Source organism: Strongylocentrotus purpuratus, unplaced genomic scaffold, assembly GCF_000002235.5.
Source record: "Strongylocentrotus purpuratus isolate Spur 01 unplaced genomic scaffold, Spur_5.0 spur5_scaffold_5, whole genome shotgun sequence".
Lineage (NCBI taxonomy): Eukaryota > Metazoa > Echinodermata > Echinoidea > Camarodonta > Strongylocentrotidae > Strongylocentrotus > Strongylocentrotus purpuratus.
The window spans coordinates 10,994,806-11,055,753 of record NW_022145611.1 but is presented as its reverse complement, the minus strand read 5'-3'; the positions used below and the strand labels follow the sequence as shown (position 1 = coordinate 11,055,753).

Below are 60,948 nucleotides of genomic sequence, written 5' to 3'. Positions count from 1 at the left end.
ACCCCCCAACCCCCCCCCCCCCTGTGTACGCGCCTGGTGATGATGATCAGATGATGACGATGATGATGAAGATGATGATGATGATGATGATGATTATAGTAATACTTACCTCGACGATGATGCTATTAATAACAATAATGAAATGACGATTATGCTGATTACAATGGAGGTTGGATTAATGGTATGAAAACTAATTGTTAAAACGAATAAATTTATTGAAATGATTATTAAATAAATATCAATACGATGCACATTGCGAGATACTATAACAAGATATATTGTGTTTACCGTAAGACCTATTTCATACTCAAAGCCCTGCACTAGTCGACGTACAATGTAAAATGTTAGGCCTTGTCACAGTTTTGTTGCTACAACGCTACATGTAGTTCGCATTACAACTATACAAACGAACCCACCATTTTCCTTTAATTATATTCATGGGAAAACCCCGGTTGAGATTTTGGAAGCTGATAGTATAGTTCACTATGCCATCTTTCACGCGTTGTCATGACAGCGTATTTAGATGATATTTGATGAATGAATAGAGTGAATAGCAATATTTGCATGGATTTGAAAGCATGAGCGCACATTATCGAGTGAGTGAGTGAGTCAGCTCGCAATCTGACGCACAGGATCGCTCGTTAATATTGCTCACAAGCCACAAGCTCTCGTCGCCTCTATACCAACAGGAGTCAGACAGCACTGACGCGGCCAAATCAATCATCCTTTTCTGTCTTTCATCGAACCTTACCTCACATTCCATAGAAAAATGGTAAGTCAAGTTTAATATTATTAATTTTAATGTGTACTGTTTGTCATTTAGGACTACACATTCGCGGTTTTGCATGTTGTGTGAGTGGGATTAATTCAGTAATTTTAAGGCTATTATACTTCCTAAAAGATAATCTAGACTCTGTTGGAAAGGTATCTGTCCATTTTATTTTCTCTAGACCTCATATACTGACGATATATTAAATAGTGAGTAACTATTTTCATGTGTGATTATAGTTTGCTTGTTAGTGGCTCCGACTATTCACAACAGGGCAAGAAAGGACTCGTTGAAGAAGAAAAAAAATAGGGACTTTATTACTTGGCGCAAGCACCGTCGATGGGAGTTACATTGGCATGGGTGATTTGTGTACAGAAAAAAATAAAGGAATTGCTCAGACTGAAATACAAGCAAAAAGATAAAGCGCATATGAATATGAGCAAGCGAACATGTATAATGGGGGCCATTATTGAAATTCCTTTGTCATGTATTTTTTCCTCCCTTTTTGACGCAAATACTTTGCGAAAATGCCATAACCGATATGCGACCTTAATGGCCCATTGGCGTTCTGTGCGTACTGTATCATGTCCCTGTGTGTACTACCGTTTGGAGGCCATTTTACTTTCAGTTTGTTCCATGCGAATTCATCTTTTCTGCAATTTATTTGTCCTATGTGGGAGTATTTACGGGAACCAGGGAACTGAGGCGTTGTGTACTGCTCAAACATCCCACAGATTGTACACAGTCAGCCCTCTCATACTCTCTCTCTCTCTCTCTCTCTCTTTTCACTCACTCCATCTAGGTGCATTTCCCTTTTTGCTCTCTCTTTGTTGTCTGCCTCCATCTTTCTCTCTCCATCTCTCTCTCTCTCTCTCTCTTTTCACTCACTCTATCTAGATTCAGAGAGTATGTGCATTTCCCTTTTTGCTCTCTCTTTGTTGTCTGCCTCCATCTTTCTCTCTCCATCTCTCTCTCTCTCTCTCTTTTCACTCACTCTATCTAGATTCAGAGAGTATGTGTATTTCCCTTTTTGCTCTCTCTTTGTTGTCTTTCTCCATCTTTCTCTCTCCATCTCTCTCTCTCTCTCCCTCTCTCTCTCTCTCTTCATCCCTCCTGCTGTATACATGCGCTTCCATAGTTCACGAATTATCATTAAACTGGCAGCCGGATAAAAAAACGCATTTCATTTTGGTTCCAGCTACCAAGTATATAGTATAAAGGCTTTAGCTCAAATATTCCAAATGCACTTAATGTTACTTAATCTTGAAAGTGACACGTCATTAACATAATAAGAATACAATTAAAAACAACATATTTCTTGTAGTAGTGCATTTCTAGACATTGTACGATAAAACTGTATCTTTAACTAAAAATAGGAAACACAAAATAGAACAAGAATATTCAGTAATCGATCGTCTATACGCTCATTTTGTTTATTGTTTGGGTTTTTCTCCCACAGGCAGATCAACTCACTGAAGAGCAAATCGCAGGTAAGGTGTTTTGATCTGTTGATAAGACTTGCTCTTGATTTTTTCACACAAATTAATCGATGAAGCTGTTATCCATGATTGCCATGGTAATGCGTTGGTAGGATGTACGTTGTCATTGTTCCCTAAAACCGGTCAGTCTGTATTTGCGAGAGAAAGAGAAAAAGAAGAAAAGAGGGGAGAGAGAGAGTAAGCATTTCTTTCTCAAATCTGTGTATCATTTGTTATCAAACTATTGGTTTTAATCGTAATATTTCATCATATGTTTTTTTTATTTAATTTAATATAAATTCAACCCATGTACCATATTTTCATCACGGTCGTATCCTCACTTCTGCTAAAGATAGGAAGAAAAAAGACGTTAGAAAAGTGAAGAAATATTTTTGTTGACCAATCTGATATAACGAGCATTGCCTTAAACAGTGATAAACATTATTATATCGTTTTAGAGATATGTAATTTCTCCATTGTCACAACAAGTGGCGACACATTTAGAGTATACACCCCTTTCGGCAGGATTGGTCCAATAGCGATACCCTGCTATTTCGGATTGTAGTGAAAATCGACATTTGTCCTTAGTATTTGGTACAATGACATTATCAGTGGCACTTAAAGCTGCGGCATATATACCAAATGCATGTCCCCCACAAATACTCTGAGTTAAACACAAGACTTCTTGAAATGGTGAATACGATATCTCAGATTAGAGAATTTCTAAGAAGATTATCACATTAGATAATGATGTATTTTTGTTTTCTTCTGATACGGAAATCGACATACAGTTGACTTACATGGATATAGTCAGTAAGGAATATTTCTAGATGACTATTCTATTTCTTTGTTTACTTTGATTATATCTGTAAAGTGCTTAGGCACATCGGTGGATCGATGTATTGAGCACTATATAAATAAAAACGGAATATTATTATTATTATTATAGTTTATGTTATATAAATGTAATATAGTATAGTACCAAAATTTCTTCCTAAAGATAGGGAACCAGACTCGACTAGCACCTGTGCTTACTTTTGGTACCCCCCTTTAATAACAAAATGGTACACATACTCTTTTCTTTCATTTGTATACTGAACATACTTCGTAAAACAATGTTTATCTTATCCATGTGTAACTTTATATCGTGTGTTATATTGTATGTAATCATGACTGGTAACATGTGTAATGTTATTTATCTTGTGTTATATTGTTATATTGTATGTAATCATGACTGATACATTATGTTTTACTTAACTATGTTCTTATTGTTGTTGTTAATAAAACTCAAACTCAAACTCTTTTTATCTTCTTCTGGCAATTATGATTTTCGTTGTTTCTTTGTTGCCATCTCTGTAGAATTCAAGGAGGCTTTCTCCCTTTTTGACAAGGATGGTGATGGCACCATCACAACCAAGGAGTTGGGTACTGTGATGAGATCACTTGGTCAGAACCCTACTGAGGCTGAGCTTCAAGACATGATCAATGAAGTGGATGCTGATGGTAAGTTCACAATGGAAAAATAGAGATATATTTTGTATTCTTTTAAGAAGACAGTTAAAACTATGTTATTGTCTAAGTATTGATCCTGTCGTGTGTAATTTTACTGTGTTCATGTTCGTGTGTAAATTGACTGTATATTCAACAATGATGTGTAATCGTCCATGACCTAGCATCGTTGATCCATTCACGAATGAATTATGAACCTGCATTCAATCAGCAGATGTTTGGGATTTATTGTATTATTACCAACGCTCCTTCTCTCCCCTTTCCTGTTCTTCTCTGCAAGTCACACTCTTTTGTATTGTTATTGTTGGATCTAACTTGAGGGCTGCGGGCACGTCAAGCTACTTTGCTTATTTCTGTAGCCCTCCTGCATCTAATGTATGTTATTTATGCATTCAATATATTTGTTTAATTTCGTTTATTATCTGTATAAAATTATATACACTTAAAATATTGTATCAAACCATATTATGTTCATGAAAATGTATGATGAAAAAAAGAAAAAAGATGCAGAAACCAATCAAATCAAATCAAATCAATTCAAATTTATGATTCCGATTTACAATACTATATATATGTAAATTGCCAATAGAAATACGAAGCACTCCATGTCAATTCAAATCCAATTAAAAAACTTATTTGTTCAACTGAGGGATCTTATTTTGTAGAATTTAGTAAAAAGGAGCTCTTAACCAGCGCAGCTGAATATATTTTGTATAAAAGCTGCGCTATATAAATTTATTATTATTATTATTATTATATATCCTTTATTATTTGTTGTGCTCGTCTCCCCCGTCATATCAGTCATCACGAATATCGGGGGGGGGGAGGGGGGGGGGGAGGGGGGGGGGGAGGGGGGGGGGGGAGGGGGGGGAGGGATTTTCCCGAAATCTTGACGGTTTGGCTAAGACGTCTAAAAGACACCTAATATTAGGGAATGACGCGGCCAGAGTTCAAACTTCCAAAAATCTTCTATTAAGGATCCCGACTGCCATTGGGTACTGTACGTTAGTTTCTCCTAGCTTGAAAAATTTCATAATCAAGGCGCATGGCAGATCAACCGCCCTAAAGTATTCTCTTCCCGATTTGACCTTGGAGCAGGATAAAAATGGGATTTTGTTTTTCTTCTTTCACCCTTAGTTACCAGGTGTATTATTAAAACAAAACAATCAAACTTACATACATTTTTGTTCAACATCACCACTTTAATACTTTACACGTACACTTCTCTCAATTCAGGTAAATTATACATTTTTCGTTCTTCGTTTTTTAACAGAGCTGCGTTGATGTCCAAACGTGTCTTAATTTTTTTCTTTTCATCTTTCCCCTTTTCGTTTCTCAAAATTATCAGTTTATAAAAGCTCCACTGAAGACAATTGTAACAATCTCATCAATATTTTTTTCCAAATAGGTTTTTAATAAAATACCAATATTAAAATAAATATCTACATTATAGACATGTGTTATTATTTCCATTATTTTTTTAAAGAAGGGAATGAACATTTCACATTAAAAAAGCATGAAAATGAATCATTTCTACAGTTACATGGTTCACATAAATCGGAATGAGTAAATCCCCATAAAATCAACATTGTTTTTTTTACAGGAATCTGATAATAAGTTGTCTTAAAATTGCATTGTTTCAATCTATTTTCCTTTAAATTTATCAAATCCTAATCGTTGTATGTTTGACATGATCGTATTAACAAAATTTTCATTCAATGCATTGACAAGCCTAAACTCAGAAGTCAAACCAACCCCATCTCGGAGTTTTATTTTTTCAGTACCTTAAATGCCGCTTTTAGACATTCTGTATTACTTAAAAACCTTCGTATAATTCTTTGGAATACAAATAGGATATATTTTATGAAAAGATAGAATAAGTGAGTGATTTTATTTTGTTTTCGATCGGCTAGGGAACGGAACCATCGATTTTCCCGAATTCTTGACGATGATGGCTAAGAAGATGAAGGACACAGACAGCGAAGAAGAGATCAGAGAAGCTTTCAGAGTCTTCGACAAGGATGGCAACGGTTTCATCAGGTAAATTATTTATCTTTTGGAGGGGAGATGGGATCAGGGATGCTTCCAGAGCCTTCAATGAAAATAAAAACGAACAAAAACAACCAACAAACAAAAATGATATCCTGTGACGTAGAGAGTGTGAACACAGTGTGTAGATAAAGATGGTAGGAGTGTGCTAAATTCACTATGTCGCCAATCTGTGGTATACACAGTGTGATTCCGTGATGTGGTCACAGTGTGTAACACCACTTTGGAGCAGTGCATTCAGTAATTTTCACTGAATGAGTCAAATCTGAGAAATTGTATAAAACTTCTAGAATTATAATTAACATAATATGATTGCACACGAAGCGTCATGGGCTGGGTCTCACGAAAACGTCATTAGTACAAGTTCAGCGACCTCCCATTGAAATGCGTGTATCAAGTTTAACACGCGTTTCAATGGGATGTCGCTGAACTTGTACTTATGACGGTTTCGTGAGACGCAGCCATGGTGTTGACGTACTACTGCGTCAGCGTCTTGTGCAGTCTCGACCCACCGAGTAATGGTGACATCGTACAAAAAGGGGGATTATCAAACGGAAACAAGCCTTATCAGACTTGATTAGCGTAGGTTAGAACGTAATCAGAATGATGCCTCGTATGCAGAGCCTAACACGGTTTCACTTGATTTTCGGATGATTTACTTCAACGATCGCGACTCATGATATCATTTATTTCTCAGAACTTAATTACATACTTTTGGAAAATTATTAAAGCAGGACACAATAACAATTTTGTACAAGTTTATTAAAGCAACACTTCTTGATTCAAGGTCGTTTGGAGAAGGAGAGTGTCATTGCACGATGGAATGCTAAAATGGCTTCACTCAGAATTGTAAGTGCTCCTTTTCCCCATCTTACCGTCACAGTGCTGCTGAGTTGCGCCACGTGATGACGAATCTTGGAGAAAAGCTGACAGACGATGAGGTAGATGAAATGATCAGGGAAGCAGATATTGACGGTGATGGTCAGGTCAACTATGAAGGTGAATAATATCATACAATGTAAATAAATAAGACATAAATGTATATCTTGTAGTCTCAAAACTTCCCATGTTTGGTGAGCACAAGTAATTGCAAAATGTAAATGACATGTCGTCTGCAACAATTATACCTGTGTTACGACACAATCTACACACAGAAGGGAGTCGACGTGGGGCAACAAAACAGGAAGGTTTGTTGTTTAATGGTTTTTGATAATAGGATCATTCTATTCGTTATGATTCATAATGATGTTGCTGATGTTCATTGTATTTCAAGAAATGCCAGAAACAATTTCCCTATATACACGACTAAATTAACATCGCAATATGACTATTGTCACGTGCTTGTTTTACTTCTTAATCATCCAGAATTCGTGTCTATGATGACCAGCAAGTAAAGTACCCGATAATGGAGGCGAAGAAGAGGACAATCTCCCCTTGACTACAACACCCATATTGACCGTGCAGACAACATTACGCATCCGTTGGAAAATTACAACTCGGACAACTTTACCAACAGGGTTACTCCCGTAGGACAAATACCCATTTGAACAAAACTTAGTGTTATCCAAACGATGGCTCCCGAAGGATAACTTCCAATCAGAACACTCCGAAAAATTCCTCATGTAGCATGTGTAGAACAACCCAGTTGAATAACTATCACCCCGACAAGTGATCATAGGACAGCTCCTCATCTTGGAGTTGTCCAACTACCCGTATATTTTACTGTTGCCCATAACGTTGGAATATATTTGTTACCTCTTGACATGTACCCGTAATGATCGTGATAATGTTTTTTTTCCTTGACAGATAAAGTTTATAACTTCCCAGAACTTCATTGATAAATCTAACGAGTTTATAGAGATTGATCTTTAAACTTCTGAAAAAGATATAAACGTTACTTGTCAATAATTAACAATATTATCACAATCATTACATGAAAAATGGTGAGAAAAAAATATCCCAAATTCGAGGGCAAAAGTGTATGATAGTAACCATGCGTACGCGCCTGATAGTAATTATCCCATATAAATAGTTCCCGTATTTAAGAGACAGCAATTGGTTAGAGCGTAGACAAATTACTTCCCTTAAAAAAAAAAAAAAAATAAAAACAAATATTTCTTATCAACAAAACCATTGCTACAGCATAACTTCAAACTGATTTGTTCATATTTGACCATAATCACTGTGAATTATTCAAGCCTATTTTCCTCTCCAGATTAGGATGTGGAGTCCTTACAGAAACCGGTTAAGTTCCATTGACATTTCAAAAAGTGACTACAAAGGCGGTATTAAAAGTAACTCATTGTTTACGATTCCGCTGGTAATAGATAATGCAATATTCCTATAAAATATTCTAGCCCAGGGAAACTAATGCAATGACAATGAGTAAATTCAGTGACCAAATAGATTTGTGTTATTGATGCATTTAAAATGATGTCTTTCACAACAATTCTTTCAAAACCGTTTTTTTCGAAAATTAACAATAAAAGCAAATAAAAGGTGTATACCAGGATAGGAGTAGACCTTGAATTGATACTGTAGTAGGTTATGATTATGATGCTGATTGTACTGGCGTTGATGATGTGGATCACGTTGATGTGGTGATGTTGATGATACTGGTAGTAGTGATGATGATGATGATGATGATGATGATGGTGATGATGATGATACTGGTAGTGATGGTGATGATGATGATGGTGATGATGATGATACTAGTAGTGATGATGATGATGATGATGATGATGATGATACTGGTAGTGATGATGATGATGATGATGATGATGTTGATGATACTGGTAGTGATGATGATGATGATGATGATGATGATACTGGTAGTGATGGTGATGATGATGATGGTGATGATGATGATACTAGTAGTGATGATGATGATGATGATAATGATACTGGTAGTGATGATGATGATGGTGATGATGATGATGATGATGATGATTATAGTGATGATGATGATGATGATACTGGTAGTGATGATGATGATGAAAGTGATGATGATGATGATAGTGATGATGATGATGATTATAGTGATGATGAAGATGATGATTATAGTGATGATGATGATGACGACGATGATAATGATGAAGATGATGATAGTGATGATGATGATGATGATTATAGTGATGATGACGATGATGATGATACTGGTAGTGATGATGATGATAGTTATGACGATGATGATGATGATGATGATGATGATTACGATGAAGATGATGATGATGATGATGATGGTGATAATGATGATGATAATGGTGATGATGTTGATAACATTGATGATGACGACCACAATAGTGATGATGATCATGATGACAGTGGTAGAGAAGACGGGATTGGCGGCAATGACGAATATGATTGTCTGACAAATAAAAAAAAATCTTGACTACCTTCAAGCGGGCCATAGAGTCAGCCGCCATAGTAACCAATTATTGTAAACCACATACTCATCGTTGAAATACCTCGTCAGAGGTGACTACAATATCGAGTTGTTCTCGGAGAAAAGCTGCCCATGCTTTTGAAACATTTGTGAATTTAGAGGTCTATGAGGAAAATGGCAAATAGCAAGAAATACAATTTTTCTTTCTTGTATGGTTGTTGTTGGGGGGGGGGGGGGGGGAGAAGTATTTGAACCTTGTCGGTCATATATACTGGAGAGCCCGCCATCATTGTTTGCGTGTGACGTTGGACATTCGAATAACAATGAAAGAGATCAGCGTGAGCGGACATCGCGTGGGATCTCCCTGTCTAAGATGTGTTCACACAGGATACACCGCTCTCTGATCTGGGGCATGTGTACTAGACGAAAAGTGCTTCAGAGCAAAACAAATCTTTTTTCTTGACACAAAATGGTCAGTCAGTTTGGTAAATAAGATCTTTTAATGAGTTTAAAACTCTTCCAATTGTTCTTCATTTTTTCCCCCATTTTTCCCCCCATTTTTTCCCCATTTTTTTCCATTTTGATGTCCGAGGTTCGATGCCGCCAACATCATTGAAAAGATTGAGTATAAGTTTTTTCACAAAGAAATATCGTTAACATTTCATTTTTTACTTGAAGAAACCAGAGAAAAAAAGAATGGATGACAAAATATGAATATAAATGCCTAATTGTGTCAAGAAATTTGCTTACATTTGCTTAGATAAAGGCCAAATTGTGAAATACACGGAGATAAAATACTGGATACGTGCTCATGAATATTCTACTGTGTTTCTGCAGTATTACCATATATTCGTAATAGGGACTTTTAGATTTGCGTGGACTGATACGTGTGACGTCCATTCAAGGCAGTGCATTAAAAGGACGTCGACCGTAGCAATCCACATTGTCTTCGTGCAAATCTAAAAGTCCCTATTTTTAAGTCAACATACACGTCGGCCTATATTTTCTCATCGATTTGATGCTACTTTTCATTCCACAACAAATACAGAGGGCGCGCTATACTGTAGTGAATTGACCTTAAAAGAACTTTACATTTGTAAATATTATTGTCTTGACTTTATTGTATGGCTTGAAGTCTGGCCTTTTATTCAATTGTCACCCATTTCTATAGTGACACGTGCAACATTATTAGAGTGCCACACATATTTTCTCTGGCAAGCACATTCTAAACCCTATTGTATTGGGATGTGCAGTTATTTTTGCAAGTACATTTAACACCCTATACACCAAAGCTAATTCAGCTTCATCATAATTCATGTCCTACTTCTTCGCTCGACTCTCTACTCAGTTCTAAGGCCTTATTACTTTATTGAGATTATGAGTTTCTTCTCCCTTTGTATACATGTATAGTCTTACATATTCTTTCGACGGGTACTACGGATAATTTGTCCTAACAATTAGTGGCTCACTAATTCTGGTGTCAGTTTCAACAGGTGTTGCTACGAGACAAGGTAGGAAAGAAAACACTTTCTATTTTTTTTTAGGAGACCAATTCCGTAAATGCTTATAGCAAAGAAAGAATTAAAAAAGGAACCTGACAGAGTTGGGGTGGAGCACTTATCAGAGGTGAAAAAGGTGCATTTATAAAAAAAAAAGGGGAAGGGGCACTCATCAGAACAAAAAAAGGCACTTATGAGAAAGGAAAAGTGCACTTGTCAAAGTAAAAGATTTATTTATATATTTATTTATTTATTCATAGATATTTATACAGGCACACAAGATGAAAAGTTAATCTGTTTTGCATCTTGGACCTGGTATTATAAACATCATATAAAAAGTAGTAAAAATAACAAAGTATAACAAAGTGAAATACACACTACATCATAGTAATACAAAATATGGTAGCATAATAATTCAAGGCCTGAACAAAAATGATTCTAAATATAAATGAATGCTACACATAACAATGTCAACATAAAATAGTCATATATACAAATGAAGGTTAGCTTATGCTAGGAGTCCACTGGGCCAGCGCCAGTTGGTGCCAGTTCGGGCCAAAGATTATGTGATTGGCGCGTAGTGGCTCGCTGTGGCGCCGAATTAATGTCCGCTCGGCATGTGTCGCCAAGTGGAATAAACTGGGTGCCATAATGGCGTGCGCCATATGCCACCCGGCTTGCTCCAAAATGTTGCGCCAGTTTGCGCCAGTTCGCGCCATTACACGGCCATTTGATTAAAAAATTCACCCTGTTGGCGCCATTCGCGCCAATAGGCGGCTACTTTGCGTCACTTGGTGATTAGTTTGTGCCAAAGGTCGCCAAATTGGTTTGAACTTGCCGCCGCTTGGCGCTACTTGCCGACTATATAAATACCGGCCATCGGCTACCAAACAACAACAACAACATACATGGTTTAGACCCTCCTCAGCTGCTGTATGAACAACATCTCTACTAAATATTTACAATTTTGATATGGCTGAGGCTTTTGATAATGTTGGAGTGATGATGCTGCTCCGTCAGAAGATGATGAGAGATGCTGAGGTGGCCACTGCCTATCAAATTATATGCTGGCCAATCCTGAAGAAGAAGAGCCTCCTAAGAAGAAAAGGAAGCACAACTGGTGGTTTAGACCCATGCTTCACCCACAGTTGAGGGCCGAACGTGGACAGTACACTCTTAGAAAAAAGGGTGCAAAAAAGGGTGCAAAATAAGAGTCTGCACCCTTTACATAAAAATGAACCCTATTGAAGGAAAAGGGGTTAAAAAAAGGGTACAATATAAGATTTTGCACCCTTCCCACAAAAATGAACCCTATCGACCAAAAAAGGGTGCAAAATAAAATTTTGCATATTGCATGCATATTCATGATTACTTTCCACGTGTTCTCTTAATAATACATTTATCATGATTTGTTAAGCAAATTATGACAATGCACATCAATTTTGTGTTTTGTATTTTCCTTTGGCAATCATTAACCAATAGATTATATTGTCTGATCATGTTACAATTACATTCACGTTTTAGCAATAGATATATTGATTATATGATTACTAACCAAGAAACATCATGCATGTTTAATATGTATTTGTGTACGAGCAAATTTTACCAGTATTCCTCGATGATGGGTGCAGGATTGCACCTTTTAAAGGGTGCAGGACTGAACCCCTAAAGGTGCTGCTATTGCATCGGTTTGCACTCCTCATGGAGTAGGATTGAACCATTAAGGGTACTAACATGTCTCCTAAAAGGTGCAATCTGGCACCCTCTTAAAGGGTGCCGGATTGAACCCATAAAGGTGCTGCTAGTGTTGCCTCGGTTTGCACCGCTAAAGGTGCAGGAATGAACCATAAAGGGTACTATTTCCCCTAAAAGGTTCAATCTGGCACCCTTTTAAATGGTGCAGGATTGCACCTTTAAAAGGGGTGCAGGATTTAATCCCTAAAGGTGCTGATATTGTTGCATCGGTTTGCACCTTGGCGCGCGCCATTACATTCCAGTGGATTCCAATAGGCGGATTGTTTGCGCCAAAGGGCGATATGTTCGCGCCATTTGGTGCCACTTGGCGGACACTTGGCGCTGATTGCTCGATGCAAGTGGCGCGACGAAAATGTCAAACATTTTGAAATTTTCTTGCCGCCACATTCAAATTTGGTGCCGTTACGGGCCACCACGAGCCAGTTGGGAGGCAGTTTGAGCCACTACATGCCACTAGGCACCTTATTGGCGACACTAGGCGCCACAGTAAATTGCATTGGCGCAAACTGGCACCAACTGGCGCTGGCCCAGTGGACTCCTAGCATTAGAGGTTGAGGTAATTTCAATGGATTCGATTTTTTTTTTTGTACAATAATTTGAAAATTTCTAGAGACTGAGCATTTTGAAAGTTATTGGGTAATAGATTCCATACTTTAGCACCGGCAGATTTCAAAACTGACAATTAAGTTGAATGTTTGGTTTAGGCGGCACAACATTAAGGGAATTTGCATTACGCGTATTCAGTCCATGTCTATCGAAATACATTTCAATATCATTGCATAAACGGGATGGGGCTATACCGTGAACACATTGGTACATCAGTGTAGATAGAAAGTAATCACGTCGATCCTCAATTATTTTCCATGATAGATTTTTCATCAGGTCAAGACCAGGAGTATCAATATAATCATAATTAACGTTTTTTTTTTATTTATTTATTTCACTTCTTTATTCAGGGTAGTCTGTTCAGTATACAAAAAATAATTTTCTCCCACGCTTCATTGACATCTGTAATTTGAAATATGTCGTTGAAAGGCTTTTGTGCCATTGAAACTACAAATCCTTCATAATCAAATTTGGAGAAATCCCGCCAGCTTATTAAGTTTTCCAAGGGTTTGTGGCAACTCTCACCATAAATTGTAAAAGTTAAGAAATGATCGCTAAAGAAGGTTTTATATACACCAGTGACAATATGTTTGTCTGGGTTGGTAGAATAAATATGATCGATTATCGATTTTGATGACATAGTGACTCGGGTAGGAACATTAACTAATTGTGTGCATAAGAAACCAGTCATCAAAGATGACAAATGTTTTGCATCTGAATTTAACCTATCCTGACATAAATCACAATTAAAGTCTCCCAGTAAAATCATTTCTACATCGTCGCTAATCGCCCTTTCCATCATACAAGAGATTTGGTCGAAATACTCTACTGGAACATTTGGTGGTCTATATAATACACAAATCAGAAGAGTTTCGTAACGAGATACTTTGACCTTTACACATATGGCTTCCAGTTCATTTACATAGTCCAGCCGTGTATAGTTAATGTCTCTTCGTATATAAAGGGCTACACCTCCACCGTGTCTCGTTCTGTCTTTACGAATAATGTTATAGTCCTCTATTAATAGTTCGGAGTCTGGTATGGTCTCATCACAGTGAGTTTCTGTTATAGCTATAATATCGAATGGATTATATTTTAGAGTATATTTTAGATCATCTATCTTGGCTGGTAACGAATTGATATTTACATGGCAAATTTTTAGACCATTTCCACTAAATGGCTTGATATATCCGTTTTCCAGACTATACAGTGTGTCCCGAAAAAAACTATACACTTTTGAAATGGCTGCCAAATAACAAATATATGATTCTAGGGGGAAAAGTTATAAAGCCCATATACTCAACTTTCATATGACACCAAAAGTTGCGAAAATAATTCATGCTCGGGTGAGCACTGCTCACTTTTGTAAAGGGTATGAAAATTTGGTTGCGCAGGAATTAGCCTTCCAATTTGTGAGAGGTAAATCCTTTGGAGCTTACCGAATTGAGGATGATATGACCAATTTATGATCAATTGTGATAAGTTTGGGTTTGCTGAGTGAAATGTTTGGTTTATGGGATTAACATTTTATGCATGAGTTAACAGGAATTGCATTTTTTATTGTAGCACTGTAACTTCCCTGGTAGACTCAGTGGTGTGTTCATGGGAGTCAGGATGGGGTGATGATACATGTTGTAATTTCCATGTTACAAACTGTTATTCTCTTACATCTGTGACTTTGAATAAAAACCTTCACCCCACATTTCAATTATTGTAAGATTAGTTGAACATCTCATTGATTTACTCAATACCCAGGTAGGGATAATGTAAATTGAATATTCAAATACGGTTTGTTGACAAAAGGAATGTCCAAGATGTCGGCTACTTATTCTTCAGGTAAATGGTAACTGAAATGTGGGGTGAAGGTTTTTATTCAAAGTCACAAATGTAAAAAATAACAGTTTGTAACATGGAAATTACAACATGTACCATCACCCCATCCGGACTCTCATGAACACACCACTGAGTCTACCAGGGAAAGTTACAATGCTACAATAGAAAAATAAATTCCTGTTCCGTGCATAAAAGTTTGGTTTAATAAACCATGAAATTCACTCAGCAAATCATGAATGTATCATATCACCCTCAATTCGGTAAGCTCCAAAGGATTTACCTCTCACAAATTGGAAGGCTAATTCCTGCGCAACCTAATTTCCATACCCTTTACAAAAGTGACCAGTACTCACCCAAGCATGAATTATTTTCAAACTTTTTGGTGTCATATGAAAGTTGAGTTTATGAGCTTTCCATACATATAAAACTTTTCCCCCTAGAATCATATATTTGTTATTCGGCAGCCATTTCAAAAGTGTATAGTTTTTTTCGGGACACACTGTAGTATGCATCATTTTCATCTGCAGTATTCGTGGTTAATAGAATTGATCCGTGTAGGGGTATCCTCTCCGAGTCTCCAAGTCGTCCATCCAGTCGCGTGGAAACACTGCTCCTCTCGGTTTCCACCGGTGATTGGTTGTTTGACGATTCTGAAAAGAATGCTGTGGACTGCGATAAGTATCTGGCCGAAGATATCGTATTATATTCTGCGCAAACATAGTGACCCTGTTTCTATTCAAATGAACGCCATCAAAAGAGAGATGAACATCGGGGCGGATCTCGTCGTTGTCATTGTCAATAATCGCCCATCCACGCTCATTGGCCAGAAGTTTTTGGCGGGGTCCGACAGACACCCGTGCACAACTCGAACCGTGAACTTGGGGAGAGCCATCCGGGCGGTGCCTGCCGCGGCGTTTCGGCGTCGCGACGAGCCCCCGGGCCCAGCGGCCCTTAGGCTCTGGGACCTGTGGCGTGAGGCGGCTTCGGGCGCGCGAGTCCACGACGCCGAGGTCCTCCTGATCGGGGCACCTTACCCAGAGCGGGTGTCAGGCCCGTTCGGGCGTCGGGTCTCGGTTACGTGACGAGCTGCCCTTTTTGTAGACTCAAAAGGGGGAACTTCAATTTATTAGGACAGTTACCCCAAACTGAGACACCGTAATCAAGACAATGTTGAATAGTAGATTTTTATATAGTATTCAACAGTGTCATGCCTAAGAATTTCCCCAATTTTCCAAGGCAATAAATCTTGTATGCAACTGACTTATAATTGTTTCATTTCATTTCATTTCATTTCATTTATTTATTCAAGCACGGAGGCCTACCTCAGCCCGTGGACTGTTCTTCCGTACACTAAGACTTTACTGGGGCGCGAAATTGGGAGATCCCCAATACATTTCATTTCAGGTTTACATGAGTGGACTTGCTCAATGAGTTCATGGTCAATGTAAATATTAAGACATACTGATGACTTAGTCGTAATAAGTAAATAAGATCTGGCTATTTGTGTCAGTCGATATCAGTAGACTTCAACAATGATCACGGTCTGTAATTAAATAAGATAAAAGAAGATACCCTTAATTAACATCAAACTATAACATAATCCTCTATCTCCCCCAAGTCTTTGGTGCAAAAAGAAACGAAAGGCTAACGGTGCGACAAAGACTTAAAATACGACCCAATGATCAACGACAAGTAACATGTAAGAACAAGAAACGTGAACGCGGACCAGGCTAAAACGAAACCTAACGCATGACGAAATGTCATCAAAAACTAGCAAAACAAGAAATGCAATAGCCAAATATCAGTTAAAGAATTAAAGACATAAGGCAAACTGTTCGAGTGTCAATGTCACATGTCATAGTCTGAGTGCCAAACAGGTTTGGCTGGGCAACGGGTAGATCGCCTAGGAGGAGCACTGGCCCGTCCGACGGGTGTGAGCGACGGCAACGGCGTGTCGACAGAAGGGACAGGAACAACCAGAGATGGGCGAAGAGAACGACGGGGCGGGTCATTGGACGTCCCAGAAGCGGCAGGGGTCGTAGGAGCTGCCCGGGCAGCGGGCATGACAGGTCCCGACTGGCTGTGGCAGGGGTGTCAGGGCATGCCAGTGGTGGCACCAGGGATAGGGCTGTTTCTTTCAGGGCCTGAAGCGGGATCCCCAGGCTGTTCAGTAGGATGCGGCAGGGCCCCTACGTCTGGCCGCAGGACGGGCTGTCGAGTACTCGGACGAGTTGTGCCAAAGTCACCGTCCATCACCAAAGGAGGGGGGCGTGGGTACACTGGAACATACTGTCTCAGGAACTTCCTGTTCCATAGTGTAATTCTCCCGGAGCCGTCGACGCGGATCACGTATTGGTCGAACTGGCGAACCTCGACCACGATTCCAGTCTTGTCCCATTTAAGGGGGTGTGGTCCCGTCTGGTTCTGTACGCGAACATGGTCACCAACTGAAAGGCGCGAAGCGCGGAAGCTTTGACATTTCCTTAAATTATTAGAGAAAGAAGACGATTCGTCGTACCGTTCTCGACTCGTCTAAATGAAGTTTTCCCCTTCCGCGCGAAGCGCTCAATTTTTGGCGTTTCATCACAATATAGAGAAAGGAAAACGATTCCTCGTACCGTTTTCGAATCTTATTAAGCCCTATTCATCTGAATTCAGTTTCCCCCTCTCGCGCGAAAGCTTTGACGTTTCCTTAAATTATTAGAGAAAGAACACGATTCGTTGTACCATTTTCGACTCTAAATAAGCTTTATTTTTCTGAATTAGTTTCCCCCTCTCGCGCGAAGCGCGGAATTTTTGGCGTTTCATCACAATATAAATAAAGGAAGACGATTCGTCGTACCGTTGTTGACTCTTAAACCTTGTTTGAATTTAGTTTCCCCGAAAATTTTAAAACTCTGATTTCTTTAGCTGATATATAGGAAAGCGAAACTTCGAGAAAATACAAGTATTGTAGTTGTAGTCACTCTCGAAGTCGTCACAGCGGATAAGAAGTCACAGTTCGTAGGGAAAAAAACTTGTCGGCCGACCGACAATATACATCTCACCGACTTCAAACTTCTGCATTAATATAGTACACGAGGATCGAGCAAGAATACCGACACAGCTGACCCGACACAGTAACATATTTACCCGTGTCTTTTCTGCTCCCTCGACGAGACGATTCCACCCAACGACCCCTTCTCTCTTTTATTCCCACTCCTCCTCTCTCAGACTCTTACCTCCAAGGGTGTCGATTTGTGTCCGTGGTTGGGGGGGGGGGGGTGATAGGTGCCATAATATTTTCGGCAATGGATCAAAGCAACCAAGAGGTAGAAGCGTGTGGCAGATTGCGCCCCCTCCCAAAGCGCGTAGCCAGGATTTCATTTTAGGGGGGCGGTAGTGAGCACGCAAGGCGTGGGAATCACTTACAAAGCGCGCTCTTTAGGGGCTTGGGTGCAGGGAGGGGGGAGTTTCCCCCCTCCCCCGCGAAACGCGGAAGCTTTGACGTTTCATTAAATTATTAGAGAAAGAAGACGATTCGTTGGACCGTTCTCGACTCTTAATCCTTGTTTGAATCAAGTTCCCCTTCCTCCGCCCGTAGCGCGGAAGCTCTGACGTATCATTTAATCGTTAAAGAAAGAAGACGAATCGATGTACCACTCTCGACTCTTAATCCTTGTTTGAATCAAGTTTCCCCCTTCTGCGTGAAGCGCGGAAGCTTTGACGTTTCATTAAATTATTAGAGAAAAAAGACGATTCGTTGTATCGTGTCCCTGTCTGAGCGCAATTCCCCCCACCCATCCAGCGCTAAGCGCGGATGCTTTGACGTTTCATTAAACTATTAGAAAAAGAAGACGATTCGTTGGACCGTTCTCGACTCTTAATCCTTGTTTGAGTCAAGTTCCCCTCCCTCCGCGCGTAGCGCGGAAGCTCTGACGTTTCTTTAGATTATTAAAGAAAGAAGACGATTTCATGTACCATTCTCGACTCTTAATCCTTAATGTTTGAATCATGTTTTTCTTCCTCCGCGCGTAGCGCGGAAGCTCTGACGTTTCATTAGATTATTAAAAATAGAAGATTATTCGATGTACCATTCTCGACTTGTCTGAATTCAGTTTCCCCCTTCCGCGCGAAGCGCGGAAGCTTTGACGTTTTAATTAATTATTACTCTTAATCCTTGTCTGTATTCATTTTCGCCCATCCCGCGCGTAGCGCGAAATCTTTGCCGTTTCACTTAATTATTAGAGAAAGAAAACGATTCGTTGTACTGTTCTCTATATTAATCGTTGTCTGAATTCAGTTTCCCCACATGATGTACGTATTATTAGAGAAGCAAATTTTTGCATGCACAGCCCTAGTGGTGGGTAGCATGTTATCTGCCGGCAGTGCATGTCGCAATAGCTTCTAGAAAGGAATTGTATACTACTGTTAGTGTTAACTGCCACTAATTAGGCCCATTAGTGACTGTACAAAATATATGCTCTTCCTGACTATTTGGGAATGTGTCAGTTTGAAACAGAAATGGAGAAATGCGAATTTTGTTGAAAATCATGTGATATCACAAACATTTATAAATCACTTGTATGAAATTGAAAATTAGTCATGGTTGGATGTTATTTGGGGGGGGGGGGCTAGCGCCCCCAAGCTACCCCCCCCCCCCACCAGTACGCCAGTGACATAGGTCTACATCAGCATTTCAATCAAGCAAAAATAAGTTGTGACCTAATAATCTTTCTCCAAAAATGAAAAATGTTTTAGGAAATATCAGGAAATAAAATGAGTGAAAAACAAACAAATAAAGATACAATGACGTGAATTTTAAAAAGGGTGAACGGAAACAACATAACAACTAGTGAACTATCTTATAAGTCATATTAATTAATATTATTAATTGATATTTCTCCTTGTCTCCGATCTCATCACGATGATCTCATCACATCATGATGGTCATCTGGCGAGTAATAACCATTAACTACTCTCATCGGGTTCTCATTTTTTTAATTTTTTATGGTGAATTATTGGGGGGGGGATGATTGTACAGGCCACCCCCCCCCCACCTGAAATATTGGGGGGGGGGATATATCCCCCCATCCCCCCGGGATCGACACCCATGTATTCAACGTTGTCTTGATTACGGTGTCTCAGTTTGGGGTAACTGTCCTAATAAATTGAAGTTACCCCTATTGAGACTACAAAAAGGGCAGCTCGTCACGTAACCGGTAATTATGATTATATTGATACTCCTGGTCTTGACCTGATGAAAAATCTATCGTGGAAAATAATTGAGGATCGACGTGATTACTTTCTATCTACACTGATGTACCAATGTGTTCACGGTATAGCCCCGTCCCGTTTATGCAATGATATTGAAATGTATTTCGATAGACATGGACTGAATACGCGTAATGCAAATTCCCTTAATGTTGTGCCGTCTAAACCAAACATTCAACTTTATTGTCAGTCTCTAAAAATCTGCCGGTGCTAAAGTATGGAATCTATTACCCAATAATTTTCAAAATGCTCAGTCTCTAGAAATTTTCAAATTATTGTACTAAAAAAAAAATTCGAATCCATTGAAATTACCTCAACCTCTAAGCTAACCTTCATTTGTATACTCTTATATGACTATTTTATGTCCGCTCACGCTGATCTCTTTCATTGTTATTCGAATGTCCAACGTCACACGCAAACAATGATGGCGGGCTCTCCTGTATATATGACTGACAAGGTTCAAATACTTCTCCCCCCCCCCAACAACAACCATACAAGAAAGAAAAAATTGTATTTCGTGCTATTTGCCATTTTCCTCATAGACCTCTAAATTCACAAATGTTTCAAAAGCATGGGCAGCTTTTCTCCGAGAACAACTCGATATTGTAGTCACCTCTGACGAGGTATTTCAACGATGAGTATGTGGATTACAATAAGTGGTTACTATGGCGGCTGACTCTATGGCCCTCTTAATGGTCGTCAGTAACTTTTTTTTTTTTTTTACTTGTCAGACAATCATATTCGTCATTGCCGCCAATTCCATCTTCACTACCACTGTCATCATGATCATCATCATCAATGTTTTCAACATCATCACCATTATCATCATCATTATCACCATCATCATCATCATCTTCATCGTAATCATCATCATCATCATCATCATCATCATAACCATCATCATCATCATCACTACCAGTATCATCATCATCGTCATCATGATCATCACTATAATCATCATCACTATAATCATCATCATCCTCACTATCATCATCATCATCACTTTCATCATCATCATCACTACCAGTATCATCTTCATCATCATCATCACTATAATAATCATCATCATCATCATCATCATCATCACTACCAGTATCATCATCATCATCATCATCACTACCAGTATCATCATCATCATCATCATCATCACTACCAGTATCATCATCATCATCATCATCATCACCATCACTATAATCATCATCATCATCGTCATCGTCATCGTCATCATCACTATAATCATCATCATCATCACTATAATCATCATCATATTCACTATCATCATCATCACTTTCATCATCATCATCATCACTACCAGTATCATCATCATCATCATCATCACTATAATCATCATCATCATCATCATCATCATCATCATCACCATTACTACCAGTATCATCAAAATCACCCCATCAATGTGTTCCACATCATCAACACCAGTACAATCATCATCATAATCATAACCTACTACAGTATCAATTCAAGGTCTACCCCTATCCTGTTATACACCTTTTATTTGCTTTTATTGTTAATTTTCGAAAAAAACGCTTCTGAAAGAATTGTTGTGAAAGACATCATATTAAATGCATCAATAACACAAATCCATTTGGTCACTGAATTTACTCATTGTCATTGCATTAGTTTCCATGGGCTAGAATATTTGTATAGGAATATTGCATTATCTACTACCAGCGGAATCGTAAACCATGAGTTACATTTTATTTAATACCGCCTCTATAGTCACTTTCTGAAATGTCAATGGAACTTTTGTGCGATTTCTGTATAGACTCCACATCCTAATCTGGAGAAATAAATGGCTTGAATAATTCACAGTGATTATGATCAAATATGAACAAATCAGTTTGAAGTTATGCTGTAGCAATGATTTTGATGATAAAAAATATTTATTTAAATTTCTTTTTTAAAGGGAAGTAATCTTTCTAAGCGACAATTCTTATCATACAATTTTGCCCTCGAAGTTGGGGTATTTTTTTCTCACCTCTTTTCATGTAATGATTGAGATAATATTGTTAATTCTTGACAAGTAACGTTTATATCTTTTCATCTATCAAGGAAAAAAACATTATCACAATCATTACATGAAAAGAGGTAACAAATATATTCCAACTTTATGGGCAACAGTAAAATATACGGGTAGTTGTCCTTGATAGGCAAATAATTGTCTGGGTAGGACAACTCCAAAATGAGGAGCTGTCCTAGGATCACTTGTCGGGGTGATAGTTATTCAACTGGGTTGTTGTTCTACACATGCTACAGGAGGAATTGTCCGGAGTGTTCTGATTGGAAGTTATCCTTCGGAAACCATCGTCTGGGTAACACTAAGTTTTGTTCAAATGGGTATTTGTCCTACGGGAGTAACCCATCCGGGTGGTAAAGTTGTCCGAGTTGTAATTTTCCAACGGATGCGTAATATTTTCTGCACGGTCATTCTAGATGTTGTAGTGAAGGGGGAATTTTCCTCTTCTTCGCCTCCATCATCGGGTACTTCATCTCCTGTTCATCATACTCATAGTCTTGAATTCTGGATGATTAAGAAGTAAAACAAGCACGTGACAATGGTCATATTGCGATGTTAAATTAGTCGTGTTTATAGGGAAATTGTTTCTGGCATTTCTTGAAATACAATGAACATCAGCAACATCATTATGAATCATAACGAATAGAATGATCCTATTATCAAAAACCATTAAACAACAAACCTTCTTGTTTTGTTGCCCCACGTCGACTCCCTTCTGTGTGTAGATTGTGTCGTAACACAGTTATACTTGTTGCAGACGACATGTTATTTACATTTTGCAATTACTTGTGCTCATCAAACATGGGAAGTGTTGAGACTACAAGATATCCATTTATGTCGAAGTTATTTATGATAACACTCACCTTCATAGTTGACTTGACCATCACCATCAATATCTGCTTCCCTGATCATTTCATGGACCTCATCGTCTGTTATCTTTTCTCCAAGATGCGTCATCACGCGACGCAACTCAGCAAAACTGTGGCGGTAAAATGGGGGAAAAGAAAAGAGCACTGACAAATCTGAGTGAAGCCATTTCAACATTCCATCGTGCAATGCCACTCTCCTTCTCCAAAAGACCTTGAATCAACAAGTGTTGCTTTAATAAACTTGTAAAAAATTGTTATTGTGTTCTGCTTTAATAATGTGCCTTAAGTGTGTACGTTCTGAGAAAGAAATGATATCATGAGTCGCGATCGTTAAAGTAAATCATCCGAAGATCAAGTGAAACTGACAGTGTTAGGCTCTGCATACGAGGCATCATTCTGATTACGTTCTAACCTACGCTAATCAAGTCTGAGAAGGCATGTTTTCGTTTTTAATCTCCCTTTTTGTACGATATCACCATTTCTCGGTGTGTCAAGACTGCACAAGACGCTAACGCAGTAGTACGTCTACACCATGGCTGCGTCTCACGAAACCGTCATTAGGGACTTTTAGATTTGTGTGGACTGATACGTGGTACTTCCATTCAAGGCAGTGCTTTAAAAGGACGTCGATCGTAGCATAGACCTATTGTCTTCGTGCGAATCTAAAAGTCCCTATTAGTACAAGTTCAGCGACATCCCATTGAAACGCCTGTTAAACTTAATACACAAATTTCAACGGGAGGTCGCTGAACTTGTGCTTATGACGGTTTCATGAGACCCAGCCCATGACGCTTCGTGTGCAATCATATTATGTTCATTATATTCGAGAGATTTTATACACTTTCTCAGATTTGACTCAATGAGTGAAAATTACACTGTCTTATGCACTGCTCCAAAATGGTGTAATTGACTGTGACCACATCACGGAATCACACTGTGTATGAGTGGCCACAGAGTGAATTTAACTCACTCATTCCATCTTTATCTACACACTTCGTCCACACTCTCTACGTCACAGGATATCATTTTTGTTTGTTGGTTTTTTTTCTTCGTTTTTTTTTTCGTTTTTATTTTCATTGAAGGCTCTGGAAGCATCCCTGATCCCATCTCCCCTCCAAAAGATAAATATGTTACCTGATGAAACCGTTGCCATCCATGTCGAAGACTCTGAAAGCTTCTCTCATTTCTACTTCGCTTTGTGTTTCCTTCATCTTCCTAACCTTCGTCAAGAATTCGGGAAAATCGATGATTCCGTTCCCTAGCCGATCGAAAACAAAATAAAATCACTCACTTATTCCATATTTTCATACAACATATCTCATTTTTATTCTAGAGATTTGTGCGAAGTTTTTTTTTAACTAGTACCGAATCTCGAAAAGTGGCATTTAAGATGCCTAAAAATTAAACTCCGGGAGGGGATGGTTTGACAACGGAGTTTAGGCTTGTCAATGCATTGAATGGAAATTTTGTTAATAAGATCATGTCAAACACACAACGATTAGGAGTTAATGAATTTAAAGGAAAAATAAATTGAAACAATTTAATTTTAAGACAATCGACTCAATCTCAAAATCTTCTGTGTGCCCATGCCTTGAGCCATAATGCATGGCCGTACAGAGGATTTTTTTATGTTGGGGACCGGGGGAATTGCATTTTCTTTTTTTCTTTTTTATTTGTGGGAACTGCCCCCTACCCTAGCCATCGCTGCGTACAGTCATGGTTCAGTGGCAAAGCAATGGCCTCGTAACTGTGAGGCCCCATGATCAAAACCGTGTCGATGTGCCATATTAGTGCCCTTTTGTGGGGCATTAATCCTCATTACTGTCATTTATGACTTAAGGGCGTAGGTCCCCTAGTTGATAAGCATAGTAGCATACACATGCTTTAGCAGTCACGCAAAACAAACACTGGCAAATTATTATTCAATAAAATCTAGATCTATTAGGAATAAATCATTGTCAAAATAATTCCATAAATTGGGGTAAAAAAAAAATATTCCAACTATATGACCGACGGTGTATAATGAAACGTGAAACTGTATAGAAGAATTTTGTCATGTTTTTTTTTAACGTGAAATGAACATTCCCTTCTTTGATAAATTGATGGAAATGATAACACATGTCTATAATGTAGATATTGATTTTAATATTGGTATTTAGTTAAAACCTATTTGCAAGAAAAAAAATTGATGATATTGTTACAATTGTCTTTTGGAGCTTATTTGAAATGATAATTTTGAGAAACGAAAAGAGGAAAGATGAAGGGAAAAAATTGTGGTATATTTTTCTTGAAAAAAGCTAAGAGACGTTTGGACATCAACGCAGCTCTATTAAAATAACGAAAACGTAAAATGTATAATTTACCTGAATTGATAGAAGTGTACGTGTAATGTATTATAGTGGTGATGTTGAACAAAAATGTATGTGAGTTTGATTATTTTGTTTTAATAATACACCTGCTAATGGTGAAAGAAAAAAATATCCCATTTTTATCCTGCTCCGAGGTCAAATCGGGAAGAGAATACTTTAGGGCGGTTGATTTGCCATGCGCCTTGATTATGGAATTTATCAAGCTAGGAGAGACTAACGTACAGTACCCAATGGCAGTCAGGATTTGTCTACATATTAATTACCTGTTAGGAAGTTGAATTATTAGTTGTTTAGTTGTTATAGTTTGAACTCGAATATGGCCGCTACATTCGAGCCAGTAATATTACGTGTCTTTTAGACGGACGTTTTTCCAAACCGTAAAACATTTTGGTAGAAGAACCCCCCCCCCCCTGATATTCGTGATGAATGATATGACGGGGGAGACGAGCACATCAAATAATAAAGGATATAATATAGTAATGTAAAAGGACTATATTTGATTTGATTTTATTTTATTTTATTGTATTGGTTTCTGCATCATTTTTCTTTTTTCATCATACATTTTCATGAACATAATACGGTTTGATACAATATTTTAAGTGTATATAATTTTATACAGATAATAAACGAAATTAAACAAATATATTGAATGCATAATTAACATACATTAGATGCAGGAGGGCTACAGAAATAAGCAAAGTAGCTTGACGTGCCCGCAGCCCTCAACTTAGATACAACAATACAAATACAAAAGAGTGTGACTTGCAGAGAAGAAAAGTAAAGGGGAGAGAAGGAGCATTGGTAATAATACAATAAATCTCATACATCTGTTGATTGAATGCAGGTTCATTCATGGATGGATCAACGATGCTAGGTCATGGAGGATTACACATCATTGTTGAATATACAGTCAATGTACACACGAACATGAATACAGTAAAATTACACACGACAGGATCAATACTTAGACAATAACATATTTTTAACTGCCTTCTTAAAAGAATACAAAAATATATCTCTATTTTTCCATTGTGAACTTACCATCAGCATCCACTTCCTTGATCATGTCTTGAAGCTCAGCCTCAGTAGGGTTCTGACCAAGTGATCTCATCACAGTACCTAACTCCTTGGTTGTGATGGTGCCATTACCGTCCTTGTCAAAAAGGGAGAAAGCCTCTTTGAATTCTACAGAGATGGTAAAAATGAAACAACGAAGATCATAAGTGCCAGAAGAAGATAAGAGTTTGAGTTTGAGTTTGAGTTTTTATTAACAACACAACAAGAACATAGTCAATCATGATTACATAAAATATAACAATATAACACAAGATAAATAACATTACACATGAATAAGATAACCATCGTTTTACGAAGTATGTTATATACAAATGAAAGAAAAGATTATGTGTACACTTCTATTGTTAAAGGGGGTACCACAAGTTGGCACAAGTACTAGTCGAGCCTGGTTCCCTGTCTTTGGGAAGAACTTTTGATACTATGCTATATTACATATATACGATATAAACTATATAATGAAAGTAAACAAGGAAATAGAATAGTCATCGAGAAATGTTCCATACTGACTATATACATGTATTAGTCAACTGTATGTAGATTTCCATATCAAAACAAAACAAAAATACATCATTATCGAATGTGATGATCTTTTTAGAAATTCTCTAATCTGAGATATCGTATTCGCCGTTTCAAGAAGTCTTCATTTTTGTTTAACTCAGAGGATTTGTGGGGACATGCATTTGGTAATTTTCATCTCTCTCACGAAATATATATGCCGAAGCTTTAAGTGCCACCGATAATGTCATTGTATACCAAATAGTAAGGACAAACGTCGATTTCACTACAACCCGAAATAGCAGGATATCGCTATTGGACCAATCCTGCCCAAAGGGGATGTATACTCTAAATGTGTCGCCATTTGTTGTGACAATGGAGAAATTACATATCAGCAAAAAAAATCTCTTTTTAATAAAGAACGATATCTAAAACGATATGGTAATGTTTATCACTGTTTATTAAAGGCAATGCTCATATATCAAATTAGTCAACAAAAATATTTTTTCACTTTTCTAACGTCTGTTTTCTTCCTATCTTTAGCAGGAGTGAGGATACGACCATGATGAAAATATGGTACATGGGTTGAATTTATATTGAATTAAAGAAAAAAATATATGATGAAATATTACGATTAAAACCAATAGTTTGATAACAAATGATACACAGATTTGAGAAAGAAATGCTTACTCTCTCTCTCCCCTCTTTTCTTCTTTTTCTCTTCTCTTTCTCTTTCTCTCGCAAATACAGACTGGCCGGTTTTAGGGAACAATGACAACGTACATGCTACCAACGCGTTCCCATGGCAATCATGGATAACATCTTCATCGATTAAATTGTGTGAAAAAATCAAGAGCAAGTCTTATCAACAGATTAAAACACCTTACCTGCAATTTGTTCTTCAGTGAGTTGATCTGCCTGTGGGAAAAAAAAAAACAATGAACAAAATGAGCGTATAGACGATCGATTACTAAATATTCTTTTCCTATTTTGTTTCTCCTATTTTAGCATGGACTATACTTGGTAGCTGGAACCAAAATGAAATGCATTTTTTTTCCGGCTTCCAGTTTAATGATAATTCGTGAACTATGGAAGCGCATGGGTATGAGGAGGGGTGAAGAGAGAGAGAGAGAGAGAGAGGGAGAGAGAGAGGGAGAGAGATGGAGGGAGAGAGATAGAGAAAGAGAAAAAGAGAGAGAGAGAGAGAGAAGAGAGAGAGAGGGGGAGGAGACAGACAGGCAGTGAGACAGAGAAATATGGAGACAGACAACAAAGAGAGAGCAAAAAGGGAAATACACATACTCTCTGAATCTAGATAGAGTGAGTGAAAAGAGAGAGAGAGAGAGGGGGGATGAGAGAGGGCAGACTGTGTACAATCTGTGGGATGTTTGTGCAGTACACAACGCCTCAGATCCCCTAAATACTTCCACATAAGACAAATAAATTGCAGAAAAGATGGATTCGCATGGAACAAACTGAAAGTAAAATGGCCTCCAAACGGCAGTACAGTACACACAGAACGCCAATGGGCCATTAAGGTCGCAAATCGGTTATTGCATTCTCGCAAAGTATTTGCGTTAAGGCCCGGTCACACAGCCCTCCACGGGCGTATCGCGGCCGAATCACGGCCAAAAATTTCTGCCCGTGAAGCAGACGCTGTTGGACGCTTTGAGGTCGCGATAAAGACGCGATACAGCCGTACTTTACCCGTCGTTACACGCGGTAAGAAATTCACACGCGGTTGGCCGCGCGAAAAAGTTTTGGGCTGCCCAAAAATTTAGACCGCGGGTAATCGCGGGCGGTACACGTGGTACACGGGGTACACACGCGGTAAAGACGCGGTACAGACGCGGAACGAACGTGCTAGGACGTGCTACGGCCGCGGTTAAGACGTGGTTACACGCGGAATTGGACGCGAAATTTTAGCGGGTAATCGCGGGTGGAGCACGGTCATAGCACGTTTGTTCCGCTTCTGTACCGCGTTGTTATCACGTGCATTAGCGTGTGTACCGCGTGTAAGCGTGGTAGGCCGCGGTACCGCCGCGCTTCACCCGCGATAAGGACGCGGAACAGTCGCCGGCGTCTGTTCCGCGGGCATACCACGGGTAAACCGCGGGTAAGCCAATTTTGCACATTTTCCACCACGGGCAACCGCGGGCAAAAAAAAAAATCGCGAAATTTTACCCGCGATACAGACGCGAAAGGCTGTGTGACCGGGCCTTTAACAGGAGAGGGAAAAAAGGAAAAATACATGACAAAGGAATTCTAATAATGGCCCCATTATACATGTTCGCTTGCTCATATTCATAATTATGCGCTTTATCTTTTTGCTTCTATTTCAGTCTAATACACAAACCACACATGCCAATGTAACTCCCATCCAATGTGCTTGCGCCAGGTAATAAAATCCATATTTTTTTTTCTTCAACGAGTCCTTTCTTGCCCTGTTGTGAATAGTCGGAGCCACTAACAAGCAATCTATAATCACACATCAAAACAGGTACTCACTATTTAATATATCGTCAGTATATGAGGTCTAGAGAAAATAAAATGGACAGATACCTTTCCAACATAGAATGGATTATCTTTGAGGAAGTATATAGCCTCAAAATTACTGAATTAATCCCACTCACACAACATGCAAAACCGCGAATGTTTAGTCCTTAATGACAAACAGCACACATTAAAATTATTAATATTTAAATTGACTTACCATTTTTCTATGGAATGTGAGGTAAGTTTCGATGAAAGACAGAAAAGGATGATTGATTTGGCCGCGTCAGTGCTGTCTGACTCCTGTTGGTATAGAGGCGACGAGAGCTTGTGGCTTGTGAGCAATATTAACGAGCGATCCTGTGCGTCAGATTGCGAGCTGACTCACTCAATAATGTGCGTTCATGCTTTCAATCCATGCAAATATTGCTATTCACTCTATTTATTCAGCTTCCAAAATCTCAACCGGGGTTTTCCCATGAATATAATTAAAGGAAAATGTTGGGTTGTTTGTATAGTTGTAATGCGAACTACCGTTGTAGCAACAAAACTGTGACAAGGCGTAACATTTTACATTGTACGTCGACTAGTACAGGGCTTTGAGTATGAAATAGGTCTTACGGTAAACAAAATATCTTGTTATAGTATCTCGCAATGTGCATCGTTTTGATATTTATTTAATAATCATTTCAATAAATGTATTCGTTTTAACCATTAGGTTTCATACCATTATTCCAACCTCCATTGTAATCAGCATAATCGTCATTTCATTAGTGTTATTAATAGCATCATCATCGAGGTAAGTATTACTATAATCATCATCATCATCCTCTTCATCATCATCATCATCATCTGATCATCATCAGCACCAGCATCATCGTCTTTGCCATCACCTTCTTTGTATCATCTATCATCGTCACAAGCATCATCTTTAGAACCATAATCATCATTGTCTTTTCATCACCGTAATAATTAACACTATCTCCACTTTTATCACACTGTCATTGTCATCGTCATCATCATCACCATCACCATCATCATCATCATCATCATCATCATCATCACCATCATCATCGTCGTCGTCATCACTACAAGTATAATCTTGAATCATTTTACAATTATTTTGATACATAATTTATTTAACGCCAACGTGGAATGTGCGAATTAACTATACAATAACATTGGGCAATCACCATTTCATCTTAAATAGAATATTGATTTCAATGAGCTTTCATTTTTTTTTATTTCAGGAACGTCGCAGTATTATTGACATGCGAACATTATTATGAATAGGCCTGGATCACTGAAGAAAAGGAATAAACCAGGAATGCCGCTTTGAATTGCATAGGTAGAGCTTGAAAATCAAGCTGCAATTTTATTCAATCTGTGAATACAAATGAGACACAAAAGGATCATAATTACATGTACAATCTTTGCACATATAAATGAACACTGATATATCCAAACATCAACTAAGTTGATGAAAGCTAAAGGCCTACATCAAATTAACTGTATCGACTTCAAGCTCGACATATACTATCATTGAATCAACAGATAAACAAATCTAGAAGTTTCTGACAGTGCGGTTTCTATGCTCTGTTCTGAAACTGAAATCAAGTCAAAATACTACTTTAACTTGTTAAAATGTGTAGTGTAACCAGGGGCGTCGCCCCCCCCCCACCTGTCAGGATATTGTCGGTAAAATTGCGCTGCCGTCGGGAAAAAGAGAAAAGGGGGAGGGAAAAAAGGAGAGGGAAAAAAGAGAAGGGAAAGGGAAAGAAAAGAAAAAAGAAGAGGAAAATAAAAGAAAGAAAGGAAAAGAAACGAAAGAAAGGAAAAGAAAGGAAAGAAAAGAGAAGAAAGAAAGAGAGAGAAAAGAAAAGGAGGGAGGAGAGGAAAGAAAGGAAAAGAAAGAAAAGGAAAAGAGAAGAAAAAAGAGTGAAAGGGAAACAAAAGAAACGGGGGATGAAAGAGAGGAGAGAGAGGGGAGGTAACTTGAATAGTAGATTTATGTATAGTATTCAACAGTGTCACGCCTAAGAATTTCCCAATTTTCCAAGGCAATAAATCTTGTATGCAACTGACTTACATAATTGTTTAATTTCATTTCATTTCATTTCATTTTATTTATTTATTTAAGCACGGAGGCCTACCTCAGCTCGTGGACTGTTCTTCCGTACACTAAGACTTTACTGGGGCGCGAAATTGGGAGATCCCCAATACATTTCATTTTAGGTTTACATGAGTGGACTTGCTCAATGAGTTCATGGTCAATGTAAATATTAAGACATACTGATGACTTAGTCGTAATAAGCATTGTTTTGGTTTTACTTATATTTATCTTAAGACGTTTCCTATTATACCAACTATTTAAAACATTCACTGTATTTTGTAAATTAATAGTAACATTATGAATATTTTCACCAGTAACATAGATAACTACATCGTCAGCATAGAAAGAGCATACTGCATTATTATTACCTTCAGTTATATCATTGATCAATAACAAGAAGAGGACAGGAGCAAGAAAACTACCCTGTGGTACATCAACTAATAATTCATTAATAGCTGAGTTATTACCCTTGGAACTAACTAATTGTTTTCTTCCCGCCTAATAGAATTGAAAGAAGCACTTATGAGATGGGGAGGGGCACTTGTTAGATATATAAAGGGGCACTTAATAGCTGAAGTAACAAAAATAAAATAAATAAAAAGCACTTTTAGGGTACTTGACAACATGTGGGGGATTATGTACCCTCTTGCCCCATGGATCGCCACCTTTGGGTCGGTCGCCTTGATCCCTCAAAAGCGTGTATTGGGGAACTCTCACTATCGTTGCTTTCCTCATTAGCACATGATCTTGCTAAATATCCCCCTCCCCCCCCCCCATTTAGAATAAAATGCATAACGCGGAGTTTTGATTTGTTCAGTCATACAAAAGAAGCTGTTTAGTTGCAAATTATAATAATGTATTTCTCAGACTTTCATTAATTTTGCGCCCGGAATTTGATAAATTATGAAAAAGAACAAATTAATAATAAGATAAATTTCAATATTCAAAATTTGAAAGATTCTCTCAGGGTCAAAAGCAGTGCCATTATGTGTTTTATTTTTCCATTAGGGTGCGCAAACGCATACAAAATTACGTTTTTGAGGTTTGAAAATGCTTAATAAAATCTACCAGTCGGTCGCTTGCATGTATCAAACTTTGTCTACAAAATAATACTACCTATTTTAAGGGACAAGGAGGGCAATTCACCCCCCTCCAAAAAGACAAAATCTTCTGGAAAAAAACAAGGCCGAAAAATATGACTTTCCAATCATAATTATAAAATCCTCTTTATACCCCATTAGTAATGGATTCCTCAGGATTTCTCTCGATGGGTGGCAGTGCAACCTCGTTTTAAAGCCAAACTACAAAATAAAGTTTGGGAGATTGTGGTCACATAATTACCAAGCTCAACAGAGCTAATTTGTTTTTGTAAAATGATGTATTAAAAGCAAATTTGAATGAAACTATATTCAAATATACAAAGAAACTGCAAATGTATGTATGATAAAGAATGAACCTGTATAGAAAAATTAGTTCAAATGTAAGTATTAAAAGCTCCAATATGTTCTGTCTCTTTTTGCTCACTTACAATAGTTATTATTTCAAAGTGTTGTCGCTATCAAACTGCACTAAACAGAAATATTATAATAAATTAAATCATAATTATTATGTTTTAAAATGCGATCAAAACGATGTATGTTGCTCTGACCCCCATAGAGCCCACACACACACACTCACAAATGTGAGTCCATAAAAGAATTGTTCTTGCTGGATCGAAAATGGCTCGGAGATTTTGCCCCGCCCGGCATCAAACGTCTTTGTCACGTAGTGTTAAAATTTCTAAAATAAAAAAGGGAAATAATCTGGATAGTACTTGAAAATGAATATGGGAGGCCGTGCCTTTTTGTTGTTGGTATTCCTAGGGTATGATTATCTCGAAGTAGCCAATGTCATTGACGACTATGCCTAAAATGTGCCCGATATAGCATTGACTAATGTATTGACAATAATTTCAACGTGACATAGATTATCACCGTTATATTTGATTTATGTTTATGCTGTGATTGCTATGTTAATTAGTTTGGTAAACTGTAGAGATGATGATAATATTATTGATAATAATGATTATTGGACAGAGATCGTGTCTATCACATACGACAACGAAAAAGAGAAGAAAATGAAGATAAGAAAAAATAAAGATGTATTTTAGAGATATACATGTTTGTCGTATACTGGCAGGCTTGCTATACTAGAAATGGAATCGGAAAATTGTTTGATTAACATAGAATAAGAAAATACGACGAATAATGAGGAGGACATATAGTCTTATTTGCAATATTTTTTTTTAATCTTGCCAAGGCAATTGAATTAGATCTATCTGCATACATTTTGTATATTTATCTACCGATGTGATTAAAATTGCGACTAACATGAGAATATAAGGAAGATACGTTTAGGTATATATGTAGATATGGGATTATCTGTAACACCCTTAATTTTAAACTGCAAACATTCTACAAACCGATGTGATAAGAAAATACGACAATGAAGAAGAGAAGAAAAAGACGTTTTTAGAGATAATATGGGTTGTTTAAATCTCACTCAGTGCAGAACTCGCATCTCTCCTTTCCTTCATGCATAGCACTAGTTTCTTTTATCACATTGTAAACTTTGACGGGTCTCAAGTTTTCAGTCTCTGTTTTCTTCATACCAAGTATCATGGAATTATGAACATTATTAACATCGGAATTGTGTTTGATTCAAGCTTCAGGCTTAGTACTAAGCATTTAATAAAGTAACAAGATATATAGTTGATACATCGTAGATGCGACAAAGTAGTTTGGATTCGCTCTCTTTTTGTCTTTCAGGTTTTCATTGCGGTTTACCTACATAAATCCATGACTTCTTTGATCTTGTCGACGTCGTAAAGCCATCGTCCATAGACTACGTTCAGCCTCTTCACATCCCACGTTCACGGCACCAATGGGGAAGTTGATCATGTGACTAATTTACATAATGTAGAGTAAGGGTCTGATATGATCTTGCCCTATTCCCATCTCAGCAAATATAGAGTTCCATATCAGGAAGACTTGTGTTCTAAACATCAGGGGCAAATTTGAATATTCATTATTATTTGAATACACCACGTCACATCTCATCAAGTCTCGTCACCTCTCGTCACCTCTCGTTACCTCTCGTTACCTCTCGTTACGTCTTGTCACGTTACGACACTACCTGTGGTAAGACATACTTAAATCTTTATGGTAATATTTCCATGTTAACTAGCTTTTATGATTAGTTAGACCTAATTGTATGCAGATATAATTTATTGTAGCAAAAATTTACATTGTTCATTAATGAGGAATTAAAAAAAACGTTCTCTCCTGTCTACAGTCAGTATGGAATTAATTTCCTACATAATACTGTATTAAAATGAATGGTCTTTTAGAGATTAAATGCATAGAAATATAAATTAGCAAGGCATTAATTACGTATTGGTAATATCCCCACATTCAAATATTTAAGTCGTATCCTATACTACATACCGATGTGATGAGAAATAAGACAATGAAGCATAGTAATTAAACTAGGTCTATTCATGAAAATATGATAAAATACGACAAAGAAGAAGAGACTAAATAGAAGATCTTTCTAGAGATATATGTCGTAATACTCATTGACGGCAGAGCAGACATCTATCACATACTTCGTGCACTGTACTAGTTTTCTTTAGCACCTATTCCTGGGCAAGTTCAGCTATCGTCCATCGAGTGCGTTCACCTTCTTCACATCCCACATTCGCGGCACCAAGGAGGAAGTCGATCATGTGATCTGGCCCACCACTCTGATATATATACACCCTCATCAACTCCGGAACAAGTTCAATGATTAAGACTCAGTTTAGTTATGCCATCTCCCTTGTATCTACTTTGTATTTTGTTTTTCTTTTTCTGTGAGTAAGACCTGATGCAACCCTTCTCGGAAAATATAAGTGTAATTTATCTATGTAGGTAAGTATTATCAGATATGTATTCAAAAGTTTGCTAATGGTTTGATCAGCTATTAAATCAAAGAAGGATGACCACCAGTATAGTCCTCGTGTCGAGAGGCAGACCTACGGCTACATTAATCATACGCGGCAATTGTATTTTGCATAATTTCGATTTGACTAAGATAATTCGTTCGTAATAGAAGGAAGATACATAACATTAAATGGCTAAAAGAGGGAATGAAATATTAAAGGCACCAATGAGGAAGTCGATCATTATCAAGATCTGAAACTGTAATCTGATATGCACTCCCTTAGCAACTATGAAACAAGAACATATTCAAAGTTTTAAACTCGGTTTATTAAATACATAAATGTTTCCATGTTTAATTATGCCAACTCACTTCCTATAAACAATTTGATTGTATATTTTCTGTCAGTGCTAATGCAACAATACTGTTAAAATGTTCTTAATCTTATTCTTTTTACAATTATATATCTTAGTGTTGTACAATTTTTAGTACTAGAAATGAGTCAACTACGTAGCTACGGTCAGTATTCACCCCATGTGTAGGTAAGTATTATCAGGTATGTTTTCAAAAGTTAACTTATAATTTGTATCATCTTTTAAATCAAGGCAGAATGAACAAGAGTATATTTATCATGACAAAACAAGTTTATACTGAAACGGGTGATGTACTGTTATAAAGCACGTGACAATTATAAGTATCATAATTACCACTCGACTGAAATTAATACATACTATGAAGGGGGATGCACAACATTTAAGACGTACACGAGAAGAAGAATCGTTAATAAGTGGGTAATAAAACGGAGAAGAATTTATTTCGATTATGAAATGCAAAGACATATTTTTAAAGCATGAATTTAAACAAAAAGAAGAAAACAATTCACTCGAATTATTGTGAAGAAAAATATATATTTCATATGTGTTGCAATTCTGGCAAGAGTTCTCATCATTGTTCAGGTAAAAGAAAGGAGAGTGAACGACGATCACTGATTCCACTATGCCACACAATGACGACCACGGTAACGACTACGGTGACAACAAGGGTGACATAAGAGTAGCAGTGGAATAGGCTTCGTCTTTCTGCAAGTTTTTTCATGTTAGATAACGACATAAACCTAGTACATAATTTTCAGTATTAAAGTTTATTTTAGTTAGGTAATTTCCACACTCGTGAAAATAGAATAAGATTATTGTTAGTAGAACAAAAGAAGATTTAAGATGGAATATCCAAATGTTTGAAATCTAGGATATAGTTTAGTATCTGTTAAATCAAAGCGGAATGAAAACGAGTATATTTCTCGTGATGAAGACTTTTTATAAACGGATACTGTACTGCAACAACTCACGTGATAATTGTATTTTGCATTATTATACTTTGACATGAATGCATAGGTTATATGAAAAGAAAATATATATACTTACAAGAGGAGAAGAAATACGAGCGAGGGAAATTTAAAACGTGGCAATGTATCTAAATTGTTACGAAATGGCGATCAGGTATGACTATCAGGGGATGGCGACCAGGCACAATTAACTTGAATTATTGAAATGAATGAACCACATATTTGACTTGAAGAATGTCATATATGCAGCCTTGATGGCGTGCCTTTCTATTCACCCCTCCCCTGTATCAAACCAAATAACTCTATCCAAGATAAGCATCATGTCATCCTCTTTCTGTATCTGGTCTTGCCTTCATTAATACTATACAGTGCGTCCCAGAAAAAACGAAACCGAGAAGTATCGATGTTCTATCATAACATAATCACAACTATAATTAATGAATGATACATATTTCACGCATGAGTGATTAAAAGCAATTTGAAGGAAGTAAACCAAAAAGACATTTGGCGGGCGGTATCTGAATTTCGAAGAAAAATTCACATTTCTAAAAAGTTGAGTTTCTGCCCTTTCATATAACACCTCAATCAGGAAAAATGAGCGAGGAATGACAAAGTTCTATTTGTTTAAAGTAGTGCTTGCATTTCCATAATTTTATTGAACGAATTCGTTTTCACTGGCTGCCCGCCGTATCAAAGAACGAAATTAACAAAAGACTTAACTCCGTTTCGTTGAAAATCAGCCGTAGACGAGAGTCTTCATGCATGGCTGATTGTCAACGAAACGGAGTTAAGTCTTTTGTCAAATATGCTTTTTGCTACGGCAGGCACCCAGTGAAAACGAATTCGTTTGTTAAAATTATGAAAATGTAAGGGCTACTTTAAACAAACAGAACTTTGTTATTCCTCTCTCATTTTTCCTGATTGAGGTGTCATATGAAAGGGCAGAAACTTAACTTTCTAGAAATGTGAATTTTTCTTCGAAATTCAGATACCGCCTGCCAAATGTCTTTTTGGTTTCCTTCCTTCAAATCGCTTTTAATCACTCATGCGTGAAATATGCATCATCTGAGTAGCATCAACTGACAGAGGAGACTCTAAGCTTTCCAAATATGTATCATTCATTAATTATGGTTGTGATTAAGTTATGATAAAACATCGATACTTCTCGGTTTCGTTTTTTTCTGGGACGCACTGTATAGAGTCTACTCATTTGTGTTGCAGCACAAAAAAAAGATGACGATGGTGACTACCATGATGAAGACCAGAGCAACATCCAAGGTGCAAACAACGAGTGCTACAATCATGTCGACTACTCAAGGATGGCAAGTAGGAAAACGAACAAAGGGACGAATAGGATGATGACCAGGTTATATACAGTTCGAAGATTGGCATGAAGTGCAGGTATGATACCATCTTCAAGTCATTTATTGTTGTTGTTGACGACATCCGGAAATTTCCTTGTCTTGCCCGTCAATTATACAAGAATATAACATTTTCTACTCTTTTACAATGCAGAAATGGAAAAAGAGGTTCCAAGGTGACGGCGAGAAGGATTACTACCAGGGTGACGGCGAGAAGGATGCCTACCAGGGTGACGGCGAGAAGGAATACTACCAGGGTGACGGTGAGCAGGGTGACTACAAGGGTGACGGCGAGAAGGATGACTTCCAGGGTGACGGCGAGAGGGATGACAACCAGGGTGACGGCGGGTAGGGTGACTACCAAGGTGACGGCGAGAAGGATGACTACCATGGTTACGGCGAGCAGGGTGAATACCCGGATGACGGCGAGAAGGATGACTACCATGGTTACGGCGAGCAGGGTTACTAGCAGGGTGACGGCGAGAAGGATGACTACCAGGGTGTCAGTAAGAAGCATGACTACCAGGGTGACGGCGAGTAGGGCGACTATCATGGTGACGGCGAGCTGGGAGACTACTAGGGTGATGGCGAGCAGGGTGACTAGCAGGGTGACGACGAGAAGGATGACTACCAGGGTGCCAGTGAGAAGGATGCCTACCAGGGTGACGGCGAGTAGGGCGACTATCATGGTGACGACAAGCAGGGTGACTACAAGGGTGACGGCGAGCAGGGTGACTACCACCGTGACGGCGAGAAAGATGACAACCAGGGTGACGGAGAACAGGGTGACTACCCGGGTGACGGCGAGAAAGATGACAACCAGGCCCCTGTCAGTGATAACGTGATGAAGATGATCTTAAAACAGATATTCTACTGCAACAACACACGTGAGAATTGTATTTTGTATTATTATAAAAAACATAAATGCATATGTTATCTGAAAGAGCATATATACAACACTAAATGGTTACAAGAGGAGAAGTAATATAAGTGAATGAATTTAAAAACTGGGCAATGTATCTAAATTGTTACGAAATGGCGATCACGTATGACTATCGGGGACATGACGACCAGGATGATACTGTAACTACGATGACGACCAGGCACAATTCACTTGAATTTTTGAAATTAATTTAACACATATTTGACTTGAAGAAAGGCATCAGTGCAGCCATGATGGTATGCCTTTCCATTCACCCCTTCCCTTGTATCTGACCAAATAACTCATCATGTCATCCTCTTTCCGCATATCTGGTGTTGCCTGTTATTTATACTAGAGTATATAGTCTACTAATCTGTATTGCAGCACAACGAAGATGACGATGGTGACTACCATGATGAAAACCAGAGCAACATCCAAGGTGCAAACAACGAGTGCTACAATCATGTCGACTACTCAGGTGATGGCAGGTAGGAAAACGACCAAAGGGGCGAATAGGATGATGACCAGGTTATATACAGTTCGAAGATTGGCATGAAGTGCAGGTATGATACCATCTTCAAGTCATTTAATGTTGTTGTTGTTGTTGTCCTTGTCTTGCCCGTCAATTATACAGGAATATAACATTTTCTACTCTTTTACAATGCAGAAATGGAAAAAGAGGTTCCAGGGCGACGAAAATGAAAACGACTACCAGGGTGACGGTGAGGAGGGCAATTACCAGGGTAACGGCGAGCAGGGCGACTAACAGGGTGACAGCGAGAAGGATGACTACCAGGGTGACGGCGAGCAGGGTGACGACCAGGGTGACGGCGAAGAGGATGACTACCAGGGTGACGGCGAGAAGGATGACAACCAGGATGACGGCGAGTAGGGTGACTACCAGGGTGACGACGAAAAGGATGACTACCAGGGTGACTGCGAGTATGGTGACTTTCGGGGTGACGGCGGGTTGGGTGACTACCAGGGTGACGGCGGGTAGGATGACGAGCAGGGTTACGGCGAGAAGGTTGAAGACCAGGGTGACGGTGAGTAGGGTGACGAGAAGGATGACTACTAGAGTGACGGCGGGTAGGGCATCTGTCAGGTTGATGGCAACGAGGATAATGACCAGGATGACGGAAGGTGACGACCAGGTACACAGTAGTTTAAATATAGGAACCGTTTTATCATTTAACTATATCAAATATCTTTAAGAGGAACATTGATTGTAGCCATGATGTTATATATATCCATTCCCTTTTAGTCGTAGAAATAGAAACAGACGATGAAACACCTAGTCTGCCCCCTTCTACCAGAACCTTGTGTCGTAACTCGTAACTCGTAACTGACAATTTCTGGCCTTGCCGGTTAATTAAAGAAGAATATAAATTATCTATTCATTTATGTTGTAGCGCGGTGAAGAGGATGACTTTGAGGATAACTACCAGGGTGACGACCAGCAAACACAAGGACGATGTCGCCCTTCTATGTTGATATCGACAAAGAAGACGAGCAGGGTGGTGACGACCAGGATAATGACTATTGTGACGACCCTGAAAAAGAACAGGTAAACAATAATGATAAATTAAATCAATTTACCACATAAAAATAAGTTAAAGGTCATGACGGCATGCTCTTTCATTGCGATTTACAATTTACATTCTTACAATTGGCGTTTCATCAAGGAGGTATGGAATAGCGGTTTCTGTAATCGAGCTGAGTATTACTGGCAGATTACAGTAATTTAAAATATATATTCATTCATATAGCAGCGCGGGAAACATGACGACGACGAACTTAGCGACTACCAGAGTCACTACCAGGGCGACTACCAAGCTGATGACGACCAGGATTATAACCAGGTAGGAATCGGGTAATGTTTGAAATCATACTACATAATTGTTTTCAGGATAGTACAAACTGACATTTAAATGATCTCTTCTGTTGTTGCAAGTCATTTCATGTAGAAAACTGCATTCATAACAATATTTGTTCGCCGATTTTGGTGTTTGTATCTGTGGCACTTGTTAGTGACAACTTGCTCCATTTAAAAAGAGATTGATTCAACCAATAACAGTGTAACATACATACCTCCCAAGATAATTTTTGGCATTTTCCATGTACAGGAATGTTTTTTTTTAATTCTTTTAAAAATGTTGTTACAGCAAGGAAAAGAAAACGACGAACTGCTGTGACTAACGGTATAATAAAACCCCACTAAACTGACAACGAGGGTGATGACTAGGGTGATAACCTGGGCGGTGACGATAAGTGACAACCAAGATTAGGACCAGGTATAAAGCTGCTCAATAATATAGTAAATTGCCTATAGAAACATTAGTATAAAGAGCTATATAAATGTTACTGTTATTGCTTTCATGATAATTATTATTTGATTACTGAAATTATCTTGACACAAAACTTTTTCTAAGATCATGAAGATGGACATAAAGTATAGCCATGATTGTCATTTTTATTTCTTTCCAATTTCATACAACGTAGTATCACAGCGGCGATTCCAAGAATTGATAGGGGAGAGGGGGCTCTAATGGAGGAGCACATGCACAGACTCCATCCTATAATGGGCTTCTGACACTGGTTTCAAATGGCTGTCGAAACTGTTCAAGAACAATATTAATTTCAGAACAATAATTGATAAAGAGGAAGTCCACGAGTACCTTAGGAAAAGTTATTGAACCGAGTATTTGGAAAAGTGGTAGAATTGAAAGAACAAAGATCCTTGTTAACTTTCCAAAGTAGAAAAAGAAGATCGAAAGAGATTTATAAGAACAAAGGTAAATTATTGTCTAGGCTGACAATATAAATGGAAATTCCACAGTAATGACAGAAAAACACAACAGTTTGCTTATCTAAAACATGAGATAACTAAACCAAAATGTTTGATGAAGGGGGAGGGGACGGGTTTAACAAGTATAACAGAGGGAGAGAGAGAGAGAGAGAGAGTAGAGCGTCAAGTTGTAGGTGCTCCTTTTTCTTGTTTGCATCCATTCCTAAAGTGTTGGTGAATGACATCACGTGATGACAAGCCTTGGTGAGGATCTGACTGATGACGATGTCGATAAAATGATAAGGGAAGCCTACGTCAATGATGACGGTCAAGTCAACTCTGAAGGTGAGAATTTTACTGAAGATAGTGGTCCAAAACACCCTTTTTTCATTCGTAATATATCATTGAATGTACCAATACCATTTCAAAAGGCTTTACTCTAAGGCAGTTGATGGGATATCTATTAAAAAATCCTAGAAATTACCGTTTTGTTGCTGGAGTAGTAACGACTCTGCCCCATCCAAAGAGATATGGTCCTATCGCAGTTTGATATAGTTACAGCGCCATCTCTTGCCCATGTTTTGATATGGTCCTATTGCAGTTTGATCAACGAACGCAAACCAACTTGGATTTCGATGAGTTTGATGAGTTATAGCGCCATCTCTTGCCCGCCTTTTTGTTGCTCTATCAATTCAGAATGATGATATGAGACGGGGTGAAGAGAGTCCTGTTTTATCGGCAAAAAATATAATAATTTAATGGATGATTACCTATTGTGCTGTTATCTATGAAAAATAACTTGTATTGACTCACATGGTCTTTTTTAAAAAGTGATATGTTATTGTTTAAGTGGCACAAATATGTGGAGCAATGTATGCAGCGCTTGTAACTGCAGGGGGAAAAGGCGCTATATCAAAAACGCTTGGGGTTGGATCTATTGATATCCAAAGATCACAATATAATAGGCCTATAGAGATAATTTCCATGGGATGAAGAAACGGTCATGGTTTGAAATGCATTGCATTTGATATACTCACCGCTTTCATACAAACATCAAAGTAAAATAATACAATAAACGATTTCTTACAAGTAATGGTGAAGACAATAAAAACTGAATAAGAAGTGGTTGGATCATCCAAAACTTACACAGCAGTTATAGCTAGATGATCATTCACAAAGTACAAACTTGCATAAATTGTTACAATTTTTCTCTTTTTAAAATGTTCAGCTTTTGCTCTCATAAGTGCCGTGCGTCTTTATGTCTTTATAATCCATCATTTAAAGGTACTATGTCCCTTTTGCAGCCAACCTCAATTCCTGTAGAACTTTGCAGGAGTTATGAATATGTCATGTATGTCCTATCTGTGAAATTTAAACGGTAGCAGTGTCAAAATATTCAAATTATGCAAGGAAACCCGTTTTTACTTGGTAGACTTCACTGACAGACACTATTGAGTGACTGACTGGCTTTTTTCTTCTTCTTTGGTAATAACATACATGTACATAAAATGAGCTGTAAAGGGTACACGAGCATTTGTCTACATCAATATATCCATTTCTTGTAATGGCCAAAATTAAACTGATTGAATCTTTGCTCAGCATAAAACGTACGACCATTCGGTACAATGGTCAGAAAATCAAGATTATTACTTATTGGCTCTATAGCTCTATAATTATGTCGATTCGACAACTAATAGTCATTATTTTCCCACTTAAAGACATTTTCAAGCCCCCTTTTTTTAGGGAAGTTCTAAATTAGTATTATCTTTCAAATGCAGTTGGAATTTAATCTTTTCATTTTTTTGGCCTGCAAATGGGACATAGTACCTTTAAACCATCGCCTATGACATCTATGGGTAGTTTATGATCCAAAGAGGGAGCCCTTGGGCAACATCCTCTTTTGCTAATCAAGTTTGCGGTTAAGTGCGTTGAACTCTGGGCATTATCTAATTTATTTCATGATTATGTTTAGGGTTATAATTAGGATTGAGGTATTGTAACCATTCGATTGAATTTAACTGTCAGGACATAAATGCATATTAGGTATTATATTGCTTCAAAATATTTTTTCGATACTTAATAGTAGCTCACGTTTTGTTTTTATATTGATTGACTAGAAAACTGTGAGTATGTATGCAGAGCGGATTTCGAGTACGAGTAAACACGGTCAAAGTAACAAAAAAAATGATTGGTTAAATATTTTTTTGGGGGAAATACCGTCAAATCAAAGTAGCAAGAATACAATTAGACTCGAGAATTTAGTCATACTTTTAATATGATAAGAAGTATCTTCAGTTTTCCTTCTCTCCCCCGCCCCCCCCCCGGCCGTTTTCTAAACATGCGTCGTCATATTGAGTAACCGAACACCGAACAACACCGCCAAGATAGCGCCTTCCAAGGTACACATTAATTGGTCTTCTGCGATGCATTGCCAAGAATATAATCATGATCAATGTCGTCTACGTTACACATCTGTTGTTTGATGATTAAGATTTCCTTGTTATTGTGTCCCGTATATAAAAGAACTGTGAATTTGTTTGTTAATTGCCCAATTTCAGCTTTGCTTTACAATTATGGAAAATAAAGTTACAGTAAGTATAGTTGAAACATTCGAAAGGGCAGAGGTTCACGAAAGGTTTATATCTGGATATGTGCTTCATTGATATTCACGATTATCATAAAAATGGACGTGTACAATGCAGGCCTAAATGTGTATTAAGCTTTTTTTTTGTGTGTGCAAAAAACAGTATCGTCATGCACAATATGTGTACCATCTCCCCGTTCGGATTCTCGTATCATTGTGCTCACCTTGACGATAAACACATTTATTAGCTCTTTAATAACCGAGGGGCCTTTTCCGTAAGAAAAAGATGGGATTAAGTACATAAGTCAACTTGACTTCCCTAAAGTCATCGTTTAACAATGTTTAAGCTGAGATGCATGGCTCTACATGTACGTGTTATCAGTGTCTGGTGTAATATTGAAGCCCTAAACAAAATGCGCTTCAAAATGATCATGAAGTGCATCAAAATAGTAAAAATCTTTGAGCGAACGGTTTGACCATACTGATTTTTCATACTGATTATAAATACCGAAAACGATTTCTGAATTTTCTTGTTCTAATCATAGATATCTTGATAATCAGACAGGCGATTGGCTTGTAAAAGTCATGGGATAGATGTATGACATACAGGTTTGTAAGCATTTTTGATATATTTTTTTCGGAATGTGATTTTTTTTTTAAAGTAAAAGGGGGAGGCGTGCGCCCCGACTCCCCCTGGATCTGCCCCTGCCTCCTGTTTATTTGTATGAGCCTCAGTTGCTCAATTAGAACAAATGAGAACTTCCCCTTCTTTTACTTGTGGGAAAACTCCGTCGAACTCCAACCATCCCGGTCTGAACCCCCCCCCCTTCTCCTAAATGATCTGGCGACGCCCGTAACTTGAATGAAGCACATGTATGTCCCACATTGATGAAAGTTGTATGTCGTAAAGACCGAATTTAATAGAGGTAATAGTTGATGACTTTTGTAACGAAACAAGGCCTTGGTCCTTTTCATTTTAAAAGCATTTGTTTTTACGTCTGACTCCTGTGGTAAAGGTGAATCCAAGGTGGGGGTGAAATGGTCAAGCCACCCCCTTAATGTGAACAAATTTTGTAAAGCTTCTTTCTTGGGGGACGGGGTAAAATACAGACAGCCCTTCTTTTTGAGACTCGGGCGGGCCAAAGGTATTCTAACGGGACAATTCCCTGGAAAATATGTTTTTGCTTATCATCCCTCTCCTCCCCACACCTCCCCTCCCATCAATGAACATTGTACACACTGAGGGAATCTGCAGTAGAATTCATTAATATATCCGCGGGGAAAATAACTTTGATTTTTCTTGTTTTAATTCGGGAAACAAAGCTACCTCTTGCAAGGGGCCTTACGACACGCGGGGCTGTACCAATGCGCTCCACCCCCTTTCCTGTTTATCTATTTCTGAGTACGCCTCTTCCGAGTAGAACCTTGGGTGCCTACTAAACAGAATCCAATTAATTTCTGCCAATTACACTTACACTCACACAAAATCCACACCGTAGGTTTTAGTCAATTGACTCGGCAATGAAACAAATTGAAACGAAGCCATCTTTATTGAATGACTGCTAAGTTGATGTTCGAAATTGCAATTTAAAGAGAAGGTTGAGTTCTGGGAAGAAGGGAACAATAATTTGTGAGCGTTGATCATTGTATTATGCAAGTGTGGAAGAACATCAGATAACAAAAATGTTCCCTGAAAAGAATGGATCTTCAAAATCAAATGCCTTAATATTCTAAATAGATCCAGACAAATGTAACATTATAAAAATCGGGATGGATTTTTATGCCACATGTTCGTGTAGTCCCATATACATCTTTATGTGTACAGTGCTTGTAACTTTACCAAGACCATGAAGACTGGGCCAAATTTCGTATCAATTTGATGATTCCGGAACCCTTACAGTACACACCTATACTTATATGCTAGATTTTTTTTTTTTTCATAGGTTTTTATTCATTTTTCTCAAAGAAAAATTGTACATATAACATTGGATACAAAATAACAAAATAATTTAACATAGGTCTTTATAAATTTACCAATGATCTTTTACATTTATAGATGATCAACCTTTTCTGATCGATTCCACAACGTTTCTTTCACAATGCAATTGCATGGCCAGAACTCAACTTTATGATCTTTAACTGTGAATGCCGTGGAGTGATTGAGTAAATAGTTAGTCAATTGATGGCAACATTTGAGAAAACTAACATCTGGTTGGTTCAGGTGTTACAATGTTTCATTTCTCATGACCGTGTATCAGTAATACTTTTTTTTGTTGTTGATTAGATTTAAGGCAATTCAGTCAAAATTGGCTATTTTTGCCTACAAAAATACAAAAATATTATCATCATATTTGTGTATATTATCATTGTTTTCACATGGTTAGTATATTTGGCCGCGGCTATCCAACGTAATTCACGTAAAATATACAATAAAAGGAATCAATTCGGTGGATTTCGCGTGTGTGCAAGATTCCTGAATATGTCTTCATGAAAACGGCATTTAACACATTTACAAAATTGCATGTCACATTTTCCCCTGTTTTATAGTATTCCATATGGAAACAATTATTTTTCTTTCTATAGAGACTAAAACTGCGTTTGAAATATTTATTCTTACTCATCTGATCAACTTGACAGATATAGAGGAATGTTACAAATATATAATTTTATCTCCACTGATTTTTCTTTATACCTCACCCTTCACTCGCATGCTCTCCCTCTCTTAAAAAAATCATTTACCACTCTCTCATTCTCTTTAAAAAAAAATTAAAAAAATTATTATTGTACTAATTTCTTCCATATCTATTTATAATTATCCATTTTCCGATTTTGTCTTCTGTTGTCAGCACTCTCTCCCCGTATACCACCATTTTTGCATTAATAAATGATGTGGACTAGAGCATTAGTAGGTCTATGACGAGAAAAAGAGAAACAGAGAGTTATAGAGAGAGAGAGAAAGGAAGGGAGAGAGAGAGGTAGAGAGTGTGTTTGTGTGCCAGGGAGAGGGATAGAGAGAGAGAGAGAGAGAGAGAGAGAGAGATCATTCTCTTTAAAAAAATATATTTTGTTATTACTGTACTAATGTCTTCCATATCTATTTCTAATTATCCATTTTCCGATTTTATCTTCTGTTGTCAGCACTCTCTCCCCGTATACCACCATTTTTGCATTAGTAAATGATGTGGACTAGAGCATTAGTAGGTCTATGACGAGAAAAAGAGAAACAGAGAGTGAGTGAGAGAGAGAGAGAGAGAGAGAAAGGGAGGGGGGAGAGAGAGAGAGAGTTTGTGTGTGTGTGTGTGTGTGTGTGTTTGTGTGCAAGGGAGAGGGATAGAAAGAGAGAGAGAGAGAGAGAGTGAGGGAGAGAGAGAGAGGAGGTATAGTAGAAAGTAATGGACATCCGTTTGTGGCATTGGCGTTTCGATCTAATTGACACTTCGGTCAATGACTTGACCTTATATAATGCTTGCTTTATAAGTAACCAGCTTTGGCAAGTTTCCCAACTCGATCTTGAATCTACCAGGTGTACGTCCTGTGTGCTAATTAAAAAATACATAAAGGGATCTGGAAGGTTATCACGGTTATGGGCTTTCATTGAAAATTGTTTTAAGCTACCCTTTGTGTCGGAGAAGAAGAGTGGGACGAAGGAGGAGGAGGAGGAGGAGAAGAAGAAGAAGAAGAAGAAGCGGAAATATACAAGACGGTTGAGAAGTACGTTACACTTCGAATAAGAAGATAAATATGTATAAAAAAAGGGGTAAAGCAAATTAAAAAGGTGAGAAGGAAACGTAGCAGTGGGTGATCATAAAAATACATAAAGATAATTTTGTTTATTTTGTGTATTGAGATAAAAATCACCGAACATCAGCTGATTGTTCAATGTACACATTAAAAAGTAAATGGCATAAACTAATGTACATTGATAACACATTGTTAAAATCAAATTGCCATTTGTTTTGAGCAAAATAAACATCAAATGTTTGATAGTTAAAAATGTATATGTTTATTGCAACAATGACGGAATAACGGTAGCCCATGAAGACTGACAGAGATTGTGATTTCTAAACCATATAAGGTATACAGATTCATCGTTAGTACAAATAAAAAAGAAATCGGGCTAAAATTGAACATGCAGGAGAAATGGAATCTAGAATCTGGAATGTTTAAAAAGATGAGGTACAATAAAAGATAAAAGATTAAAGCTCAGTTTCAATATTTGTTAAACATGGTGATGTTCCCGAACTTAAGAAATTGGCAAAATTATTTCAAAGGCTGTACTAATTATGTGTAACGCATGTCATAATAATTCCTTCGTAAATTAATGAAAAGGAACCAAGTCAAATTTCCAGCCTTTCTCAGAGCCAGGAGGGCGTTATACACCCTGAGTAGGGTCTAAAGGATGTGAGGATTGAAGGTAATTATTGAATAATTATACTTTGGTGTATTATTATGCAAAGGCAAGGCTTGCTACTCATACAGGAAATGATACAACATGAATTATACCACAGTAGAGAAATGGGTGTGACAGAAAAATATTGGAAGGATAGAAAAATATGTAAATAAACGATACAAATAAGAAGGAGAAAGAGAGAGAAAGAGAGAGAGAAAGAGAAAGAGAGAGAAAGAGGTAGAGATAAAGAGAGGGAGAGAGAGAGAGAGAGAGGAGAGAGAAAGAGAGAGAGAGAGAGAGAGAGAGAGAGAGAGAGAGAGAAAGAAAGAGAGGAAGAAAGAGAGGGTTGCAGAGGGGTGAGAGAAGAGTGGACATATTACTCATGGATTCGTTACTGTAGCATGTCCCTGGATAAATGAAAGTGAAAAGTAGGGCACGTGTATATTATATAAAATGCGCACGTTAAATATCCATTCATGGAGTCATTGTGAAGTAAGATGTTTGATGTGCTTCCAAACAGCATCTCACACTGATGCATGAATGGCGACATCACAAGCGCAGAGTGATTAGAAGAGAGAGAGAGAGAGAGAGAGAGAGAGACCTAGAGAGAGAGAGAGAGAGAGAGAGAGAGAGAGAGAGAGAAGATAGGGGAGGGGGCTGAAGAGGGCAGGTAGGTATATAACAGGAGACTGGAAAGGGGACATGCAGATTTTGGGGGAGGGGATAGGAAGGGATAGTGAAGGGGGTAGAAACAGAGAAAGGGTGATAGATACAGAAGCAAAGAGAGCAGGGACCCGTTTCACAAAGCCTTTTTTTCAATGACAAATTACAAAAGTCAGTGACAAATCTGCTGATAACCCATCAGAAGCAAGGATTTCAGTAGCTTATCACATTTGTCACTGATGACAATAGTTTGAAGAAACACCCCCAGGACCATGAAGGGAGAAGGTGATGAGGAGAAGATGAGAAGAATAAAGAGAACACGGGCGGAGAAAGCATGCTAGAAAGAGAGAGAGAGAGAGAGAGAGAGAGAGAGAGAGAGAAAGGGGGGGGGGGGGAGGAAGAGGAGGGAGGAGGGGAGGGGTGGAGAGGGGGAGGAATGAAAATAACGGGAGACTGGAAAGGGGACATGCGTAATTTGAGGGACGGGATTGAAAGTGACAGTGAAGAGGTATAAACGGAGAAAAGGTGAGAGGGAGAAGATACAAGAATAAAGAGAGCAGGGGCGGAGAGAACCGTGCTTGAGAGAGAGAGAGAGAGAGAGAGAGAGAGAGAGAGAGAGAGAGAGAGAGTGAGAGTTAAAAAAATGGAGAAAGAGAAAGAAAGAGATAGAAATAATGAACAAGAAAAAGGGGAGTGGGATAGAGAGAGAGAGAGAGAGAGAGAGAGAGAGAGAGAAATGGGCAGTTAGGGAGAGATAGAGAAGAAAGAGACAGACATTCAGATTGAAAGAGAGTGAGAGACGAAAGACAGAGACAGACACAGACACAGCGAGAGAGAAAGGGGGGAGGGGGGGGGGGGAGACTGTGGAAATGAGAATGTGAGAAAGATTTGCACTTCTTCCACACTGACTTTATCGCGCCAATGATTGGTTCACAAACGAGAAGAAGTACGATCTCCAGCACAGCTCGTCCACTTTCGCTTGGACTAGCGGATTGTTATTGGATGATTGGCGCTCGGTGTCAGCGAACCAGATTGTCTCACTAGTCGCCTGCTCGGATGTTGTATGGACTATACACCAATACCATTATACTGAAAGTTGACTCCTTTGTTGCTTCCAGGTTTTGTGCGATTTGCTGCCAGTTTTTCATCGGTGGATCTCTTATTTTCATGAGAAAAAGGATTTTTTGTTTCGGAGTGATTGCGCATTGTTGGCACTGAGGGGGAAAAGGAACATGATCAACATGTGCAATTTGGATCCCCACCGGGCCCTCGTACGGATTCTACGCATCGTTCTCGCCCTGTGGTGTGGCGTGGTGCTCCGCTGTGAAGCCGTGAATGTCACCAGTACCTTGCAGCCGTATCGGCCCAGCCCCCTAGTTCCCAGCCCCACCGTTCAAGGAGGAGGGCTTGAAGGAGGGGGCGTAGGAGCTGAAGAAGGAGGAGGAGGAAGAGGAGGGGGAGCTCAAAAAGGTTCCTGTCCGTCGGTTTGCTCCTGCCAACCCCTTATCACCACCTGCCGCGGGACAGAGATTAAATCGATGGCACAACTGAATTTAAATTCAAACACCCAGCATCTGTAAGTCAAATTTCAGACTTTTTAATATTTTTTTTTTGCGCGGATGAGTGCATGGATTTGTGTGTTCTTGTCTTGTTACTACAGAAAATGCCATGGGGGTCACTGTCAGGAAAAGTAATGATCTTGATTATCACACCTTCTCTGATTGAAAATAAGCCTTGTTTTATAAACTCCCGCCTACCCGTCCGGCGTACGTACGAAAATCTCTCCTCTTCTGCTCCTGGAGGCAACGGGCGCCCCTTTTTTGGCCTCCAATCCATAAATCTGCCCCAAAGCAAGATTTAGTTTGGACACTGCAAACGACATATTTTTGCTACAATCTCAAAATGTCGTATATCCTTTTCGAATGTTATTTATAATTGCAGTTCTGATGTTAGTACATGTAAAAACAAAGGTATTCCACAGGTTTTCTTTTTTTGGGGGGGGGGGGGAGGAGGGGGTGAAACATGAATCGTTGCCCCCTCCCAGTATATCTTCTCCCCTCACTTTCATATTAAACGCACCGATAGATGCCACTAGACCTAAAACATTCGTTAGTCGTGTTGTAGCTTTTGTCAAGCTGATCATTGAGCTCTAGCTCTGTTCTGAAAATAATAGAGAAAGAAAAAAAAAGAAGAAGAGAAAAAAAAAATACAAGTCAGAGGAAAGAAGAAGATAGAAAGAAGGGAAAATACCGTAACAAATGAAGCAGGGTAATATTCAAGTTACCCGAAACATAGATATAGGCCATCCGTCAAAAACTATCTGTCAAAAAAGAGTTTATTGAAATTATCACTAGACGAGAACAAATAAGTAAGAGGTTTCAATTTCCATTTGGTTTTTAAATAACGTCTTTTTACATCTGATATTTACATTTGTAAGCTAAAGTTCCCGTGCAACCATTCTTTCATCACCCTAGCTACGTCAATCTTTTATTTTAAAAACGATAAACCAACACTCGCTTCAACTTTGAAAATCGTTATTTTTTGCTACTGTTTTGTTATTACAGCCGATCCGAGGGGAGGGATGAAAAGGGAAAAAAATGGCTGATGACTTTTCCATGTTTAGACTTTGCCGTACTTTGACTTTTCCATATTTTTGATTTACATACAGGGTGGATAACCTGATTTTATTTCTCGATTTCTTCTTTGATATACATTATACTGAGCGAGTCCTGATTTTGAGTGACAGTTTAGCTGCAATAGGGGAAACAATGGTTGATAGGCTATTGTTTACATAGATGTAGTATTATGAAAAGTGGGCGAGTAGTAAATTGGGGTATTCGAATAGTTTCAGCATCATAGTATTATTATGTTATTGTAATTATGTAATTAGTTTTCATTGTTGTTTTGTTCAGTATTAATAATAATAGTAGTAGTAGTAGTAGTAGTAGTAGTAGTAGTGGTGGTGGTGGTAGTAGTAGTTGTTGTTGTTGTAGTAGCAGTAGTAGTAGAAGTAGTAGTAGTAGTAGTACTAGTAGTACTAGTATTAGTAGTAGTGGACTAGTGGTAGTAATTGTAGTAGCAGTGGTAAGAAATAGCAGCATGCCAGATCAACAAAGAGTAGAAAATATAAATAGAGGGATGGAGAGAAATAATAAGACAGAGCGAGAGAAAGAGAGATAGAGAGTTCGGGAGAGAATGAGAGAGGCGAAATGAAGAGATTTATTGGAAAAGTAGTCAACGCAGTGAAAGGAGTTATCAAGACAGTGTATCCTGACAATATTTGATTAGTACTTTGGCAATCGTTTGAAGTGAGTTACTTTTGTTTCGTTTCATCTTGCCCTTCGAACAGAACGAACGAAATAGTAAAGAAAACAACCCATGCAAGCATCGGCTGCTCCAGGCTGTTATAATTGTTTGTGTGTGTGTGTGTGTGTGTGCGGTTTGGAGGGGGAGGTAAGTAAGGGCATGGAAATTATTGGAGGCAAGTGCTAAATCAGAAAAACTATTGTATACTCTTAGTTCTAGTACATATCACCATTTAGATAAATATTATGAGAAGTGAAATTCAGAAATTAACATTTGGAAAGACGAAAGACCACTATTTGCGAGGGAGAATAACATCATACGGTCCACATACTGATTTAATTCTGAATGTCACCTTGTGACCGTGGGGATATTTTGCAAGTTTGACCACTACCACTATCAAGATGTTAAATCATTCTCATCATCATAATACGCAACTGTCAAAACTATAAAAAAAAAAAAAAAAAAAACAGTACTGCGTGATTTATTCCTTCCATGAAAGCTTCCATTATAGCTGTCAGGATACATAACCAGAAGAGTAGATGTTACGTAATCAAGATCAACATTGGCAATGGTATATTTGCCAAGTGAGGGTTGAAATATGATGGTTGGTGTGAGGCCAGTAAACATTGTCAAACCAAACACATTACTACCGAATTTCTCGTTCCGCTAGTGTTTGCATTATTACGTTCGTAAGTGAATTAGGTACATGTAGTTCATGTTTTTGTTAATGGCATTTGCACGGGATATCATACTTGATTATCATAAAGCTATGAGGGTAATAATTGCCAAGGCTCTTTGGAAGTGCATAGGGACATTATAATGTGGCATGCCTTATACAAGAACGGAAATATTTAGCATATTTGAAAAATAGTTTACCCTTTAACACTTGAATTTGTTTGTCACGAAGTTTCTCTTTCACAGAACATTTTCTAGATACTCAATCTAAAAATTTGAGCTTATTTTCAATCTGTTGCATAGTGTTTTATCGACGCTCTTTAATAGTTCAGAGTCTACTTGTTATCGTCGTTGTTGTTTGTTGGTAACTTGGTATTGGAAGGAGGGATGGGGTGGTAAATATGGCTGGAATATTGTATGTCTTTACGTTTAGCTGTGTGCTGTCAATGTAGCCTTCTTGAATATCTGTTTAATAATACTTCATGTTGGTTCTTGTGCCTGAGGTGTAACTTGTCAAGGCGCTCTTCAGACTCGATTATAATGAACAAACTATCGTTAATGTCTACTGCACACTAGCGCCGCCTTTTAATTTGACGCATCTGTCATTAATGAATGAGTATTGTTCGACATGAACATCGCAAGCACTGCGTTGCATCACTGACGTATGGGTTATTTGCCTTTCCCAGTTTGCTTAGCGCACGCAATAACGCGATCAGAAAGAAGATTCGTATGTAACCGGTATAAGACCATGTAAAATCGTTTTACTGTGCCTAATTTTAAAACGCTTCTTAGAAGAAGCACTCTAAGTCAGACCGGCCTGTAGCGTTATTTGCAATTTAGATGTACGACAATCCTTGTATGCCATTTTCAGGTTTCTGAGTACAACATGTCAGAAAGAGAGTAAGACTCAGACAGAACCAGGGTATTTTGAGTCTAGATTACTGAGATGCAAATTCTGTAACAAAACATGTAAAGCGAACAAAAGCGTTACGGTTAAGATAAGCCTTTGAGCAACAGTAAAAGCGAGAGAAACCTCCAAAAGTGAAGAGCGGACCCCATGAATAATTACACGACAGGCTTCTGTTCTGTGGAAAGACTATTGACTAGTTGGTGGGTTTCTTGTTGTTACTGTTGATGTAACTTGTTGATATTTATATATAGATTTCTATGACTGAGTGAGACATATTTACGTTTGCAACAGCCACTGTACATTTCCATTATGTTATATAGACACGATCTATCTAATTCGAGGTAGGCTAAGTTTGTGGATTTGAACAATGGACTTGGGACCTGTTTTGTGGTTACACATACTCTCATACGGACGGTAGTGTCTGACCTAATACGGATCATGCACCCTCTTTTTAATGGAAGTAATATAAGATGAAGTATAGAGCAAAAAATAACAAAAAGAAGAAAACAAATCAACAAGAAAAAAAGAAAAGAAAAAAAAACACATTCACAATCATTTTGAGAGGAGGTAGGGGTGTCGGACGGAAATTACTGTCAAGGTAGGTGAAATATTTCCGGCACGCAAAATAACATAAAATGATTTTTGGGGTTGATTTGCCGACAGCCTTTAAGATTTCCAAATTTGCCAGCATCAAAATGTTCAATATTCATGGAAGGAGGAGGGGGGCGGGGGGGGGGGGGGGGGGGTGTCACGTGCCCTACTCACCGAACCCCTAGCGGCGTCCCTGCGAACACGCGCGCTTGATCGCAGAAATAACCGAAGAAATTGGAGTGTCGTCTGCTAATTTGTTCCCGATCTGTCGTGCTACATGGTGGTGCGTGGGAGAGAAATATAAATTTTTTGTAATAGATGGTCTCGTCGAAAAATGTAGTATTTATGCCTCTCGTATGGATACAAACGTGATGAGCATGATGATGCGTATGAATGGGGCATGACTATGAAGCAGACAGGGTCGCCAGGAAATTTTGAACGAGGGGAGAGGGGAGACGAGCATGTTAGGCTACAGTTGTCCAAAATATATAAGAGGACAATTTTAGAAGATCCCCCGCCCTAATAAAAAGGTATCCAATTTTAATTTATATTCATACCCCTTGTAAATTTGATGTTTTTGTGTTTTATGTAACTCAAGAAAAAAGGGTGAACTTTTAGATGTACATGTAAGCTTTAATATGACACATTATCAAGACACATACATCGGACCAAAGCAAATGTTCACATACTCAAACAAATACGAAACCTGTTATGGGTAAAGTCGTTAACATTATGGGTTTATACATCCCCAAATCAACCCAAAGATTAACTTTAACAATTAGCAACCCACCCCCCCCCCCCCTACACACAAAAGAAAAAAGAAAAGGAAAGGAAAGAAATAACAAAAGGCCCTTACGTCAATTTCATCAATGTCCCGGCTTGGTTGAAGAAAAATGCATTTTGCCAACCATATTACAGTTTTGTGAACGCATTCTATTGAAAGGGGGTGTCCGACCCCTTTGGTGAAGCCCCTTATGATGACGCCCTAGGGTAGAGAAGAGATGGTCTTAATGGTTGGCGATTATTACAATGAAGATGCTTTGACATTTGTGAGAAAGGATTGAAGGTAAAGAATCCGAGAGATGGTACATTACTATCTGGCTTGATGATCTTCTCGCTGTGATGTCGTTGATAACTGGAAATGTCACCACTCGATCTGTATAGAGTTTTCCATTTGACATTTGAAATACCATGTTTAATCATGAATGATGATTATGATGACTAGGATGGTGGTGGTAAATGATAATGATGGTGATGATGAAGATATTGATAAATTTAATATGATGACGAATGTTGTGCGTGCAATGAGAAAAAGACCATGAAGATCATGTAGATGATGATGATGACATGATGGTGTTGTTGCTGTTGGTGCTGATCTTGATGATTACGATGATGATGATGATGTTGATGCCACCGATGGTAATTGAATGTGAAAGGATTGACTTAAATGTCCATGCACTTATAGGAAAACATGTACCACCTGTTTTGGAAAAATCAACGATCTGCATTATTGTTAGCCTTGACTGCTCCGATTACGCTCGCATGACACGGAATTATAGATTTAATTCAACTTTAATGAAAAACAAGTTTCATTACCTAATCAATGCATTTATTTCGCATGAACATTTGTACGTCACCGTAATTTACTGTGACACTGACAAGGCCGAAGAAGAGAGAGTGAGAGAGAGAGAGACAGAGAGAGATATGAAGGAATAAAGAGAGATTAGGAAAGATAGATAGAAAGATACATAGAAAGATAGATAAATTGATTGATTGATTGATTGATAGATATATAGACATATACATAGACAGATAGCAAGGGAGGGAGAGAGAGAGAGAGAGAGAGAGAGAGAGAGAGAGAGAGAGAGAGAGAGAAGGAGAAGAAGAGGAATACAGAGAAAGAGAGAGAGAGAGAGAGAGAGAGAGAGAGATGGATAGAGGTTGAAGAAGAATTAATTTACTGCTGAACATGTGCCGAGAGAGCAGGGATGCAGAAACATCCGAGAATAATGAGAATGGAATATTTATGAAGGAGGTGGCTGATCGGAAGATGGCGGGGACATCATAACGTGACGGGAAGATGATGGGGTACACGAGATGGGAAGAGGGGGGGGGGGGGGTATCAATGTGTAAGATGGTAGAGATAGGGGAACGGCATACACAATAAAGTATGAAGATAGGGATAGTGGCGTAGGTGGATCTAGGTTTTAATACGGGGCATCGGCGTCAAGGGGAGGGCGCCCGGGAGGGGGCGCCAGCCTAATTAATGGATGAAATGCGAATCAATAACCTGGTCATTGTGGTGGAGTTTTGGAGAAGGTCATCTTCTCCTTTTTACGTTCACTTTCTACATATCCCGTTTTGCCATCCGCGAGGGGGGGGGGGGGGGGGGACACGTACCCCAATGCGCCCACTGTGGGGAAGGAGTACAATTGGCATGTGGTTGTCGCTGACACAAAGTAATTAAGATGAGGAGGCACAGTGAACGGACTTGGTACAATAACGATCAAGTGGACACACTGTGTGTGTAAGCCTATGCAAAGAAGATGCGAGGTGTAAGGAAAAGTAATTAAATGAGATTGACTAAACAACATGATAAATTATTTTTAAATGATGAACAAGCGCAAAATAGATCAGAGGGACAAGAAAAAAAAGGTGATGACTAAAGATATTATTTTGGCTTTGCATGTATACAACACCAAACTTATGGAAAGTAATAAAAAAGGAGAAGAAAGAGATAACAACCGATGTCTCATTGTGTACAGTAAATTGTATATCTTCTCAGTGACTGATAGCATCGTAATTTCAGTATTCTACATAAAGTCTCAACCCAATTAGTACTTAGTTTCGTATCATGGCTTCATCGCAATGAACTAATTAATCTGTATAAAGTAGGTCACCTCGATGTAATTGCTTGGAGGTATGTCGTAGAAGAAGACGACATTGTATGGAAATGAAACTCCTTTTCATTATACTTTCAACAAATTGTTTCATCTTGTGGTCAATGTTCAATCAGAACAAAGCGTATGTATGTTCCACAGTACCGTTTTTCTGTAATCCATTCCTGTATGGTTTCATTCATCCCACATAGCAATCAAATAACGATGATGAGAAATGAATTTATCCCCCCCCCCTCTCAAAAAGAGTGTGAATTCACTGAAATTATAAACGGAGATATTTTATCATTTCTATCGTCATCTTGTCATATAATACAGCAAGCAAACGTAAGTTATCACCCAGGGTACACAAAAGCTTTCAGTGACGTGAAAAAGTTCTTCTAACGGTTCAACGTTCTCGAGACGTTGCGTGAACGTCATGAGAACGCGGCGTGTTCGCTGGACAGCGGGGCACGCAGATCTACATGTATATCTCATATCGTTCATGTAGATTGTGCACAAACTGCATGACCCATACGATGCGACTACTGCACAACCGTGCATATCACATTCTGACGCAGAAATACCGACCTTGTTGAAGCTGTAAACAGATAATAACAGAATTATTATTTGTTATGATAACAGTCTGTTGACCCAGATCATCCTCCTTTTCCAGATAATATGCGGAGTTGAGAATAGAATTTCACTTTATGAAGGTTCTGACGTATTCTTGCCAATCTAGGTTTTCATGCTTTTTTGTTCACATCCAGGCTTCCCCATTGTCACATTGTGCGTTTAATTATTGTTATGATCATTTTATCTCGTTCCTTTTGCTTTGTTAGGACACTCAAAGCTAAATAAAAAAAATAAAAAATGGTATATTGCTGTTTGTTGTTTATACTCCATCGTTGGTCATTTCTGAATATTTCGTTTGGAAGCCTAGTCCTTTAGGAGTTGATATAGGCCTACATCATGTTACGCATTCATGATTATTGATACAAAGTAAACGTTGCTAGGCCGATCTTGTCATGTGCAAATATGAATTCCACGCATTACACACGACTAATAATGGACAGCCGGTCTTAAAGCACAGGCGACCGCGTGTGCCAATTAGCATTCCATTGTCCAAATTCATTTTTCACGTTTATGAATTACTCCCAAGTGTTGGGTCAGGGTTTAAATAAAGTATTAAATTGTATACTTGCTTGGGCCGGAGAATTTTTATTGGTCAACATCAAAAATTGATTTATCTCACATTTTAACAATATGGGTGTAAGTATATGGCGAAATATTATTGTACGAACACATCAGAAGTTTTATACAGAAACAGATGTGAATTTTAGTCAAAATAATTAACCTGCACTCAGCTGTTGAGTTTGCAAATGTATTTTTTTTCTTGGAAATTTCGACACGAGCGGAAGATAAAGTAAATCAATTAAAGACGAATTTTCCGTTGGTTTATATATAACGCTGATTATATATTGTATATCTTACGTAATGACACTTAGTTATATTTACAAGCACGGACTATACTAACAAGCACGGATATGAAGGTGATAATTGAATTTCACTCACCCACACACACACACACACTCTCTCTCTCTCTCTCTCTCTCTCTCTCTCTCTCTCTCTCTCTTTCTCTTGCTCTGTTTCTCTTCTCTGTTATATACCCGCGCATCTTTCTTTTGTTTTAAATCTTTGAGCTTTAATAAAGCATGATTGATTTGGCTGCTGTAATACGCTTAAATATTCGTAATCATCATACTTTTATCTTGTTTCCTTCTCGTGAAATCTAATCAAATTGAATACCTAGATAGCAAATGCACAATTGAAGGTATAAGTAAAAGACTTCAAGATCGAGGACGTATTTACAGGTGCATATATATATATATATGCCAACTGTTGTTTTATATGAGTGCCGATAATACGGCATGCTTCGAGGGATGTACAGCGAAGGAAATATTAGAAAGCGGAACAAAACTGAACTAAATAGTCTTGAATAGGCAAATTGAGAATAATGGAGATAAATGTCTATATCAATCAGTGACGCCTTGAATGGACGTCACACGTATTAGTCCACGCAAATCTAAAAGTCCCTAATCTTTGTAACGTCGATACATTACTAGTGATTTTTCTTACGTCACACTGTATCATACTGCCACATTGTAATGGTTGATCGCTTTCACATCACCGAAAGCCAGACGACATCACATGCATGCATGCTTATCGATCCTCAACAAATAAAATATGCGCGCCCCCAAATGCCCCCAAATAAAATGATGAACAAAATTAAAGTGATCGATAGCTGCTAGCGATTACAGCCAAGGACGGTTATGATATCTGAATGTCACTTCATGGATGCTTGCGAGTAATCGTGACTATGCATCAATATAAATGATCGTCCTGCAAAATGGCTGAAGGACTCATGTTTTTAGCTCGCAGTGTTTAATAAGTTGCGCTAGATATGAGTTGCTCGGATTTTTTAAGATAGAACCTTAAGATTGAACTTTAAATGCGCAAATATTTGGGAAGGGGGAAGCAACCCTCCTTTTGAAGGGCATGAGGACCCGATTTGATCAGTCTCATTATCTCTCACTTTTTCCTTCCGTGTAGAAAGCGCTCCCAAGTTCATAAACGTGCCCCAGTTTAAAAATTATATTCTCGCCCATCCAAAAAGCATTCTTGCTTTGTTGACAAAAACAAACGACAACAACAACAGCAACAACAACATTAATGCAACCATTTCTAATTATATCTTTTTGAGTAGCTATATGACTTGGATGATTCGTTGTCATTTACTGTTCATTCATTGAAGTATCTAAGTTTCTGAGTTTTATTTCTACCTGTCGTTCATCTTCACAGATCAAGTCCTTTAATATGTTTAATGACGACCTTGCTCAGTCAAAGCAGATTTTACGACGAGCATATGGGTACGTGTGTAAATGCATTGACCTCTTTTAAAAAAACCAATTAAAGGTACCAAAGTCAACCCA

At 38.3% G+C, this 60,948-nt stretch overlaps 3 protein-coding genes across 3 annotated transcripts; 2 read left to right on the top strand and 1 right to left on the bottom strand.

The window, feature by feature from the left end:
- Positions 1-646: 646 nt before the first annotated feature.
- LOC115919057 (calmodulin-like) lies at positions 647-7,353 on the top strand. The gene is made up of 6 exons (XM_030998454.1): positions 647-772; positions 2,229-2,259; positions 3,607-3,750; positions 5,670-5,796; positions 6,689-6,804; positions 7,171-7,353. Exons 1-6 carry the CDS (start codon positions 770-772, stop codon positions 7,197-7,199), a joined length of 450 nt encoding a protein of 149 aa, XP_030854314.1. The 5' UTR covers positions 647-769; the 3' UTR covers positions 7,200-7,353.
- Positions 7,354-22,202: 14,849 nt separating this feature from the next.
- LOC115929693 (calmodulin-alpha-like) lies at positions 22,203-29,868 on the bottom strand. The gene is made up of 6 exons (XM_030999532.1): positions 29,695-29,868; positions 27,869-27,899; positions 26,451-26,594; positions 24,175-24,298; positions 23,035-23,150; positions 22,203-22,675 (listed from the first exon to the last, which is right to left on the bottom strand). The coding sequence occupies exons 1-6, from the start codon at positions 29,695-29,697 to the stop codon at positions 22,641-22,643; spliced, it is 453 nt and encodes a 150-aa protein (XP_030855392.1). The 5' UTR covers positions 29,698-29,868; the 3' UTR covers positions 22,203-22,640.
- A 10,069-nt stretch (positions 29,869-39,937) lies between these two features.
- Positions 39,938-41,471, top strand: LOC115929780. Its single transcript, XM_030999780.1, has 3 exons — positions 39,938-40,326; positions 40,585-40,739; positions 40,942-41,471. Exons 1-3 carry the CDS (start codon positions 39,958-39,960, stop codon positions 41,036-41,038), a joined length of 621 nt encoding a protein of 206 aa, XP_030855640.1. The 5' UTR covers positions 39,938-39,957; the 3' UTR covers positions 41,039-41,471.
- The last annotated feature ends 19,477 nt before the right edge of the window (positions 41,472-60,948 follow it).

Bases quoted from the DNA above. Each gene is read 5' to 3' on its own strand.
- LOC115919057 (XM_030998454.1), top strand. The intron at 3,751-5,669 runs GTAAGTTCACAA...TCGATCGGCTAG, and splicing joins CAATGAAGTGGATGCTGATG to GGAACGGAACCATCGATTTT. The intron at 5,797-6,688 runs GTAAATTATTTA...TTACCGTCACAG, and splicing joins GATGGCAACGGTTTCATCAG to TGCTGCTGAGTTGCGCCACG.
- LOC115929693 (XM_030999532.1), bottom strand. The intron at 26,595-27,868 runs GTAAGGTGTTTT...CCATCTCTGTAG, and splicing joins CACTGAAGAACAAATTGCAG to AATTCAAAGAGGCTTTCTCC. The intron at 24,299-26,450 runs GTAAGTTCACAA...TCGATCGGCTAG, and splicing joins CAAGGAAGTGGATGCTGATG to GGAACGGAATCATCGATTTT.
- LOC115929780 (XM_030999780.1), top strand. From the start codon at position 39,958: ATGACTACCAGGGTGACGGCGAGCAGGGTGACGACCAGGGTGACGGCG. The intron at 40,327-40,584 runs GTACACAGTAGT...TTTATGTTGTAG, and splicing joins TGACGGAAGGTGACGACCAG to CGCGGTGAAGAGGATGACTT. The intron at 40,740-40,941 runs GTAAACAATAAT...TCATTCATATAG, and splicing joins ACGACCCTGAAAAAGAACAG to CAGCGCGGGAAACATGACGA.